Source organism: Pseudorasbora parva, chromosome 22 (assembly GCF_024679245.1).
Source record: "Pseudorasbora parva isolate DD20220531a chromosome 22, ASM2467924v1, whole genome shotgun sequence".
NCBI lineage: Eukaryota > Metazoa > Chordata > Actinopteri > Cypriniformes > Gobionidae > Pseudorasbora > Pseudorasbora parva.
Window position 1 is genome coordinate 13,469,327 of NC_090193.1, and position 72,089 is coordinate 13,541,415.

Consider the following 72,089-nt stretch of genomic DNA (forward strand, 5'->3'; position numbering starts at 1 on the left):
ATTTGACTGTACTCTTCTCCAAAACTATACAGTAAAATTACTTGTATATAAATACAGTAATAGTCGGCGTCACTCTGAACAAATATCAAATGACAAAATGAGCAAAGCTAAAAAGGAAAGATTTTTATGTATTTTTGAAAATTGGACTTTAAGTGCTTGAATGAATTTTGGGGAGAGTTTGACTGCACTTTTCTCCAAAACTATACAGTAAAATTACTTGTAAATATATACAGCAATAGTCATGGTCACTTTGAAGAAATATCAAATGACAGAATGGGCAAACCTATAAAGGAAAGTTTTTTATGAATTTTTGAAAATTGGACAGTGTAAGTGTTTGAATAGACAGATTATTTGCAGTTTGAATGCACTTTTCTCCAAAAATATACAGTAAAATGACTTTTAAATAAATACAGTAATAGTTAGGGTCACTCTGAACAAAAATCAAATTACAGAATGAGAAAACCTATAAAGGAAATATTTTTATGAATTTTTGAAAATTGGACAGTGTAAGTGCTTGAATGAATTTTGGGGCGAATTTGACTGTACTTTTCTCTAAAACTATACAGTAAAATTAATTGTACATAAATACAGTAATAGCCAGGGTCACTCTGAACAAATATCAAAGGACAGAATGAGCAAACCTATAAAGGAAAGATTTTTATGAAATGTTGTAAAGTGGACAGTGCAAGTGCTTGAATGAATTTTGGGGCAAATTGGACTGTACTTTTCTCCAAAACTATAGAGTAAAATTACTTGTAAATAAACACAGTAATAGTCGTGGTCACTCTGAACAAAAACCAAATGACAGAATGAGCAAACCTATAAAGGAAAGAGTTTTATGAATTGTTGAAAAGTGGACAGTGCAAGTGCTTGAATGAATTTTGGGGCAAATTGGACTGTACTTTTTTGACTTGTAAATAAATACAGTAATAGTCACTGTCACTCTAAACAAATATCAAATGACAGAATGAGCAAACCTATAAAGGAAAGGTTTTTATTATTTTTTGTAAATTGGACAGTGTAAGTGTTTGAATAGATAAATTATTTGCAGTTTGACTGCACTTTTCTCCAAAAATATACAGTAAAATAACTTGCACATAAATACAGTAATAGTCAGTGTTACTATGATCAAATATCAAATGACAGAATGAGCAAAACTATAAAGGAAAGGTTTTTATGCTTTTTTGTAAATTGGACAGTGTAAGTGTTTGAATAGATAGATTATTTGCAGTTTGACTGCACTTTTCTCCAAAAATATACAGTAAAATTACTTGCACATAAATAAAGTAATAGTTGGGGTCACTCTAAACAAATATCAAATGAGAGAATCAGCAAACCTATAAAGGAAAGGTTTTTATGATTTTTTGTAAATTGGACACAGTGTAAGTGTTTGAATAGACAGATTATTTGCAGTTTGACTGCACTTTTCTCCAAAAATATACAGTAAAATTACTTGCACATAAATACAGTAATAGTTGGGGTCACTCTAAACAAATATCAAATGACAGAATGAGCAAACCTATAAAGAAAAGAGTTTTATGGATTGTTGAAAATTGGAGAGTGCAAGTGCTTTAATTAATTTTGGGGCAAATTTGACTGTACTTTTCTCTAAAACTATACAGTAAAATTAATTGTACATAAATACAGTAATAGCCAGGGTCACTCTGAACAAATATCAAAGGACAGAATAAGCAAACCTATAAAGGAAAGATTTTTATGAATTGTTGAAAAGTGGACAGTGCAAATGCTTGAATGAATTTTGGGGCAAATTGGACTGTACTTTTCTCCAAAAATATACAATAAATGACTTGTAAATAAATACAGTAATAGTCAGTGTTACTATAATCAAATATCAAATGACAGAATGAGCAAACCTATAAAGGAAAGGTTTTTATGGGTTTTTTTTTAATTGGACAGTGTAAGTGTTTGAATAGATAGATTATTTGCAGTTTGACTGCACTTTTCTCCAAAAATATACAGTAAAATTACTTACACATAAATACAGTAATAGTTGGGGTCACTCTAAACAAATATCAAATGAGAGAATCAGCAAACCTCTAAAGGAAAGGTTTTTATGATTTTTTGTAAATTGGACACAGTGTAAGTGTTTGAATAGACAGATTATTTGCAGTTTGACTGCACTTTTCTTCAAAAATATACAGTAAAATTACTTGCACATAAATACAGTAATAGTTGGGGTCACTCTAAACAAATATCAAATGACAGAATGAGCAAACCTATAAAGGAAAGAGTTTTATGGATTGTTGAAAATTGGAGAGTGCAAGTGCTTTAATTAATTTTCGGGCAAATTTGACTGTACTCTCCTCCAAAACTATACAGTAAATTTACTTGTATATAAATACAGTAATAGTCGGGGTCACTCTGAACAAATATCAAATGACAGAATGAGCAAAGCTAAAAAGGAAAGATTTTTATGTATTTTTGAAAATTGGACTTTAAGTGCTTGAATGAATTTTGGGGAGAGTTTGACTGCACTTTTCTCCAAACCTATACAGTAAAATTACTTGTAAATAAATACAGCAATAGTCAGGGTCACGTTGAAGACATATCAAATGACAGAATGGGCAAACCTATAAAGGAAAGTTTTTTATGAATTTTTGAAAATTGGACACAGTGTAAGTGTTTGAATAGACAGATTTGCAATTTGACTGCACTTTTCTCCAAAACTGTACAGTAAAATTACTTGTAAATAAATACAGTAATAGTTAGGGTCACTCTGAACAAAAATCAAATGACAGAATGGGCAAACCTTTAAAAAAAGATTTTTATGAATTTTTGAAAATTGGACACAGTGTAAGTGTTTGAATAGACAGATTATTTACAGTTTGAATGCACTTTTCTCAAAAAATATACAGTAAAATGACTTTTAAATAAATCCAGTAATAGTTAGGGTCACTCTGAACAAATATCAAATTACAGAATGAGAAAACCTATAAAGGAAATATTTTTATGCATTTTTGAAAATTGGACAGTGTAAGTGCTTGAATGAATTTTGGGGAGAATTTGACTGTACTTTTCTCTAAAACTATACAGTAAAATTAATTGTACATAAATACAGTAATAGCCAGGGTCACTCTGAACAAATATCAAAGGACAGAATGAGCAAACCTATAAAGGAAAGAGTTTTATGAATTGTTGAAAATTGGACAATGCAAGTGCTTGAATGAAATTTGGGGCAAATTGGACTGTACTTTTCTCTAAAACTATACAGTAAAATGACTTGTAAATAAATACAGTAATAGTTAGGGTCACTTTGAACAAATATCAAATGACAGAATGGGCAAAACTATAAAGGAACATTTTTTATGAATTTTTGAAAATTGGACAGTGTAAATGCTTGAAGGAATTTTGAGGCGAATTTGACTGCACTTTTCTCCAAAACTATACAGTAAAATTACTTGTAAATAACACAGTAATAGTTGTGGTCACTCAGAACCACTATCAAATGACAGAATGAGCAAACCTATAAAGGAAAGGTTTTTATTAATTTTTGTAAATTGGACAGTGTAAGTGTTTGAATTAATTTTGGGGAGAGTTTGATTGCATTTTTCTCCCACACTATACAGTAAAATTACTTGTAAATAAATACTGTAATAGTCAGGGTCACTTTGAAGAAATATAAAATGACAGAATGGGCAAATCTATAAAGGAAAGATTTTTATGAATTTTTGAAAATTGGACAGTGTAAGTGTTTGAATAGACAGATTATTTGCAGTTTGACTGCACTTTTCTCCAAAAATATACAGTAAAATGACTTGTACATAAATACAGTAATAGTCAGGGTCACTATGAACAAAAATCAAATGACAGAATGAGCAAACTTATAAAGGAAAGATTTTATGAATTTTTGAAAATTGGACAGTATAAGTGCTTGAATGAATTTTGGGGCAAATTTGACTGCACTTTTCTCCAAAACTATACAGTAAAAATACTTGTAAATAAACACAGTAATAGTCGTGGTCACTCTGAACAAAAACCAAATGACAGAATGAGCAAACCTATAAAGGAAAGAGTTTTATGAATTGTTGAAAAGTGGACAGTGCAAGTGCTTGAATGAATTTTGGGGCAAATTGGACTGTACTTTTTTGACTTGTAAATAAATACAGTAATAGTCACTGTCACTCTAAACAAATATCAAATGACAGAATGAGCAAACCTATAAAGGAAAGGTTTTTATGATTTTTTGTAAATTGGACAGTGTAAGTGTTTGAATAGATAAATTATTTGCAGTTTGACTGCACTTTTCTCCAAAAATATACAGTAAAATTACTTGCACATAAATACAGTAATAGTTGGGGTCACTCTAAACAAATATCAAATTACAGAATGAGCAAACCTCTAAAGGAAAGATTTTTATGATTTTTTGAAAACTGGACTAAAGTGCTTGAATGAATTTTGGGGAGAGTTTGACTGCATTTTTCTCCAAAACTATACAGTAAAATGACTTGTAAATAAATACAGTAATAGTCAGGGTCACTCTAAACAAATATCAAATGACAGAATGGGCAAACCTATATATGAAAGATTTTTATGAATTTTTGAAAATTGGAAAGTGTGAATGCTTGAATGAATTTTGGGGCCAATTTGACTGTACTTTTCTCCATAATCTATACAGTAAAATTACTTGTAAATAAATACAGTAATAGTCGGAGTAACTCTGAACAAATATCAAATGACAGAATGAGCAAACCTATAAATGAAGGAGTTTAATGGATTGTTGAAAATTGGAGAGTGCAAGTGCTTTAATTAATTTTGGTGCAAAGTTGACTGTACTCTTCTCCAAAACTATACAGTAAAATTACTTGTATATAAATACAGTAATAGTCGGGGTCACTCTGAACAAATATCACATGACAAAATGAGCAAAGCTAAAAAGGAAAGATTTTTATGAATTTTTGAAAATTGGACAGTATAAGTGCTTGAATGAATTTTGGGGAGAATTTGTACTTTTCTCCAAAACTATACAGTAAAATTACTTGTAAATAAATACAGCAATAGTCAGGGTCACTTTGAAGAAATGTCAAATGACAGAATGGGCAAACCTATCAAGGAAATATTTTTATGAATTTTTGAAAATTGGACAGTATAAGTGCTTGAATGAATTTTGGGGAGAATTTGTACTTTTCTCCAAAACTATACAGTAAAATTACTTGTAAATAAATACAGTAATAGTCGGGGTCACTCTGAACAAATATAAATGATGATAGAATGAACAAACCTATAAAGGAAACATTTTATGAATTTTTGAAAATTGGACAGTGTAAATGCTTGAATGAATTTTGGAGCAAATTTGACTGCACTTTTCTCCAAAACTATACAGTAAAATTACTTGTAAATAAATACAGTAATAGTCGGGGTCACTCTGAACAAATATCAAATGACAGAATGAGCAAACCTATAAAGGAAAGATTTTTATGGATTGTTGAATATTCAAGAGTGCAAGTGCTTTAATGAATTTTGGGGAGAGTTTGACTGCACTTTTCTCCAAAACTATACAGTAAAATTACTTGTAAATAAATACAGTAATAGTCAGTGTCACTCTAAACAAATATCGAATGACAGAATGGGAAAACCTATAAATGAAAGATTTTTATGATTTTTTGAAAATTGGACACAGTATAAGTGTTTGAATAGACAGATTATTTGCAGTTTGAATGAACTTTTCTCCAAAAATATACAGTAAAATGACTTGTAAATAAATACAGTAATAGTAAGGGTCACTCTGAACAAATTTCAAATGACAGAATGAGCAAACCTATGAAGTAAAATTGTTTATGATTTTTTGAAAATTGGACTTAAGTGCTTGAATGAATTTTGGGGAGAGTTTGACTGCATTTTTCTCCAAAACTATACAGTAAAATGACTTGTAAATAAATACAGTAATAGTCAGTGTCACTTTGAACAAATATCTGTCATATCAAATGACAGAATGAGCAAACCTATAAAGGAAAGAGTTTTATGGATTGTTGAATATTCAAGAGTGCAAGTGCTTTAATGAATTTTGGGGAGAGTTTGACTGTACTCTTCTCCAAAACTATTCAGTAAAATTACTTGTATATAAATACAGTAATAGTCGGGGTCACTTTGAACAAATATCAAATGTCAAAATGAGCAAAGCTAAAAAGGAAAGATTTTTATGAATTTTTGAAAATTGGACAGTATAAGTGCTTGAATGAATTTTGGGGAGAATTTGTACTTTTCTCCAAAACTATACAGTAAAATTACTTGTAAATAAATACAGCAATAGTCAGGGTCACTTTGAAGAAATGCCAAATGACAGAATGGGCAAACCTATCAAGGAAAGATTTTTATGAATTTTTGAAAATTGGACAGTATAAGTGCTTGAATGAATTTTGGAGCAAATTTGACTGCACTTTTCTCCAAAACTATACAGTAAAATTACTTGTAAATAAATACAGTAATAGTCGGGGTCACTCTGAACAAATATCAAATGACAGAATTAGCAAACCTATAAAGGAAAGGTTTTTATGATTTTTTGTAAATTGGACACAGTGTAAGTGTTTGAATAGACAGATTATTTGCAGTTTGACTGCACTTTTCTCCAAAAATATACAGTAAAATTACTTGCACATAAATACAGTAATACTTGGGGTCACTCTAAACAAATATCAAATGACAGAATGAGCAAACCTATAAAGGAAAGAGTTTTATGGATTGTTGAAAATTGGAGAGTGCAAGTGCTTTAATTAATTTTGGGGCAAATTTGACTGTACTCTTCTTCAAAACTATACAGTAAACTTACTTGTATATAAATACAGTAATAGTCGGGGTCACTCTGAACAAATATCAAATGACAGAATGAGCAAAGCTAAAAAGGAAAGATTTTTATGAATTTTTGAAAATTGGACAGTGTAAATGCTTGAATGAATTTTGGGGTGATTTTGACTGTACTTTTCTCCAAAACTATACATTAAAATGACTTGCAAATAAATACAGTAAGAGTCAGTGTCACTTTGAACAAATATCAACTGACAGAATGGGCAAACCTATAAATGAAAGATTTTTATGAATTTTTGAAAATTGGACACAGTGTAAGTGTTTGAATAGACAGATTATTTGAATGAACTTTTCTCCAAAAATATACAGTAAAATTACTTGTAAATAAATACAGTAATAGTCGGGGTCACTCTGAACAAATATCAAATGACAGAATTAGCAAACCTATAAAGGAAAGATTTTTATGAATTTTTGAAAATTGGACAGTGTAAATGCTTGAATTAATTTTGGGGCGAATTTGACTGTACTTTTCTCCAAAACTATACAGTAAAATGACTTGTAAATAAATACAGTAATAGTCAGTGTGACTCTAAACAAATATCAGAGGACAGAATTAGCAAACCTATAAAAGGAAAGGTTTTTATTAATTTTTGTAAATTGGACAGTGTAAGTGTTTGAATAGAGAGATTATTTGCAGTTTGACTGCACTTTTCTCCAAAAATATACGGTAAAATGAATTGTACATAAATACAGTAATAGTTAGGGTCACTCTAAACAAATATCAAATGACAGAATGAGCAAACCTATAAAGGAATGGTTTTTATTAATTTTTGAAAATTGGACACAGTGTAAGTGTTTGAATAGACAGATTTGCAATTTGACTGCACTTTTCTCCAAAAATATACAGTAAAATTACTTGTAAATAAATACTGTAATAGTCAGGGTCACTTTGAAGAAATATCAAATGACAGAAAGGGCGAACCTATAAAGGAAAGATTTTTATGAATTTTTGAAAATTGGACAGTGTAAGTGTTTGAATAGACAGATTATTTGCAGTTTGACTGCACTTTTCTCCAAAAATATACAGTAAAATTACTTGCACATAAATACAGTAATAGTTGGGATCACTCTAAACAAATATCAAATGACAGAAAGAGCAAACCTATAAAGGAAAGAGTTTTATGGATTGTTGAAAATTGGAGAGTGCAAGTGCTTTAATTAATTTTGGGGCAAATTTGACTGTACTCTTCTCCAAAACTATACAGTAAAATTACTTGTATATAAATACAGTAATAGTCGGGGTCACTCTGAACAAATATCAAATGACAGAATGAGCAAAGCTAAAAAGGAAAGATTTTTATGTATTTTTGAAAATTGGACTTTAAATGCTTGAATGAATTTTGGGGAGAGTTTGACTGCACTTTTCTCCAAAACTATACAGTAAAATTACTTGTAAATAAATACAGCAATAGTCAGGGTCACTTTGAAGAAATATCAAATGACAGAATGGGCAAACCTAAAAAGGAAAGGTTTTTTATGATTTTTTGAAAATTGGACACAGTGTAAGTGTTTGAATAGACAGATTTGCAATTTGACTGCACTTTTCTCCAAAACTATACAGTAAAATTACTTGTAAATAAATACAGTAATAGTTAGGGTCACTCTGAACAAAAATCAAATGACAGAATGGGCAAACCTTAAAAAAAAATATTTTTATGAATTTTTGAAAATTGGACACAGTGTAAGTGTTTGAATAGACAGATTATTTGCAGTTTGACTGCACTTTTCTCCAAAAATATACGGTAAAATGAATTGTACATAAATACAGTAATAGTTAGGGTCACTCTAAACAAATATCAAATGACAGAATGAGCAAACCTATAAAGGAAAGAGTTTTATGGATTGTTGAAAATTGGAGAGTGCAAGTGCTTTAATTAATTTTGGGGCAAATTCGACTGTACTTTTCTCTAAAACTATACAGTAAAATGACTTGTAAGTAAATACAGTAATAGTCAGGGTCACTTTGAACAAATATCAATTGACAGAATGGGCAAACCTATAAAGGAATGGTTTTTATTAATTTTTGAAAATTGGACACAGTGTAAGTGTTTGAATAGACAGATTTGCAATTTGACTGCACTTTTCTCCAAAAATATACAGTAAAATTACTTGTAAATAAATACTGTAATAGTCAGGGTCACTTTGAAGAAATATCAAATGACTGAAAGGGCGAACCTATAAAGGAAGATTTTTATGAATTTTTGAAAATTGGACAGTGTAAGTGTTTGAATAGACAGATTATTTGCAGTTTGACTGCACTTTTCTCCAAACATATACAGTAAAATTACTTGCACATAAATACAGTAATAGTTGGGGTCACTCTAAACAAATATCAAATGACAGAATGAGCAAACCTATAAAGGAAAGAGTTTTATGGATTGTTGAAAATTGGAGAGTGCAAGTGCTTTAATTAATTTTGGGGCAAATTTGACTGTACTCTTCTCCAAAACTATACAGTAAAAATACTTGTATATAAATACAGTAATAGTCGGGGTCACTCTGAACAAATATCAAATGACAGAATGAGCAAAGCTAAAAAGGAAAGATTTTTATGTATTTTTGAAAATTGGACTTTAAATGCTTGAATGAATTTTGGGATGAGTTTGACTGCACTTTTCTCCAAAACTGTACACTAAAATTACTTGTAAATAAATACAGCAATAGTCAGGGTCACTTTGAAGAAATATCAAATGACAGAATGGGCAAACCTAAAAAGGAAAGGTTTTTTATGATTTTTTGAAAATTGGACACAGTGTAAGTGTTTGAATAGACAGATTTGCAATTTGACTGCACTTTTCTCCAAAACTATACAGTAAAATTACTTGTAAATAAATACAGTAATAGTTAGGGTCACTCTGAACAAAAATCAAATGACAGAATGGGCAAACCTTTAAAAAAAATATTTTTATGAATTTTTGAAAATTGGACACAGTGTAAGTGTTTGAATAGACAGATTATTTGCAGTTTGAATGCACTTTTCTCCAAAAATATACAGAAAAATGACTTGTTAATAAATACAGTAATAGTTAGGGTCACTCTAAACAAATATCAAATGACAGAATGAGCAAACCTATAAAGGAAAGAGTTTTATGGATTGTTGAAAATTGGAGAGTGCAAGTGCTTTAATTAATTTTGGGGCAAATTCGACTGTACTTTTCTCTAAAACTATACAGTAAAATGACTTGTAAGTAAATACAGTAATAGTCAGGGTCACTTTGAACAAATATCAATTGACAGAATGGGCAAACCTATAAAGGAATGGTTTTTATTAATTTTTGAAAATTGGACACAGTGTAAGTGTTTGAATAGACAGATTTGCAATTTGACTGCACTTTTCTCCAAAAATATACAGTAAAATTACTTGTAAATAAATACTGTAATAGTCAGGGTCACTTTGAAGAAATATCAAATGACTGAAAGGGCGAACCTATAAAGGAAGATTTTTATGAATTTTTGAAAATTGGACAGTGTAAGTGTTTGAATAGACAGATTATTTGCAGTTTGACTGCACTTTTCTCCAAAAATATACAGTAAAATTACTTGCACATAAATACAGTAATAGTTGGGGTCACTCTAAACAAATATCAAATGACAGAATGAGCAAACCTATAAAGGAAAGAGTTTTATGGATTGTTGAAAATTGGAGAGTGCAAGTGCTTTAATTAATTTTGGGGCAAATTTGACTGTACTCTTCTCCAAAACTATACAGTAAAAATACTTGTATATAAATACAGTAATAGTCGGGGTCACTCTGAACAAATATCAAATGACAGAATGAGCAAAGCTAAAAAGGAAAGATTTTTATGTATTTTTGAAAATTGGACTTTAAATGCTTGAATGAATTTTGGGATGAGTTTGACTGCACTTTTCTCCAAAACTGTACACTAAAATTACTTGTAAATAAATACAGCAATAGTCAGGGTCACTTTGAAGAAATATCAAATGACAGAATGGGCAAACCTAAAAAGGAAAGGTTTTTTATGATTTTTTGAAAATTGGACACAGTGTAAGTGTTTGAATAGACAGATTTGCAATTTGACTGCACTTTTCTCCAAAACTATACAGTAAAATTACTTGTAAATAAATACAGTAATAGTTAGGGTCACTCTGAACAAAAATCAAATGACAGAATGGGCAAACCTTTAAAAAAAATATTTTTATGAATTTTTGAAAATTGGACACAGTGTAAGTGTTTGAATAGACAGATTATTTGCAGTTTGAATGCACTTTTCTCCAAAAATATACAGAAAAATGACTTGTTAATAAATACAGTAATAGTTAGGGTCACTCTGAACAAAAATCAAATTACAGAATGAGAAAACCTATAAAGGAAAGATTTTTATGAATTTTTGAAAATTGGACAGTGTAAGTGCTTGAATGAATTTTGGGGCGAATTTGACTGTACTTTTCTCTAAAATTATACTGTAAAATTAATTGTACAAAAATACAGTAATAGCCAGGGTCACTCTGAACAAATATCAAATGACAGAATGAGCAAACCTATGAAGTAAAATTGTTTATGAATTTTTGAAAAAATGGGACAGTGTAAGTTTTTGAATGCACGTTGATATTTGGGGCAAGTTTGACTGTAATTTTCTCTGAAACTATACAGTAAAATGACTTGTACATAAATACAGTAATAGTCAGGGTCACTCTGAACAAATATCAAATGACAGAATGAGCACACCTATAAAGGAAAGATATTTATGATTTTTTGAAAACTGGACAGTGTAAATGCTTGAATACATTTTGGGGCGATTTTGACTGTACTTTTCTCCAAAACCATACAGTAAAATGACTTGTACATAAATACAGTAATAGTTGTGGTCACTCTAAATAAATATCAAATGACAGAATGAGCAAATCTATAAAGGAAAGAGTTTTATGGATTGTTGAATATTCAAGAGTGCAAGTGCTTTAATTAATTTTGGGGAGAGTTTGACTGCACATTTCTCCAAAACTATACAGTAAAATTGCTTGTAAATAAATACACTAATAGTCAGTGTCACTCTGAACAAATATTAAATGACAGAATGAGCAAACCTATAAAGGAAAGATTTTTATGGTTTTTTGAAAACTGGACAGTGTAAATGCTTGAAAGAATTATGCGGCGATTTTGACTGTACTTTTCTTCAAAACTATACAGTAAAATGACTTGTAAATAAATACAGTAATAGTCAGGGCCACTCTAAACAAACATCAAATGACAGAATGAGCAAATTTATAAAGGAAAGAGTTTTATGAATTGTTGAAAAGTGGACAGTGCAAGTGCTTGAATGAATTTTGGGGCAAATTGGACTGTACTTTTCTCTAAAAATATACAGTAAAATGACTTGTAAATAAATACAGTAATAGTCACTGACACTCTAAACAAATATCAAATGACAGAATGAGCAAACCTATAAAGGAAAGGTTTTTATGATTTTTTGTAAATTGGACAGTGTAAGTGTTTGAATAGAGAGATTATTTGCAGTTTGACTGCACTTTTCTCCAAAAATATACAGTAAAATTACTTGCACATAAATACAGTAATACTTGGGGTCACTCTAAACAAATATCAAATGACAGAATGAGCAAACCTATAAAGGAAAGAGTTTTATGGATTGTTGAAAATTGGAGAGTGCAAGTGCTTTAATTAATTTTGGGGCAAATTTGACTGTACTCTTCTTCAAAACTATACAGTAAACTTACTTGTATATAAATACAGTAATAGTCGGGGTCACTCTGAACAAATATCAAATGACAGAATGAGCAAAGCTAAAAAGGAAAGATTTTTATGAATTTTTGAACATTGGACAGTGTAAGTGTTTGAATAGACAGATTATTTGCAGTTTGAATGAACTTTTCTCCACAAATATACAGTAAAATGACTTGTAAGTAAATACAGTAATAGTTAGGGTCACTCTGAACAAATATCAAATGACAGAATGAGCACACCTATAAAGGAAAGATTTTTATGATTTTTTGAAAACTGGACAGTGTAAATGCTTGAATGAATTTTTGGGCGATTTTGACTGTACTTTTCTCCAAAACTATACATTAAAATGACTTGTAAATAAATACAGTAATAGTCAGTGTCACTTTGAACAAATATCAAATGACAAAATGGAAGTTTTGAAGTTTTGAAAATTGGACACAGTGTAAGTGTTTGAATAGACAGATTATTTGAATGATATTTTCTCCAAAAATATACAGTAAAATGACTTGTAAAAAATACAGTAATAGTTAGGGTCACTCTGAACAAAAATCAAATGACAGAATGAGCAAACCTATAAAGGAAAGATTTTTTATGAATTTTTGAAAATTCGACAGTGTAAATGCTTGAATGAATTTTGGGGCGAATTTGACTGTACTTTTCTCCAAAACTATACACTGTAAAAAATAATACCCTATATCTACTCAATAAAATTGTGGCAACAGATTACAAGCAATGTTATTAATTAAATTCAACACACTTAAAAATTGAGTTAGAATTAATCAAATGAGCACATTAAAAATCAACTATTCAAAATGAGTAACTGCAAACATCACACAAAATAATTAAGTAAAATTTAAACAAAAATATTGGTTTCCTTGGACAAAAACCTGACTATGGTAATGAATACTCCTTAATGGAATTGATTTGATTTAACACAAAATTAAGTTGGTATTATTATTTTTAATGAGTGGATTAATTAAAATCATTTAATTAAATCTGATTGCAGGTATGAATAACAGACAGACATCAAAGATGAATTACAAACTCATTTTATTGCCAACAAGTCACAAATTTTGTATTCTCAGTGTGAACATTGACTATTCTTTACCATCAGAACTGCAACTTCAAGGCCTGTGAGAACTTCCAAGCATTCGATAACAATTCCAAGTGTCATTTGGACTGTCACTTTCAGCTCCTGTCCTGGTCACACTTGCTGCCATCACAAGCTGTTCAATTCCTGACTGTTCTTCATTTTCCTTCAATCATAAACAGCAGTGAGACTCATAACCTAAGAAATACTGATTAAAAGAGAAAATCTAAACTCTGTTTGTATCTTACAATACTGATCAAACAAGTTAAGTCCAGTCAACAATATTATGGTTAAGTAACCAACAATAATTTATTTAAATTCACACATTTGGTATATTGAAATTAAGTTTGCATGCGTTGAATTCTTTGATGAGATCTCCTGTACGTTCCCCAAGGAATTCTGTCATGCAGCGGATGTCCACCTCTCGTCATATCAACAGGACAATGTTCATCCTAAAAGAAAGAAATTAATTAATGATATCTCCTCTAAGGGCCGTGACATTTACCAAACATGCTCTAAACAGTGCCAATAGAACAGCAACACCCTGGACAAGCAATCAAAATCAACAGCACATTTTAGATAAGTTAAATAAGTGAAAAATAATGCTTTTTCCTTTAAAATTTACTGAAGAAAACCAGATTAAAGGGTTAGTTCACACAAAATAAAATTTCATGTACTCACCCACGTCATCCCAGACCCATTTTTTGATTAAATCTGATCCACACATAGGCAGCAACGACAATGCACCTTTAAGGTCCAATAGGCCCTATATATTAAAAATGACATTCATTTTACATCAAGTAGACAACTTGTACAATTTACAACAGCTTTTTCAAATATAAATTACATAATAGTCCTTACCTTTGTCAGAAATGAGTCTGCATCGAGGAACTCCAGTGCATGTGTGCCTCGTGCTGTGAGCTGCATTAAGCATGCGTTTTAACAGGAAATGCTTCTAAATTGAAAACAGCTCATTTGTATCATGTTGGATTAATTCAATATTCTCTCGAGTTGAAATTATTCAAAAATAATAGCTAAATCCTTAACAACCACATTTAGTAGATTTTATTCCAGTAATTTTTAAATAATTTTAATGCAAAAAAACTGTCAAAAAAACAAGAAATTAATTTTGTTAAATAAAGTTTACATATTAAATTCATTGAAATCTACAAACCCACAGATTGTAAATAAATACAGTAATAGTAAGTGTGACTCTAAACAAATATCAAATGACAGAATAAGCAAACCTATAAAGGAAAGAGTTTTATGAATTGTTGAAAATTGGACAATGCAAGTGCTTGAATGAAATTTGGGGCAAATTGGACTGTACTTTTCTCTAAAACTATACAGTAAAATGACTTGTAAATAAATACAGTAATAGTTAGGGTCACTTTGAACAAATATCAAATGACAGAATGGGCAAAACTATAAAGGAAAATTTTTTATGAATTTTTGAAAATTGGACAGTGTAAATGCTTGAAGGAATTTTGAGGCGAATTTGACTGCACTTTTCTCCAAAACTATACAGTAAAATTACTTGTAAATAAATACTGTAATAGTCAGGGTCACTTTGAAGAAATATAAAATGACAGAATGGGCAAATCTATAAAGAAAAGATTTTTATGAATTTTTGAAAATTGGACAGTGTAAGTGTTTGAATAGACAGATTATTTGCAGTTTGACTGCACTTTTCTCCAAAAATATACAGTAAAATGACTTGTACATAAATACAGTAATAGTCAGGGTCACTATGAACAAAAATCAAATGACAGAATGAGCAAACTTATAAAGGAAAGATTTTATGAATTTTTGAAAATTGGACAGTATAAGTGCTTGAATGAATTTTGGGGCGAATTTGACTGCACTTTTCTCCAAAACTATACAGTAAAAATACTTGTAAATAAACACAGTAATAGTCTTGGTCACTCTGAACAAATATCAAATGACAGAATGAGCAAACCTATAAAGGAAAGGTTTTTATTAAATTTTGTAATTTGGACAGTGTAAGTGTTGGAATGAAATTTGGGGAGAGTTTGATTGCATTTTTCTCCAAAATTATACAGTAAAATTACTTGTAAATAAATACAGTAATAGTCAGGGTCACTCTGAACAAATATCAAATGACAGAATGAGCACACCTATAAAGGAAAGATATTTATGATTTTTTGAAAACTGGACAGTGTAAATGCTTGAATACATTTTGGGGCGATTTTGACTGTACTTTTCTCCAAAACCATACAGTAAAATGACTTGTACATAAATACAGTAATAGTTGTGGTCACTCTAAATAAATATCAAATGACAGAATGAGCAAATCTATAAAGGAAAGAGTTTTATGGATTGTTGAATATTCAAGAGTGCAAGTGCTTTAATTAATTTTGGGGAGAGTTTGACTGCACATTTCTCCAAAACTATACAGTAAAATTGCTTGTAAATAAATACACTAATAGTCAGTGTCACTCTGAACAAATATTAAATGACAGAATGAGCAAACCTATAAAGGAAAGATTTTTATGGTTTTTTGAAAACTGGACAGTGTAAATGCTTGAAAGAATTATGCGGCGATTTTGACTGTACTTTTCTTCAAAACTATACAGTAAAATGACTTGTAAATAAATACAGTAATAGTTAGGGTCACTTTGAACAAATATCAAATGACAGAATGGGCAAAACTATAAAGGAAAAATTTTTATGAATTTTTGAAAATTGGACAGTGTAAATGCTTGAAGGAATTTTGAGGCGAATTTGACTGCACTTTTCTCCAAAACTATACAGTAAAATTACTTGTAAATAAATACTGTAATAGTCAGGGTCACTTTGAAGAAATATAAAATGACAGAATGGGCAAATCTATAAAGAAAAGATTTTTATGAATTTTTGAAAATTGGACAGTGTAAGTGTTTGAATAGACAGATTATTTGCAGTTTGACTGCACTTTTCTCCAAAAATATACAGTAAAATGACTTGTACATAAATACAGTAATAGTCAGGGTCACTATGAACAAAAATCAAATGACAGAATGAGCAAACTTATAAAGGAAAGATTTTATGAATTTTTGAAAATTGGACAGTATAAGTGCTTGAATGAATTTTGGGGCGAATTTGACTGCACTTTTCTCCAAAACTATACAGTAAAAATACTTGTAAATAAACACAGTAATAGTCTTGGTCACTCTGAACAAATATCAAATGACAGAATGAGCAAACCTATAAAGGAAAGGTTTTTATTAAATTTTGTAATTTGGACAGTGTAAGTGTTGGAATGAAATTTGGGGAGAGTTTGATTGCATTTTTCTCCAAAATTATACAGTAAAATTACTTGTAAATAAATACAGTAATAGTCAGGGTCACTCTGAACAAATATCAAATGACAGAATGAGCACACCTATAAAGGAAAGATATTTATGATTTTTTGAAAACTGGACAGTGTAAATGCTTGAATACATTTTGGGGCGATTTTGACTGTACTTTTCTCCAAAACCATACAGTAAAATGACTTGTACATAAATACAGTAATAGTTGTGGTCACTCTAAATAAATATCAAATGACAGAATGAGCAAATCTATAAAGGAAAGAGTTTTATGGATTGTTGAATATTCAAGAGTGCAAGTGCTTTAATTAATTTTGGGGAGAGTTTGACTGCACATTTCTCCAAAACTATACAGTAAAATTGCTTGTAAATAAATACACTAATAGTCAGTGTCACTCTGAACAAATATTAAATGACAGAATGAGCAAACCTATAAAGGAAAGATTTTTATGGTTTTTTGAAAACTGGACAGTGTAAATGCTTGAAAGAATTATGCGGCGATTTTGACTGTACTTTTCTTCAAAACTATACAGTAAAATGACTTGTAAATAAATACAGTAATAGTCAGGGCCACTCTAAACAAACATCAAATGACAGAATGAGCAAACTTATAAAGGAAAGAGTTTTATTAATTTGTTGGAAAGTGGACAGTGCAAGTGCTTGAATGAATTTTGGGGCAAATTGGACTGTACTTTTCTCTAAAAATATACAGTAAAATGACTTGTAAATAAATACAGTAATAGTCACTGACACTCTAAACAAATATCAAATGACAGAATGGGCAAACCTATAAAGGAAAGATTTTTATGAATTTTTGAAAATTGGACAGTGTTAGTGTTTGAATAGACAGATTATTTGCAGTTTGACTGCACTTTTCTCCAAAACTATACTGTACAATCAGGGGCGTAGCACCAAATTTTGGGCCCTGGGTACAAACCATCTTGCTGGGCCCCCGTACCATGTATGTGTACGTATAGAAAACGGACTTCCCTGCCTTGGGCCCTGGTTACTCAGTACCCTTTATCCCCCCAGTCCCACGCCCCTGTGTACAATTACTTGTAAATAAATACAGAAATAGTCAAGGTCACTATGAACAAATTTCAAATGACAGAGTGAGCAAACCTATAAAGGAAATATCTTTATGTTTTTTTGAAAATTGGACAGTGTTTGAATTCAATTAGATTTTTGGGCAAGTTTGACTGTACTTTTCTCTAAAACTATACAGTACAATTACTTGTAAATAAATACAGTAATAGTCAGGGTCACTCTGAAAATTTTCAAATGACAGAATGAGCAAACCTATGAAGTAAAATTGTTTATGATTTTTTTTTTTTTAAATGGGACAGTGTAAGTTTTTGAATGCACGTTGATATTTGGGGCACGTTTGACTGTACTTTTCTCTAAAACTATACAGTAAAATGACTTGTACATAAATACCCTAATAGTTGTGGTCACTTTAAATAAATATCAAATGACAGAATGAGCAAACCTATAAAGGAAAGAGTTTCATGAATTGTTGAAAATTGGACAGTGCAAGTGCTTGAATGAAATTTGGGGCAAATTGGACTGTACTTTTCTCTAAAACTATACAGTAAAATGACTTGTACATAAATACAGTAATAGTCGGGTCACTCTGAACAAATATCAAATGACATAATGAGCAAACCTATAAAGGAAATAGTATCACGGAATGTTGAAAATTGGAGAGTGCAAGTGCTTTAATTAATTTTGGGGCAAATTTGACTGTACTCTTCTCCAAAACTATACAGTAAAATTAATTGTATATAAATACAGTAATAGTCGGGGTCACTCTGAACAAATATCAAATGACAGAATGAGCACACCTATAAAGGAAAGATTTTTATGATTTTTTTGAAAACTGGACAGTGTAAATGCTTGAATGAATTTTAGGGCGATTTTGACTGTACTTTTCTCCAAAACTATACATTAAAATGACTTGTAAATAAATACAGTAATAGTCAGTGTGACTCTAAACAAATATCAGAAGACAGAATTAGCAAACCTATAAAAGGAAAGGTTTTTATTAATTTTTGTAAATTGGACACAGTGTAAGTGCTTGAATGCATTTTGGGGAGAGTTTGATTGCATTTTTCTCCAAAACTATACAGTAAAATTACTTGTAAATAAATACAGTAATAGTCAGGGTCACTTTGAAGAAATATCAAATGACAGAATGGGCAAACCTATAAATGAAAGATTTTTATGAATTTTTGAAAATTAGACAGTGTAAATGCTTGAATGAATTTTGGGGTGAATTTGACTGTACTTTTCTCCAAAACTATACAGTAAAATGACTTGTAAATAAATACAGTAATAGTCAGTGTGACTCTAAACAAATATCAGAGGACAGAATTAGCAAACCTATAAAAGGAAAGGTTTTTATTATTTTTTTGTAAATTGGACAGTGTAAGTGTTTGAATAGAGAGATTATTTGCAGTTTGACTGCATTTTTCTCCAAAAATATACGGTAAAATGAATTGAACATAAATACAGTAATAGTTAGGGTCACTCTAAACAAATATCAAATGACAGAATAAGCAAATCTATAAAGGAAAGAGTTTTATGGATTGTTGAATATTTGAGAGTGCAAGTGCTTTAATTAATTTTCGGGAGAGATTGACTGCACTTTTCTCCAAAACTATACAGTAAAATTGCTTGTAAATAAATACAGTAATAGTCAGTGTCACTCTGAACAAATATCAAATGACAGAATGAGCACACCTATAAAGGAAAGATTTTTATGATTTTTTGAAAACTGGACAGTGTAAATGCTTGAAAGAATTATGGGGCGATTTTTACTGTACTTTTCTTCAAAACCATACAGTAAAATGACTTGTAAATAAATACAGTAATAGTCAGTGTCACTTTGAACAAATATCAAATGACAGAATGGGCAAACCTATAAATGAAAGATTTTATACATTTTTGAAAATTCGACAGTGTAAATGCTTGAATGAATTTTGGGGCGAATTTGACTGTACTTTTCTCCAAAACTATACAGTAAAATTACTTGCAAATAAATACAGTAATATTTGTGGTCACTCTGAACAAATATCAAATGACAGAATGAGCAAACCTATAAAGGAAAGTTTTTATTAATTTTTGAAAATTGGACAGTTTAAATGCTTGAATGAATTTTGGGGAGAGTTTGATTGCATTTTTCTCCCACACTATACAGTAAAATTACTTGTAAATAAATACTGTAATAGTCAGGGTCACTTTGAAGAAATATAAAATGACAGAATGGGCAAATCTATAAAGGAAAGATTTTTATGAATTTTTGAAAATTGGACAGTGTAAGTGTTTGAATAGACAGATTATTTGCAGTTTGACTGCACTTTTCTCCAAAAATATACAGTAAAATGACTTGTACATAAATACAGTAATAGTCAGGGTCACTATGAACAAAAATCAAATGACAGAATGAGCAAACTTATAAAGGAAAGATTTTATGAATTTTTGAAAAATGGACAGTATAAGTGCTTGAATGAATTTTGGGGCGAATTTGACTGCACTTTTCTCCAAAACTATACAGTAAAAATACTTGTAAATAAACACAGTAATAGTCTTGGTCACTCTGAACAAATATCAAATGACAGAATGAGCAAACCTATAAAGGAAAGGTTTTTATTAAATTTTGTAATTTGGACAGTGTAAGTGTTTGAATGAATTTTGGGGAGAGTTTGATTGCATTTTTCTCCAAAATTATACAGTAAAATTACTTGTAAATAAATACAGTAATAGTCAGGGTCACTCTGAACAAATATCAAATGACAGAATGAGCACACCTATAAAGGAAAGATATTTATGATTTTTTTGAAAACTGGACAGTGTAAATGCTTGAATAAATTTTGGGGCGATTTTGACTGTACTTTTCTCCAAAACCATACAGTAAAATGACTTGTACATAAATACAGTAATAGTTGTGGTCACTCTAAATAAATATCAAATGACAGAATGAGCAAATCTATAAAGGAAAGAGTTTTATGGATTGTTGAATATTCAAGAGTGCAAGTGCTTTAATTAATTTTGGGGAGAGTTTGACTGCACATTTCTCCAAAACTATACAGTAAAATTGCTTTTAAATAAATACACTAATAGTCAGTGTCACTCTGAACAAATATCAAATGACAGAATGAGCAAACCTATAAAGGAAAGATTTTTATGGTTTTTTGAAAACTGGACAGTGTAAATGCTTGAAAGAATTATGCGGCGATTTTGACTGTACTTTTCTTCAAAACTATACAGTAAAATGACTTGTAAATAAATACAGTAATAGTCAGGGCCACTCTAAACAAACATCAAATGACAGAATGAGCAAACTTATAAAGGAAAGAGTTTTATTAATTTGTTGGAAAGTGGACAGTGCAAGTGCTTGAATGAATTTTGGGGCAAATTGGACTGTACTTTTCTCTAAAAATATACAGTAAAATGACTTGTAAATAAATACAGTAATAGTCACTGACACTCTAAACAAATATCAAATGACAGAATGGGCAAACCTATAAAGGAAAGATTTTTATGATTTTTTGAAAATTTGACAGTGTTAGTGTTTGAATAGACAGATTATTTGCAGTTTGACTGCACTTTTCTCCAAAACTATACTGTACAATTACTTGTAAATAAATACAGTAATAGTCAAGGTCACTATGAACAAATTTCAAATGACAGAGTGAGCAAACCTATAAAGGAAATATCTTTATGTTTTTTTGAAAATTGGACAGTGTTTGAATTCAATTAGATTTTTGGGCAAGTTTGACTGTACTTTTCTCTAAAACTATACAGTACAATTACTTGTAAATAAATACAGTAATAGTCAGGGTCACTCTGAAAATTTTCAAATGACAGAATGAGCAAACCTATGAAGTAAAATTGTTTATGATTTTTTTTTTTTAAATGGGACAGTGTAAGTTTTTGAATGCACGTTGATATTTGGGGCACGTTTGACTGTACTTTTCTCTAAAACTATACAGTAAAATGACTTGTACATAAATACCCTAATAGTTGTGGTCACTTTAAATAAATATCAAATGACAGAATGAGCAAACCTATAAAGGAAAGAGTTTCATGAATTGTTGAAAATTGGACAGTGCAAGTGCTTGAATGAAATTTGGGGCAAATTGGACTGTACTTTTCTCTAAAACTATACAGTAAAATGACTTGTACATAAATACAGTAATAGTCGGGTCACTCTGAACAAATATCAAATGACATAATGAGCAAACCTATAAAGGAAATAGTATCACGGAATGTTGAAAATTGGAGAGTGCAAGTGCTTTAATTAATTTTGGGGCAAATTTGACTGTACTCTTCTCCAAAACTATACAGTAAAATTAATTGTATATAAATACAGTAATAGTCGGGGTCACTCTGAACAAATATCAAATGACAGAATGAGCACACCTATAAAGGAAAGATTTTTATGATTTTTTTGAAAACTGGACAGTGTAAATGCTTGAATGAATTTTAGGGCGATTTTGACTGTACTTTTCTCCAAAACTATACATTAAAATGACTTGTAAATAAATACAGTAATAGTCAGTGTGACTCTAAACAAATATCAGAAGACAGAATTAGCAAACCTATAAAAGGAAAGGTTTTTATTAATTTTTGTAAATTGGACACAGTGTAAGTGCTTGAATGCATTTTGGGGAGAGTTTGATTGCATTTTTCTCCAAAACTATACAGTAAAATTACTTGTAAATAAATACAGTAATAGTCAGGGTCACTTTGAAGAAATATCAAATGACAGAATGGGCAAACCTATAAATGAAAGATTTTTATGAATTTTTGAAAATTAGACAGTGTAAATGCTTGAATGAATTTTGGGGTGAATTTGACTGTACTTTTCTCCAAAACTATACAGTAAAATGACTTGTAAATAAATACAGTAATAGTCAGTGTGACTCTAAACAAATATCAGAGGACATAATTAGCAAACCTATAAAAGGAAAGGTTTTTATTATTTTTTTGTAAATTGGACAGTGTAAGTGTTTGAATAGAGAGATTATTTGCAGTTTGACTGCACTTTTCTCCAAAAATATACGGTAAAATGAATTGAACATAAATAAAGTAATAGTTAGGGTCACTCTAAACAAATATCAAATGACAGAATAAGCAAATCTATAAAGGAAAGAGTTTTATGAATTGTTGAAAATTGAACAGTGCAAGTGCTTGAATGAAATTTGGGGCAAATTGGACTGTACTTTCCTCTAAAACTATACAGTAAAATGACTTGTAAATAAATACAGTAATAGTCAGGGTCACTTTGAACAAATATTAAATGACAGAATGGGCAAACCTATAAAGGAAAAAAAATTATGAATTTTTGAAAATTGGACAGTGTAAATGCTTGAAGGAATTTTGAGGCGAATTTGACTGCACTTTTCTCCAAAACTATACAGTAAAATTACTTGTAAATAACACAGTAATAGTCGTGGTCACTCTGAACCAATATCAAATGACAGAATGGGCAAACCTATAAAGGAAAGGTTTTTATTATTTTTTGTAAATTGGACAGTGTAAGTGTTTGAATTAATTTTGGGGAGAGTTTGATTGCATTTTTGCAATGAGCAAATCTATAAAGGAAAGAGTTTTATGGATTGTTGAATATTCGAGAGTGCAAGTGCTTTAATTAATTTTCGGGAGAGATTGACTGCACTTTTCTCCAAAACTATACAGTAAAATTGCTTGTAAATAAATACAGTAATAGTCAGTGTCACTCTGAACAAATATCAAATGACAGAATGAGCACACCTATAAAGGAAAGATTTTTATGATTTTTTGAAAACTGGACAGTGTAAATGCTTGAAAGAATTATGGGGCGATTTTTACTGTACTTTTCTTCAAAACCATACAGTAAAATGACTTGTAAATAAATACAGTAATAGTCAGTGTCACTTTGAACAAATATCAAATGACAGAATGGGCAAACCTATAAATGAAAGATTTTATACATTTTTGAAAATTCGACAGTGTAAATGCTTGAATGAATTTTGGGGCGAATTTGACTGTACTTTTCTCCAAAACTATACAGTAAAATTACTTGCAAATAAATACATTAATATTTGTGGTCACTCTGAACAAATATCAAATGACAGAATGAGCAAACCTATAAAGGAAAGTTTTTATTAATTTTTGAAAATTGGACAGTGTAAATGCTTGAATGAATTTTGGGGCGAATTTGACTGTACTTTTCTTGCTTGTAAATAAATACAGTAATAGTCAGGGTCACTCTGAACAAATATCAAAGGACAGAATGAGTTAACCTATAAAAGAAAAATTTGTATGTTTTTTTGAAAATTGGATAGTGTTTGAATTCAATTTGATTTTTGGGCAAGTTTGACTGTTCTTTTCTCTAAAACATACAGTAAAATGACTTGTAAATAAATACAGTAACCTATGAAGTAAAATTGTTTATGAATTTTTGAAAAAATGGGACAGTGTAAGTTTTTGAATGCATGTTGATATTTGGGGCAAATTTGATTGTACTTTTCTCAAACTATACAGAAAAATTACTTTTACATAAATACAGTAATAGTCGGGGTCACTCTAAACAAATATCAAATGACAGAATGAGCAAACCTATAAAAGGAAAGATTTATTACCATATATAATCCATTACCATATATATATATATATATATATATATATATATATATATATATATATATATATATATATATATATATATATATATATATATATATATATATATATATATATATATATATATATATATATATATATATATATATATATATATATATATAAAGTTCAAGCTCATAGGATCCAGGCTCAGAAATTTTATTTTTCATAAAAAGTCATTTTTTCGTTCTTAAAGTAAATGTTTCATTATTATGCATTTGTATGCATAGAAAGCTCAAGTTCAAAGACTCTTTGGAAACAAATAAGTTCAAAGCTCATCCTTGAACTACTGATGAAACATTTGGTGTCTATTGGTATACATAGAAAGTTCAAGTTCATATATTCCAGTGTCAGAAAAAAACTTCAAAAAGTCATGTTTGAACTTCTGAGGAAAAACCATAAAGTCATGTGTATAGAAGTTGAATCATGTATAGAATGTTACAGTTCATAGACCCTTTGGCAAAAAATAAGTTCAAAAGTTCATCCTTGAGCTACTGATGAAACATTAGGAAACATTGGTATGCATAGAAAGTTCAATTTCATAGTTTCCAGGGTCAGAAAAAATAGTTCATTAAGTCATGTTTGTACATTTTAAGTTGACAGACTGCTTGGCAAAAAATGTATTAAAAAAAATTCACACTTGAACTACTGATGAATCTATTACTATGTATAGAAAGTTCAAGTTCATAGACTCTTTGGCAATAAATAAGTTCAAAAGATCATCCTTGAACTACAGAATCTATTAGAAAGTTCTAAAGTTCAAGTTGAAAGACTTTTTTAAAAAGTTAAAACGTTTATCCTTGATGTACTTATGAAACAATAAGAAGGAATCTATTAGTATGAAGAGAAAGTTCAAGTTATTCTTATTGTTCCAGGGTTAGAATTTTTCTTAAAAAGTCACATTTGGACTTTTGATAAAACATCACTTGTGCAATGAGGAGATTATTGCTTTTGCATTGCATTGCTTTATAAAGTCGCATTGCACCGAAGAGACAGTGTATTTGCATTTGCAAAGCTTTCGTGGAATGAAGATATTAGCGTTTTTGCTTGCATATAAGAATTTGCGGTGCAATAAAGAGATAAGTGCTTTTGCATTGCATTGCATACGAAAACACTCGTGCATAGAAGACTTTTGCATGATTGCATACAAAAAACCTTTTATGCATTCAAGAAAGAGTGGTTTCTAGTGCAGTGCATTTTAAGTCGCTGTGCACTGAGAGTAAGTGTTTTTGCATTGCATTGAATACAAAAAAATTGTGCAATAAGATTAGTTATTCTGCATTGCATTGCATGCAAAAATCTTGTGCAATGAGGAGATTATTGCTTTTGCAATTCAGTGCATAAAAACTCGCATTGGACCGAAAAGACAGTGTCTTTGCATTACATAGCTCTCGTGCAATGAAGATATTAGCGCTTTTGCTTTGCAAATAAGAATTCGCGGTGCAATAAAGAGATAAGTGCTTTTGCATTGCATTGTATTGCATTCGAAAAAACTCGTGCATAGAAGACTTTTGCATGCATTGCATACAAAATACCTTTTATGCATTCAAGAAAGAGTGGTTTCTAATGCATTGCATTTAAGTCGCTTGCACTGAGAGTAAGTTTTTTTACATTGCATTGAATACGAAAAAACTTGTGCAATAAAGATTAGTTATTCTGCATTTCATCGCAGCAAAAAAAAACTTGTGCAATGAGGCGATTATTGCTTTTGCATTGCATTGCATAAAAAACTCGCATTGCACCGAATAGACAGTGTCTTTGTGTTGCATAGCTCTCGTTAGCGCTTTTGCTTTGCATATAAGAATTCGCGGTGCAATAAAGATATAAGTGCGTTAACTCGTGCATAGAAGACTTTTGCATGCATTGCATACAAAAACCTATTGTGCATTCAAGAAATTAGTTATTTTAATGCATTGCATTTAAGTCGCTGTGCACTGAGAGTAAGTGTTTTTGCATTGCATTGAATAGAAAAACTTGTGCAATACGATTAGTTATTCTGCATTGCATTGCAGCAAAAAAAAAAAAACTTGTGCAATGAGGAGATTATTGCTTTTGCATTGCATTGCATAAAAAAACTCGCATTGCACCGAAGAGACAGTGTCTTTGCATTGCATAGCTCTCGTGCAATGAAGATATTAGCGCTTTTGCTTTGCATATAAGAATTCGCGGTGCAATAAAATAGATAAGTGCTTTTGCATTGCATTGCATTGCATACGAAAAAACTCGTGCATAGAGACTTTTGCATGCATTGCATACAAAAACCTTTAATGCAATCAAGAAATGAGTGGTTTCTAATGCATTGCATTTAAGTCGCTGTGCACTGAGAGTGCATTGAATACGAAAAAACTTGTGCAATAAAGATTAGTTATTCTGCATTGCATTGCAACAAAAAAAACTTGTGCAATGAGCCGATTATTGCTTTTGCATTGCATTGCATAAAAAACTCGCTTTGCACCGAAGAGACAGTGTCTTTGCGTTGCATAGCTCTCGTTAGCGCTTTTGCTTTGCATATAAGAATTCGCGGTGCAATAAAGATATAAGTGCGTTTAACTCTTGCATAGAAGACTTTTGCATGCATTGCATACAAAAACCTTTTGTGCATTCAAGAAATTAGTGGTTTCTAATGAATTGCATTTAAGTCGCTGTGCACTGAGAGTAAGTGTTTTTGCATTGCATTGAATAGAAAAACTTGTGCAATAAGATTAGTTATTCTGCATTGCATTGCAGCAAAAAAAAAACTTGTGCAATGAGGAGATTATTGCTTTTGCATTGCATTGCTTAAAAAACTCGCATTGCTCCGAAGAGACAGTGTCTTTGCATTGCATAGCTCTCGTGCAATGAAGATATTAGCGCTTTTGCTTTGCATATAAGAATTCGCGGTGCAATAAAATAGATAAGTGCTTTTGCATTGCATTGCATTGCATACGAAAAAACTCGTGCATAGAGACTTTTGCATGCATTGCATACAAAAACCTTTAATGCAATCAAGAAATGAGTGGTTTCTAATGCATTGCATTTAAGTCGCTGTGCACTGAGAGTGCATTGAATACGAAAAAACTTGTGCAATAAAGATTAGTTATTCTGCATTGCATTGCAACAAAAAAAACTTGTGCAATGAGCCGATTATTGCTTTTGCATTGCATTGCATAAAAAACTCGCTTTGCACCGAAGAGACAGTGTCTTTGCGTTGCATAGCTCTCGTTAGCGCTTTTGCTTTGCATATAAGAATTCGCGGTGCAATAAAGATATAAGTGCGTTTAACTCTTGCATAGAAGACTTTTGCATGCATTGCATACAAAAACCTTTTGTGCATTCAAGAAATTAGTGGTTTCTAATGAATTGCATTTAAGTCGCTGTGCACTGAGAGTAAGTGTTTTTGCATTGCATTGAATAGAAAAACTTGTGCAATAAGATTAGTTATTCTGCATTGCATTGCAGCAAAAAAAAAACTTGTGCAATGAGGAGATTATTGCTTTTGCATTGCATTGCTCTCGTGCAATGAAGATATTAGCGCTTTTGCTTTGCATATAAGATTTCGCGGTGCAATAAAGAGATAAGCGCTTTTGCATTGCATTGCATTGCATTGCATACGAAAAAACTCGTGCATAGAAGACTTTTGCATGCATTGCATACAAAAACCTTTTATGCATTCAAGAAATCAGTGGTTTCTAATGCATTGCATTTAAGTCGCTGTGCACTGAGAGTGCATTGAATACGAAAAAACGTGTGCAATAAAGATTAGTTATTCTGCATTGCATTGCAGCACAAAAAAAAACGTGCAATGAGGCGATTATTGCTTTTGCATTGCATTGCATAAAAAACTCGCATTGCACCGAAGAGACAGTGTCTTTGCGTTGCATAGCTGTCGTTAGCGCTTTTGCTTTGCATGTAAGAATTCGCGGCGCAATAAAGATATAAGTGCGTTTAACTCGTGCATAGAAGACTTTTGCATGCATTGCATACAAAAACCTTTTGTGCATTCAAGAAATTAGTGGTTTCTAATGAATTGCATTTAAGTCGCTTTGCACTGAGAGTAAGTGTCTTTGCATCGCATAGCTCTCGTGCAATGAAGATATTAGCGCTTTTGCTTTGCATATAAGAATTCGCGGTGCAATAAAAGAGATAAGTGCTTTTGCATTGCATACGAAAAAACTCGTGCATAGAGACTTTTGCATGCATTGCATACAAAAACCTTTAATGCAATCAAGAAATGAGTGGTTTCTTATGCAATTGCATTTAAGTCGCTGTGCACTTGAGAGTGCATTGAATACGAAAAAACTTGTGCAATAAAGATTAGTTATTCTCCATTGCATTGCAGCAAAAAAAAAAAAAAAAACTTGTGCAATGAGGCGATTATTGCTTTTGCATTGCATTGCATAAAAAACTCGCATTGCACCGAAGAGACAGTGTCTTTGCGTTGCATAGCTCTCGTTAGCGCTTTTGCTTTGCATGTAAGAATTCGCGGTGCAATAAAGATATAAGTGCGTTTAACTCGTGCATAGAAGACTTTTGCATACAAAAACCTTTTGTGCATTCAAGAAATTAGTGGTTTCTAATGAATTGCATTTAAGTCGCTTTGCACTGAGAGTAAGTGTTTTTGCATTGCATTGAATAGAAAAACTTGTGCAATACGATTAGTTATTCTGCATTGCATTGCAGCAAAAAAAACTTGTGCAATGAGGAAATTGTTGCTTTTGCATAGCATTGCATAAATAGCTCGCATTGCACCAAAGAGACAGTGTCTTTGCATCGCATAGCTCTCGTGCAATGAAGATATTAGCGCTTTTGCTTTGCATATAAGAATTCGCGGTGCAATAAAAGAGATAAGTGCTGTTGCATTGCATACGAAAAAACTCGTGCATAGAGACTTTTGCATGCAATGCATACAAAAACCTTTAATGCAATCAAGAAATGAGTGGTTTCTAATGCAATTGCATTTAAGTCGCTGTGCACTTGAGAGTGCATTGAATACGAAAAAACTTGTGCAATAAAGATTAGTTGTTCTGCATTGCAGCAAAAAAAAAAAAAAACTTGTGCAATGAGGCGATTATTGCTTTTGCATTGCATTGCATAAAAAACTCGCATTGCACCGAAGAGACAGTGTCTTTGCGTTGCATAGCTCTCGTTAGCGCTTTTGCTTTGCATGTAAGAATTCGCGGTGCAATAAAGATATAAGTGCGTTTAACTCGTGCATAGAAGACTTTTGCATACAAAAACCTTTTGTGCATTCAAGAAATTAGTGGTTTCTAATGAATTGCATTTAAGTCGCTTTGCACTGAGAGTAAGTGTTTTTGCATTGCATTGAATAGAAAAACTTGTGCAATACGATTAGTTATTCTGCATTGCATTGCAGCAAAAAAAACTTGTGCAATGAGGAAATTGTTGCTTTTGCATTGCATTGCATAAATAGCTCGCATTGCACCAAAGAGACAGTGTCTTTGCATCGCATAGCTCTCGTGCAATGAAGATATTAGCGCTTTTGCTTTGCATATAAGAATTCGCGGTGCAATAAAAGAGATAAGTGCTGTTGCATTGCATACGAAAAAACTCGTGCATAGAGACTTTTGCATGCAATGCATACAAAAACCTTTAATGCAATCAAGAAATGAGTGGTTTCTAATGCAATTGCATTTAAGTCGCTGTGCACTTGAGAGTGCATTGAATACGAAAAAACTTGTGCAATAAAGATTAGTTGTTCTGCATTGCAGCAAAAAAAAAAAAAAACTTGTGCAATGAGGCGATTATTGCTTTTGCATTGCATTGCATAAAAAACTCGCATTGCACCGAAGAGACAGTGTCTTTGCGTTGCATTGCTCTCGTTAGCGCTTTTGCTTTGCAATAAGAATTCGCGGTGCAATAAAGATATAAGTGCGTTTAATTCGTGCATAGAAGACTTTTGCATGCATTGCATACAAAAACCTATTGTGCATTCCTTGTGCATTGTGCAAACCTTTTGTGCATTTAAGAAATGAGGGATTTCTAATGCATTGCATTGAAGTCGCTGTGCACTGAGAGTAAGTGTTTTTGCATTGCATCTAATACGGAAAAACTTGTGCAATAAGCTTAGTTATTCTGCATTGCATTGCATGCAAAATAATTTAAGGAGATTGCAATGAGGATGCAATGAGGAGATTATTGGTTTTGCATTGCATTGCATTAAAAACTCGTTTTGTAGACTCAGTGCCTTTGCAGTGCATAGATCTCATGCAATGAAGATATTAGCAATAACAATATATAGCAATAACATTGCATTTAATACGGAAAAACTTGTGCAATGAGATTAGTGCTTCAGCATTGCATTGCATTAACATTAGGAGTCTTTTGGTATGCATCACGTTCATGGAATCCAGGGGCAGATTTTTTTTTTTTTTAATTCATATTTGAACATTTAATAAAACATAAGAACTTTAAATTTATATGAATTTAAAGTTCAAAGACCTTTTCTCTAAAAATATATTCAATAGGTCATATTTGAAATAAAGATGAAACAGCAGATTGAATCTATTAGTATGCATAGAAAGTTCCAGCGCATAGGATCCAGGGTCAGAATTTTTTTTTTTTTGTCAAAAAATGTCATCCTTGAACTACTGAAACAACAGGGAGTCAAAACTCTGTAAAGAACGTTCAAGTTCAATGACTATTTGGCCACAACTAAGTTCAAAAGGTCCTCCTTGAACCACTGAATCAGAAGCAATCTGTATAGAAAGTTCAAGATCATGGAATCCAGGGTCAGACTTTTTTTTGTCAAAAATGTCATCCTTAGAAGGTTAAAGTTCAAAAACTATTTGGCCACAACTAAGTTCAAAAGGTCATCCTTGAACCACTGCATCAGAAGGAATCTATTTATATGTATAGAAAGTCAAAGATCATGAAATCCAAGGGCAGAATTTCTTTTTCAAAAATTAATATTTGAACATCTGATAAAACACCAGAAAGCCTATACCTGTTAATTTAAATTTAAAGTTCAAAGACTTTTTCTCTAAAAATGTATTCAATATTTGAACTAAAGATGAAACAGCAGATTAAATCTATTAGTATGCATAGAAAGTTCCAGTTCATAGGATCCAGGGTCAGAATTTTTATTTTATTTCTTCAAAAAATGTCATCCTTGAATTACTGATGAAACAACAGAAAGTAATAAATCTGTATAAAAGGTTAAAAAATGTCATCCTTGAACTACTGATAAAACAACAGGGAGTCAAAAGTCTGTATAGAAGCTTAAAGTTCAAAGAATATTTGGCCACAACTAAGTTCAAAAGGTCATCCTTGAACCACTGCATCAGAAGGAATCTATTTATATGTATAGAAAGTTAAAGATTATGGAATCCAGGGGCAGAATTTTTTTTGTCAAAAAATGTCATCCTTGAACAACTGATGAAACAATAGGGAGTCATAAGTCTCTATAGAAGGTGCAAGTTCAAAGACTATTTGGCCAAAAAAGTTCAAAAGGTCATCATTGAACCACTTTATGATATATGAATAGAAAGCTCACGTTCATGGAATCCAGGGGCAGATTTTTTTTTTTTAATTCATATTTGAACATCTAATAAAACATCAGAAAGCCTATACCTGTGCATTTAAATTTAAAGTTCAAAGACTTTTTCTCTAAAAATATATTCAATAGGTCATATTTGAACTAAAGATGAAACAGCAGATTGAATCTATTAGTATGCATAGAAAGTTCCAGATCATGGGATCCAGGATCAGATTTTTTTTTTGTCAAAAAATGTCATCCTTGAACTACTGAAACGACAGGGAGTCAAAAGTCTGTATAGAAAGTTCAAGTTCAAAGACTATTTGGCTACAACTAAGTTCAAAAGGTCATCCTTGAACCACTGCATCAGAAGCGATATATTTATATGTATAGAAAGTTCAAGATCATGGAATCCGGGGCAGAATAATTTTTTTGTCAAAAAAAGTCATCCTTGAACAACTGATGAAACAACAGGGAGTCAAAAGTCTGTATAGAAGCTTAAAGTTCAAAGAATATTTGGCCACAACTAAGTTCAAAAGGTCATCCTTGAACCACTGCATCAGAAGCGATCTATTTATATGTATAGAAAGTTAAAGATTATGGAATCCAGGGGCAGAATTTTTTTTGTCAAAAAATGTCATCCTTGAACAACTGATGAAACAATAGGGAGTCATAAGTCTCTATAGAAGGTGCAAGTTCAAAGACTATTTGGCCAAAAAAGTTCAAAAGGTTATCATTGAACCACTTTATGATATATGAATGAAAGCTCACGTTCATGGAATCCAGGGGCAGATTTTTTTTTTTTTTATTCATATTTGAACATCTAATAAAACATCAGAAAGCCTATACCTGTGCATTTCAATTTAAAGTTCAAAGACTTTTTCTCTAAAAATATATTCAATAGGTCATATTTGAACTAAAGATGAAACAGCAGATTGAATCTATTAGTATCTAGAAAGGAATAAATCTGTATAGAAGGTTCAAGTTCAAAGGCTATTTGGCCAGTTATAAGTTCAAAAGGTCATCCTTGATCCACTGCATCAGAATGAATCTGTTTTTATGTATAGAAAGTTCAAGATCATGGGATTTATGTGTCAAAAAATGTCATCCTTGAACTACTGCAACAACAGGGAGTCAAAAGTCTGTGTAGAAGGTTCACGTTCAAAGACTATTTGGCCACAACTAAAATAAGTTAAAAAGGTCATCCTTGAACCACTTTATGATATATGAATAGAAAGCTCACGTTCATGGAATCCAGGGGAATAATTTTTTTTATTCATATTTGAACATTTAATAAAACCTCATAAAGCCTATACCTGTGCATTTAAATTTAAAGTTCAAAGACTTTTTCTCTAAAAATATTTTCAATAGGTCATATTTGAACTAAAGATGAAACAGCAGATTTAATCTATTAGTATGCATAGAAAGTTCCAGTTCATAGGATCCAGGGTCAGAATTTTTTTTTGTCAAAAAATGTCATCCTTGAATTACTGATTAAATAACAGAAAGTAAGTCTGTATAGAAGGTTCATCCTTAAACCACTGCATTAGAAGGAATCTATTTATATGTATAGAAAGTTAAAGATCATGGAATCCAGGGGCAGAGAAAAAAATTCAAAAATTAATATTTGAACATCTGATAAAACATCAGAAAGCCTATACATGTGAATTTAAATTAAAAGTTCAAAGAACTTTTCTCCAAAATATATTCAAAAGGTTATATTTGAACTTAAAGATGAAACAGCAGAAGGAATCTATTAGTACGCATTGAAAGTTCCAGTTCATAGGATCCAGAGAAATAATTTTTTGGGTCAAAAAATGTCATCATTGAATTACTGTTGAAACAAAAGAAAGTCATAAGTTTGTATAGAAGGTTCAAGTTCAAAGACCATTTGGCCAGTAATAAGTTCAAAAGGTCATCCTTGAACCACTGCATCAGAAGGAATGTATTTTTATGTATATAAAGTTCAAGATCACGGGATCCACGGGGAAATTTTTTTGTGTCAAAAAATGTCATCTTTGAACTACTGATGAAACAACAGGGAGTCATAAGTCTGTATAGAAGCTTAAAGTTAAAAAAAACTATTTGGCCACAGCTAAGTTCAAAAGATCATCCTTGAACTACTGCATCAGAAGGAACCTATTTATATGTATAGAAAGTTCAAAGACTTTTTTCCAAAAATATATTCAAAAGGTCATACGTGAACTAAAGATGAAACAGCAGATTTAAATCTATTGGTATGCATAGAAAGTTCAAGAAAAATCAAATGACAGAATGGGCAAACCTTTAAAAAAAAGATTTTTATGAATTTTTGAAAATTGGACACAGTGTAAGTGTTTGAATAGACAGATTATTTGGAGGTTGAATGCACTTTTCTCAAGAAATATACAGTAAAATGACTTTAAAATAAATACAGTAATAGTTAGGGTCACTCTGAACAAAAATCAAATTACAGAATGAGAAAACCTATAAAGGAAAGATTTTTATGAATTTTTGAAAATTGGACAGTGTAAGTGCTTGAATGAACTTTGGGACGAATTTGACTGTACTTTTCTCTAAAACTATACAGTAAAATTAATTGTACATAAATACAGTAATAACCAGGGTCACTCTGAACAAATATCAAAGGACAGAATGAGCAAACCTATAAAGGAAAGATTTTTATTAATTGTTGAAAAGTGGACAGTGCAAGTGCTTGAATGAATTTTGGGGCAAATTGGACTGTACTTTTCTCCAAAAATATACAGTAAAATGACTTGTAAATAAATACAGTAATAGTCAGTGTTACTATGATCAAATATCAAATGACAGAATGAGCAAACCTATAAAGGAAAGGTTTTTATGCTTTTTTGTAAATTGGACAGTGTAAGTGTTTGAATAGATAGATTATTTGCAGTTTGACTGCACTTTTCTCCAAAAATATACAGTAAAATTACTTGCACATAAATAAAGTAATAGTTGGGGTCACTCTAAACAAATATCAAATGAGAGAATCAGCAAACCTATAAAGGAAAGGTTTTTATGATTTTTTGTAAATTGGACACAGTGTAAGTGTTTGAATAGACAGATTATTTGCAGTTTGACTGCACTTTTCTCCAAAAATATACAGTAAAATTACTTGCACATAAATACAGTAATAGTTGGGGTCACTCTAAACAAATATCAAATGACAGAATGAGCAAACCTATAAAGGAAAGAGTTTTATGGATTGTTGAAAATTGGAGAGTGCAAGTGCTTTAATTAATTTTGGGGCAAATTTGACTGTACTTTTCTCTAAAACTATACAGTAAAATTAATTGTACATAAATACAGTAATAGCCAGGGTCACTCTGAACAAATATCAAAGGACAGAATGAGCAAACCTATAAAGGAAAGATTTTTATGAATTGTTGAAAAGTGGACAGTGCAAGTGCTTGAATGAATTTTGGGGCAAATTGGACTGTACTTTTCTCCAAAAATATACAATAAATGACTTGTAAATAAATACAGTAATAGTCAGTGTTACTATAATCAAATATCAAATGACAGAATGAGCAAACCTATAAAGGAAAGGTTTTTATGATTTTTTTGTAAATTGGACAGTGTAAGTGTTTGAATAGATAGATTATTTGCAGTTTGACTGCACTTTTCTCCAAAAATATACAGTAAAATTACTTACACATAAATACAGTAATAGTCGGGGTCACTCTGAACAAATATCAAATGACAGAATGAGCAAAGCTAAAAAGGAAAGATTTTTATGTATTTTTGAAAATTGGACTTTAAGTGCTTGAATGAATTTTGGGGAGAGTTTGACTGCACTTTTCTCCAAGCCTATACAGTAAAATTACTTGTAAATAAATACAGCAATAGTCAGGGTCACGTTGAAGACATATCAAATGACAGAATGGGCAAACCTATAAAGGAAAGTTTTTTATGAATTTTTGAAAATTGGACACAGTGTAAGTGTTTGAATAGACAGATTTGCAATTTGACTGCACTTTTCTCCAAAACTATACAGTAAAATTACTTGTAAATAAATACAGTAATAGTTAGGGTCACTCTGAACAAAAATCAAATGACAGAATGGGCAAACCTTTAAAAAAAGATTTTTATGAATTTTTGAAAATTGGACACAGTGTAAGTGTTTGAATAGACAGATTATTTACAGTTTGAATGCACTTTTCTCCAAAAATATATAGTAAAATGACTTTTAAATAAATCCAGTAATAGTTAGGGTCACTCTGAACAAATATCAAATTACAGAATGAGAAAACCTATAAAGGAAATATTTTTATGCATTTTTGAAAATTGGACAGTGTAAGTGCTTGAATGAATTTTGGGGAGAATTTGACTGTACTTTTCTCTAAAACTATACAGTAAAATTAATTGTACATAAATACAGTAATAGCCAGGGTCACTCTGAACAAATATCAAAGGACAGAATGAGCAAACCTATAAAGGAAAGAATTTTATGAAATGTTGAAAAGTGGACAGTGCAAGTGCTTGAATGAATTTTGGGGCAAATTGGACTGTACTTTTCTCCAAAAATATACAGTAAAATGACTTGTAAATAAATACAGTAATAGTCACTGTCACTCTAAACAAATATCAAATGACAGAATGAGCAAACCTATAAAGAAAAGGTCTTTATGATTTTTTGTAAATTGGACAGTGTAAGTGTTTGAATAGATAGATTATATGCAGTTTGACTGCACTTTTCTCCAAAAATATACAGTAAAATTACTTGCACATAAATACAGTAATAGTTGGGTTCACTCTAAACAAATATCAAATGAGAGAATGAGCAAACCTATAAAGGAAAGATTTTTATGATTTTTTGAAAATTGGACTGTAAGTGCTTGAATGAATTTTGGGGAGAGTTTGACTGCATTTTTCTCCAAAACTATACAGTAAAATGACTTGTAAATAAATACAGTAATAGTCAGTGTCACTATAATCAAATATCAAATGACAGAATGAGCAAACCTATAAAGGAAAGGTTTTTATGATTTTTTGTAAATTGGACAGTGTAAGTGTTTGAATAGATAGATTATATGCAGTTTGACTGCACTTTTCTCCAAAAATATACAGTAAAATTACTTGCACATAAATACAGTAATAGTTGGGGTCACTCTAAACAAAAAGCAAATGAGAGAATGAGCAAACCTATAAAGGAAAGATTTTTATGATTTTTTGAAAATTGGACTGTAAGTGCTTGAATGAATTTTGGAGAGAGTTTGACTGCATTTTTCTCCAAAACTATACAGTAAAATGACTTGTAAATAAATACAGTAATAGTCGGGTCACTCTGAACAAATATCAAATGGCAGAATTAGCAAACCTATAAAGGAAAGAGTTTTATGGATTGTTGAAAATTAGAGAGTGCAAGTGCTTTAATTAATTTTGGGGCAAATTTGACTGTACTCTTCTCCAAAACTATACAGTAAAATTACTTGTAAATAAATACAGCAATAGTCAGGGTCACTTTGAAGAAATATCAAATGACAGAATGGGCAATCCTATCAAGGAAATATTTTTATGATTTTTTGAAAATTGGACAGTATAAGTGTTTGAATGAATTTTGGGGAGAATTTGTACTTTTCTCCAAAACTATACAGTAAAATGACTTGTAAATAAATACAGTAATAGTTAGGGTCACTCTGAACAAATTTCAAATGACAGAATGAGCAAACCTATGAAGTAAAATTGTTTATGAATTTTTGAAAAAATGGGACAGTGTAAGTTTTTGAATGCACTTTGATATTTGGGGCAAGTTTGACTGTACTTTTCTCTGAAACTATACAGTAAAATGACTTGTAAATAAATACAGTAATAGTCAGGGTCACTCTGAACAAAAACCAAATGACAGAATGAGCAAACCTATAAAGGAAAGAGTTTTATGAATTGTTGAAAAGTGGACAGTGCAAGTGCTTGAATGAATTTTGGGGCAAATTGGACTGTACTTTTCTCTAAAAATATACAGTAAAATGACTTGTAAATAAATACAGCAATAGTCAGGGTCACTCTAAACAAATATCAAATGACAGAATGAGCAAACCTATAAAGGAAAGGTTTTTATGATTTTTTGTAAATTGGACACTGTGTAAGTGTTTGAATAGACAGATTATTTGCAGTTTGACTGCACTTTTCTCCAAAAATATACAGTAAAATTACTTGCACATTAATACAGTAATAGTTGGGGTCACTCTAAACAAATATCAAATGACAGAATGAGCAAAGCTAAAAAGGAAAGATTTTTATGTATTTTTGAAAATTGGACTTTAAGTGCTTGAATGAATTTTGGGGAGAGTTTGACTGCACTTTTCTCCAAAACTATACAGTAAAATTACTTGTAAATATATACAGCAATAGTCAGGGTCACTTTGAAGAAATATCAAATGACAGAATGGGCAAACCTATAAAGGAAAGTTTTTTATGAATTTTTGAAAATTGGACACAGTGTAAGTGTTTGAATAGACAGATTATTTGCAGTTTGAATGCACTTTTCTCCAAAAATATACAGTAAAATGACTTTTAAATAAATACAGTAATAGTTAGGGTCACTCTGAACAAAAATCAAATTACAGAATGAGAAAACCTATAAAGGAAATATTTTTATGAATTTTTGAAAATTGGACAGTGTAAGTGCTTGAATGAATTTTGGGGCGAATTTGACTGTACTTTTCTCTAAAACTATACAGTAAAATTAATTGTACATAAATACAGTAATAGCCAGGGTCACTCTGAACAAATATCAAAGGACAGAATGAGCAAACCTATAAAGGAAAGATTTTTATGAAATGTTGAAAAGTGGACAGTGCAAGTGCTTGAATGAATTTTGGGGCAAATTGGACTGTACTTTTCTCCAAAAATATACAATAAATGACTTGTAAATAAATACAGTAATAGTCAGTGTTACTATAATCAAATATCAAATGACAGAATGAGCAAACCTATAAAGGAAAGGTTTTTATGATTTTTTTGTAAATTGGACAGTGTAAGTGTTTGAATAGATAGATTATTTGCAGTTTGACTGCACTTTTCTCCAAAAATATACAGTAAAATTACTTGCACATAAATAAAGTAATAGTTGGGGTCACTCTAAACAAATATCAAATGAGAGAATCAGCAAACCTATAAAGGAAAGGTTTTTATGATTTTTTGTAAATTGGACACAGTGTAAGTGTTTGAATAGACAGATTATTTGCAGTTTGACTGCACTTTTCTCCAAAAATATACAGTAAAATTACTTGCACATAAATACAGTAATAGTTGGGGTCACTCTAAACAAATATCAAATGACAGAATGAGCAAACCTATAAAGGAAAGAGTTTTATGGATTGTTGAAAATTGGAGAGTGCAAGTGCTTTAATTAATTTTGGGGCAAATTTGACTGTACTTTTCTCTAAAACTATACAGTAAAATTAATTGTACATAAATACAGTAATAGCCAGGGTCACTCTGAACAAATATCAAAGGACAGAATGAGCAAACCTATAAAGGAAAGATTTTTATGAATTGTTGAAAAGTGGACAGTGCAAGTGCTTGAATGAATTTTGGGGCAAATTGGACTGTACTTTTCTCCAAAAATATACAATAAATGACTTGTAAATAAATACAGTAATAGTCAGTGTTACTATAATCAAATATCAAATGACAGAATGAGCAAACCTATAAAGGAAAGGTTTTTATGATTTTTTTGTAAATTGGACAGTGTAAGTGTTTGAATAGATAGATTATTTGCAGTTTGACTGCACTTTTCTCCAAAAATATACAGTAAAATTACTTACACATAAATACAGTAATAGTCGGGGTCACTCTGAACAAATATCAAATGACAGAATGAGCAAAGCTAAAAAGGAAAGATTTTTATGTATTTTTGAAAATTGGACTTTAAGTGCTTGAATGAATTTTGGGGAGAGTTTGACTGCACTTTTCTCCAAACCTATACAGTAAAATTACTTGTAAATAAATACAGCAATAGTCAGGGTCACGTTGAAGACATATCAAATGACAAAATGGGCAAACCTATAAAGGAAAGTTTTTTATGAATTTTTGAAAATTGGACACAGTGTAAGTGTTTGAATAGACAGATTTGCAATTTGACTGCACTTTTCTCCAAAACTATACAGTAAAATTACTTGTAAATAAATACAGTAATAGTTAGGGTCACTCTGAACAAAAATCAAATGACAGAATGGGCAAACCTTTAAAAAAAGATTTTTATGAATTTTTGAAAATTGGACACAGTGTAAGTGTTTGAATAGACAGATTATTTACAGTTTGAATGCACTTTTCTCCAAAAATATATAGTAAAATGACTTTTAAATAAATCCAGTAATAGTTAGGGTCACTCTGAACAAATATCAAATTACAGAATGAGAAAACCTACAAACGAAATATTTTTATGCATTTTTGAAAATTGGACAGTGTAAGTGCTTGAATGAATTTTGGGGAGAATTTGACTGTACTTTTCTCTAAAACTATACAGTAAAATTAATTGTACATAAATACAGTAATAGCCAGGGTCACTCTGAACAAATATCAAAGGACAGAATGAGCAAACCTATAAAGGAAAGAATTTTATGAAATGTTGAAAAGTGGACAGTGCAAGTGCTTGAATGAATTTTGGGGCAAATTGGACTGTACTTTTCTCCAAAAATATACAGTAAAATGACTTGTAAATAAATACAGTAATAGTCACTGTCACTCTAAACAAATATCAAATGACAGAATGAGCAAACCTATAAAGAAAAGGTTTTTATGATTTTTTGTAAATTGGACAGTGTAAGTGTTTGAATAGATAGATTATATGCAGTTTGACTGCACTTTTCTCCAAAAATATACAGTAAAATTACTTGCACATAAATACAGTAATAGTTGGGTTCACTCTAAACAAATATCAAATGAGAGAATGAGCAAACCTATAAAGGAAAGATTTTTATGATTTTTTGAAAATTGGACTGTAAGTGCTTGAATGAATTTTGGGGAGAGTTTGACTGCATTTTTCTCCAAAACTATACAGTAAAATGACTTGTAAATAAATACAGTAATAGTCAGTGTCACTATAATCAAATATCAAATGACAGAATGAGCAAACCTATAAAGGAAAGGTTTTTATGATTTTTTGTAAATTGGACAGTGTAAGTGTTTGAATAGATAGATTATATGCAGTTTGACTGCACTTTTCTCCAAAAATATACAGTAAAATTACTTGCACATAAATACAGTAATAGTTGGGGTCACTCTAAACAAAAAGCAAATGAGAGAATGAGCAAACCTATAAAGGAAAGATTTTTATGATTTTTTGAAAATTGGACTGTAATTGCTTGAATGAATTTTGGAGAGAGTTTGACTGCATTTTTCTCCAAAACTATACAGTAAAATGACTTGTAAATAAATACAGTAATAGTCGGGTCACTCTGAACAAATATCAAATGGCAGAATTAGCAAACCTATAAAGGAAAGAGTTTTATGGATTGTTGAAAATTAGAGAGTGCAAGTGCTTTAATTAATTTTGGGGCAAATTTGACTGTACTCTTCTCCAAAACTATACAGTAAAATTACTTGTAAATAAATACAGCAATAGTCAGGGTCACTTTGAAGAAATATCAAATGACAGAATGGGCAATCCTATCAAGGAAATATTTTTATGATTTTTTGAAAATTGGACAGTATAAGTGTTTGAATGAATTTTGGGGAGAATTTGTACTTTTCTCCAAAACTATACAGTAAAATGACTTGTAAATAAATACAGTAATAGTTAGGGTCACTCTGAACAAATTTCAAATGACAGAATGAGCAAACCTATGAAGTAAAATTGTTTATGAATTTTTGAAAAAATGGGACAGTGTAAGTTTTTGAATGCACTTTGATATTTGGGGCAAGTTTGACTGTACTTTTCTCTGAAACTATACAGTAAAATGACTTGTAAATAAATACAGTAATAGTCAGGGTCACTCTGAACAAAAACCAAATGACAGAATGAGCAAACCTATAAAGGAAAGAGTTTTATGAATTGTTGAAAAGTGGACAGTGCAAGTGCTTGAATGAATTTTGGGGCAAATTGGACTGTACTTTTCTCTAAAAATATACAGTAAAATGACTTGTAAATAAATACAGCAATAGTCAGGGTCACTCTAAACAAATATCAAATGACAGAATGAGCAAACCTATAAAGGAAAGGTTTTTATGATTTTTTGTAAATTGGACACTGTGTAAGTGTTTGAATAGACAGATTATTTGCAGTTTGACTGCACTTTTCTCCAAAAATATACAGTAAAATTACTTGCACATTAATACAGTAATAGTTGGGGTCACTCTAAACAAATATCAAATGACAGAATGAGCAAAGCTAAAAAGGAAAGATTTTTATGTATTTTTGAAAATTGGACTTTAAGTGCTTGAATGAATTTTGGGGAGAGTTTGACTGCACTTTTCTCCAAAACTATACAGTAAAATTACTTGTAAATATATACAGCAATAGTCAGGGTCACTTTGAAGAAATATCAAATGACAGAATGGGCAAACCTATAAAGGAAAGTTTTTTATGAATTTTTGAAAATTGGACACAGTGTAAGTGTTTGAATAGACAGATTATTTGCAGTTTGAATGCACTTTTCTCCAAAAATATACAGTAAAATGACTTTTAAATAAATACAGTAATAGATAGGGTCACTCTGAACAAAAATCAAATTACAGAATGAGAAAACCTATAAAGGAAATATTTTTATGAATTTTTGAAAATTGGACAGTGTAAGTGCTTGAATGAATTTTGGGGCGAATTTGACTGTACTTTTCTCTAAAACTATACAGTAAAATTAATTGTACATAAATACAGTAATAGCCAGGGTCACTCTGAACAAATATCAAAGGACAGAATGAGCAAACCTATAAAGGAAAGATTTTTATGAAATGTTGAAAAGTGGACAGTGCAAGTGCTTGAATGAATTTTGGGGCAAATTGGACTGTACTTTTCTCCAAAACTATACAGTAAAATTACTTGTAAATAAACACAGTAATAGTCGTGGTCACTCTGAACAAAAACCAAATGACAGAATGAGCAAACCTATAAAGGAAAGAGTTTTATGAATTGTTGAAAAGTGGACAGTGCAAGTGCTTGAATGAATTTTGGGGCAAATTGGACTGTACTTTTTTGACTTGTAAATAAATACAGTAATAGTCACTGTCACTCTAAACAAATATCAAATGACAGAATGAGCAAACCTATAAAGGAAAGGTTATTATTATTTTTTGTAAATTGGACAGTGTAAGTGTTTGAATAGATAAATTATTTGCAGTTTGACTGCACTTTTCTCCAAAAATATACAGTAAAATTACTTGCACATAAATACAGTAATAGTCAGTGTTACTATGATCAAATATCAAATGACAGAATGAGCAAAACTATAAAGGAAAGGTTTTTATGCTTTTTTGTAAATTGGACAGTGTAAGTGTTTGAATAGATAATTATTTGCAGTTTGACTGCACTTTTCTCCAAAAATATACAGTAAAATTACTTGCACATAAATAAAGTAATAGTTGGGGTCACTCTAAACAAATATCAAATGAGAGAATCAGCAAACCTATAAAGGAAAGCTTTTTATGATTTTTTGTAAATTGGACACAGTGTAAGTGTTTGAATAGACAGATTATTTGCAGTTTGACTGCACTTTTCTCCAAAAATATACAGTAAAATTACTTGCACATAAATACAGTAATAGTTGGGGTCACTCTAAACAAATATCAAATGACAGAATGAGCAAACCTATAAAGGAAAGAGTTTTATGGATTGTTGAAAATTGGAGAGTGCAAGTGCTTTAATTAATTTTGGGGCAAATTTGACTGTACTTTTCTCTAAAACTATACAGTAAAATTAATTGTACATAAATACAGTAATAGCCAGGGTCACTCTGAACAAATATCAAAGGACAGAATGAGCAAACCTATAAAGGAAAGATTTTTATGAATTGTTGAAAAGTGGACAGTGCAAATGCTTGAATGAATTTTGGGGCAAATTGGACTGTACTTTTCTCCAAAAATATACAATAAATAACTTGTAAATAAATAGAGTAATAGTCAGTGTTACTATAATCAAATATCAAATGACAGAATGAGCAAACCTATAAAGGAAAGGTTTTTATGATTTTTTTGTAAATTGGACAGTGTAAGTGTTTGAATAGATAGATTATTTGCAGTTTGACTGCACTTTTCTCCAAAAATATACAGTAAAATTACTTACACATAAATACAGTAATAGTTGGGGTCACTCTAAACAAATATCAAATGAGAGAATCAGCAAACCTCTAAAGGAAAGGTTTTTATGATTTTTTGTAAATTGGACACAGTGTAAGTGTTTGAATAGACAGATTATTTGCAGTTTGACTGCACTTTTCTTCAAAAATATACAGTAAAATTACTTGCACATAAATACAGTAATAGTTGGGGTCACTCTAAACAAATATCAAATGACAGAATGAGCAAACCTATAAAGGAAAGAGTTTTATGGATTGTTGAAAATTGGAGAGTGCAAGTGCTTTAATTAATTTTGGGGCAAATTTGACTGTACTTTTCTCTAAAACTATACAGTAAAATTAATTGTACATAAAAACAGTAATAGCCAGGGTCACTCTGAACAAATATCAAAGGACAGAATGAGCAAACCTATAAAGGAAAGATTTTTATGAATTGTTGAAAAGTGGACAGTGCAAGTGCTTGAATGAATTTTGGGGCAAATTGGACTGTACTTTTCTCCAAAAATATACAATAAATGACTTGTAAATAAATACAGTAATAGTCAGTGTTACTATAATCAAATATCAAATGACAGAATGAGCAAACCTATAAAGGAAAGGTTTTTATGATTTTTTTGTAAATTGGACAGTGTAAGTGTTTGAATAGATAGATTATTTGCAGTTTGACTGCACTTTTCTCCAAAAATATACAGTAAAATTACTTACACATAAATACAGTAATAGTTGGGGTCACTCTAAACAAATATCAAATGAGAGAATCAGCAAACCTCTAAAGGAAAGGTTTTTATGATTTTTTGTAAATTGGACACAGTGTAAGTGTTTGAATAGACAGATTATTTGCAGTTTGACTGCACTTTTCTTCAAAAATATACAGTAAAATTACTTGCACATAAATACAGTAATAGTTGGGGTCACTCTAAACAAATATCAAATGACAGAATGAGCAAACCTATAAAGGAAAGAGTTTTATGGATTGTTGAAAATTGGAGAGTGCAAGTGCTTTAATTAATTTTCGGGCAAATTTGACTGTACTCTCCTCCAAAACTATACAGTAAAATTACTTGTATATAAATACAGTAATAGTCGGGGTCACTCTGAACAAATATCAAATGACAGAATGAGCAAAGCTAAAAAGGAAAGATTTTTATGTATTTTTGAAAATTGGACTTTAAGTGCTTGAATGAATTTTGGGGAGAGTTTGACTGCACTTTTCTCCAAAACTATACAGTAAAATTACTTGTAAATATATACAGCAATAGTCAGGGTCACTTTGAAGAAAAATCAAATGACAGAATGGGCAAACCTATAAAGGAAAGTTTTTTATGAATTTTTGAAAATTGGACACAGTGTAAGTGTTTGAATAGACAGATTATTTGCAGTTTGAATGCACTTTTCTCCAAAAATATACAGTAAAATGACTTTTAAATAAATACAGTAATAGTTAGGGTCACTCTGAACAAAAATCAAATTACAGAATGAGAAAACCTATAAAGGAAATATTTTTATGAATTTTTGAAAATTGGACAGTGTAAGTGCTTGAATGAATTTTGGGGCGAATTTGACTGTACTTTTCTCTAAAACTATACAGTAAAATTAATTGTACATAAATACAGTAATAGCCAGGGTCACTCTGAACAAATATCAAAGGACAGAATGAGCAAACCTATAAAGGAAAGATTTTTATGAAATGTTGAAAAGTGGACAGTGCAAGTGCTTGAATGAATTTTGGGGCAAATTGGACTGTACTTTTCTCCAAAACTATACAGTAAAATTACTTGTAAATAAACACAGTAATAGTCGTGGTCACTCTGAACAAAAACCAAATGACAGAATGAGCAAACCTATAAAGGAAAGAGTTTTATGAATTGTTGAAAAGTGGACAGTGCAAGTGCTTGAATGAATTTTGGGGCAAATTGGACTGTACTTTTTTGACTTGTAAATAAATACAGTAATAGTCACTGTCACTCTAAACAAATATCAAATGACAGAATGAGCAAACCTATAAAGGAAAGGTTTTTATTATTTTTTGTAAATTGGACAGTGTAAGTGTTTGAATAGATAAATTATTTGCAGTTTGACTGCACTTTTCTCCAAAAATATACAGTAAAATTACTTGCACATAAATACAGTAATAGTCAGTGTTACTATGATCAAATATCAAATGACAGAATGAGCAAAACTATAAAGGAAAGGTTTTTATGCTTTTTTGTAAATTGGACAGTGTAAGTGTTTGAATAGATAGATTATTTGCAGTTTGACTGCACTTTTCTCCAAAAATATACAGTAAAATTACTTGCACATAAATAAAGTAATAGTTGGGGTCACTCTAAACAAATATCAAATGAGAGAATCAGCAAACCTATAAAGGAAAGCTTTTTATGATTTTTTGTAAATTGGACACAGTGTAAGTGTTTGAATAGACAGATTATTTGCAGTTTGACTGCACTTTTCTCCAAAAATATACAGTAAAATTACTTGCACATAAATACAGTAATAGTTGGGGTCACTCTAAACAAATATCAAATGACAGAATGAGCAAACCTATAAAGGAAAGAGTTTTATGGATTGTTGAAAATTGGAGAGTGCAAGTGCTTTAATTAATTTTGGGGCAAATTTGACTGTACTTTTCTCTAAAACTATACAGTAAAATTAATTGTACATAAATACAGTAATAGCCAAGGTCACTCTGAACAAATATCAAAGGACAGAATGAGCAAACCTATAAAGGAAAGATTTTTATGAATTGTTGAAAAGTGGACAGTGCAAATGCTTGAATGAATTTTGGGGCAAATTGGACTGTACTTTTCTCCAAAAATATACAATAAATGACTTGTAAATAAATACAGTAATAGTCAGTGTTACTATAATCAAATATCAAATGACAGAATGAGCAAACCTATAAAGGAAAGGTTTTTATGATTTTTTTGTAAATTGGACAGTGTAAGTGTTTGAATAGATAGATTATTTGCAGTTTGACTGCACTTTTCTCCAAAAATATACAGTAAAATTACTTACACATAAATACAGTAATAGTTGGGGTCACTCTAAACAAATATCAAATGAGAGAATCAGCAAACCTCTAAAGGAAAGGTTTTTATGATTTTTTGTAAATTGGACACAGTGTAAGTGTTTGAATAGACAGATTATTTGCAGTTTGACTGCAATTTTCTTCAAAAATATACAGTAAAATTACTTGCACATAAATACAGTAATAGTTGGGGTCACTCTAAACAAATATCAAATGACAGAATGAGCAAACCTATAAAGGAAAGAGTTTTATGGATTGTTGAAAATTGGAGAGTGCAAGTGCTTTAATTAATTTTCGGGCAAATTTGACTGTACTCTCCTCCAAAACTATACAGTAAAATTACTTGTATATAAATACAGTAATAGTCGGGGTCACTCTGAACAAATATCAAATGACAGAATGAGCAAAGCTAAAAAGGAAAGATTTTTATGTATTTTTGAAAATTGGACTTTAAGTGCTTGAATGAATTTTGGGGAGAGTTTGACTGCACTTTTCTCCAAAACTATACAGTAAAATTACTTGTAAATAAATACAGCAATAGTCAGGGTCACGTTGAAGACATATCAAATGACAGAATGAGCAAACCTATAAAGGAAAGGTTTTTATTATTTTTTGTAAATTGGACAGTGTAAGTGTTTGAATAGATAAATTATTTGCAGTTTGACTGCACTTTTCTCCAAAAATATACAGTAAAATTACTTGCACATAAATACAGTAATAGTCAGTGTTACTATGATCAAATATCAAATGACAGAATGAGCAAAACTATAAAGGAAAGGTTTTTATGCTTTTTTGTAAATTGGACAGTGTAAGTGTTTGAATAGATAGATTATTTGCAGTTTGACTGCACTTTTCTCCAAAAATATACAGTAAAATTACTTGCACATAAATAAAGTAATAGTTGGGGTCACTCTAAACAAATATCAAATGAGAGAATCAGCAAACCTATAAAGGAAAGCTTTTTATGATTTTTTGTAAATTGGACACAGTGTAAGTGTTTGAATAGACAGATTATTTGCAGTTTGACTGCACTTTTCTCCAAAAATATACAGTAAAATTACTTGCACATAAATACAGTAATAGTTGGGGTCACTCTAAACAAATATCAAATGACAGAATGAGCAAACCTATAAAGGAAAGAGTTTTATGGATTGTTGAAAATTGGAGAGTGCAAGTGCTTTAATTAATTTTGGGGCAAATTTGACTGTACTTTTCTCTAAAACTATACAGTAAAATTAATTGTACATAAATACAGTAATAGCCAAGGTCACTCTGAACAAATATCAAAGGACAGAATGAGCAAACCTATAAAGGAAAGATTTTTATGAATTGTTGAAAAGTGGACAGTGCAAATGCTTGAATGAATTTTGGGGCAAATTGGACTGTACTTTTCTCCAAAAATATACAATAAATGACTTGTAAATAAATACAGTAATAGTCAGTGTTACTATAATCAAATATCAAATGACAGAATGAGCAAACCTATAAAGGAAAGGTTTTTATGATTTTTTTGTAAATTGGACAGTGTAAGTGTTTGAATAGATAGATTATTTGCAGTTTGACTGCACTTTTCTCCAAAAATATACAGTAAAATTACTTACACATAAATACAGTAATAGTTGGGGTCACTCTAAACAAATATCAAATGAGAGAATCAGCAAACCTCTAAAGGAAAGGTTTTTATGATTTTTTGTAAATTGGACACAGTGTAAGTGTTTGAATAGACAGATTATTTGCAGTTTGACTGCAATTTTCTTCAAAAATATACAGTAAAATTACTTGCACATAAATACAGTAATAGTTGGGGTCACTCTAAACAAATATCAAATGACAGAATGAGCAAACCTATAAAGGAAAGAGTTTTATGGATTGTTGAAAATTGGAGAGTGCAAGTGCTTTAATTAATTTTCGGGCAAATTTGACTGTACTCTCCTCCAAAACTATACAGTAAAATTACTTGTATATAAATACAGTAATAGTCGGGGTCACTCTGAACAAATATCAAATGACAGAATGAGCAAAGCTAAAAAGGAAAGATTTTTATGTATTTTTGAAAATTGGACTTTAAGTGCTTGAATGAATTTTGGGGAGAGTTTGACTGCACTTTTCTCCAAAACTATACAGTAAAATTACTTGTAAATAAATACAGCAATAGTCAGGGTCACGTTGAAGACATATCAAATGACAGAATGGGCAAACCTATAAAGGAAAGTTTTTTATGAATTTTTGAAAATTGGACACAGTGTAAGTGTTTGAATAGACAGATTTGCAATTTGACTGCACTTTTCTCCAAAACTATACAGTAAAATTACTTGTAAATAAATACAGTAATAGTTAGGGTCACTCTGAACAAAAATCAAATTACAGAATGAGAAAACCTATAAAGGAAATATTTTTATGAATTTTTGAAAATTGGACAGTGTAAGTGCTTGAATGAATTTTGGGGCAAATTTGACTGTACTTTTCTCTAAAACTATACAGTAAAATTAATTGTACATAAATACAGTAATAGCCAGGGTCACTCTGAACAAATATCAAAGGACAGAATGAGCAAACCTATAAAGGAAAGATTTTTATGAAATGTTGAAAAGTGGACAGTGCAAGTGCTTGAATGAATTTTGGGGCAAATTGGACTGTACTTTTCTCCAAAACTATACAGTAAAATTACTTGTAAATAAACACAGTAATAGTCGTGGTCACTCTGAACAAAAACCAAATGACAGAATGAGCAAACCTATAAAGGAAAGAGTTTTATGAATTGTTGAAAAGTGGACAGTGCAAGTGCTTGAATGAATTTTGGGGCAAATTGGACTGTACTTTTTTGACTTGTAAATAAATACAGTAATAGTCACTGTCACTCTAAACAAATATCAAATGACAGAATGAGCAAACCTATAAAGGAAAGGTTTTTATTATTTTTTGTAAATTGGACAGTGTAAGTGTTTGAATAGATAGATTATTTGCAGTTTGACTGCACTTTTCTCCAAAAATATACAGTAAAATTACTTGCACATAAATAAAGTAATAGTTGGGGTCACTCTAAACAAATATCAAATGAGAGAATCAGCAAACCTCTAAAGGAAAGGTTTTTATGATTTTTTGTAAATTGGACACAGTGTAAGTGTTTGAATAGACAGATTATTTGCAGTTTGACTGCAATTTTCTCCAAAAATATACAGTAAAATGACTTTTAAATAAATCCAGTAATAGTTAGGGTCACTCTGAACAAATATCAAATTACAGAATGAGAAAACCTATAAAGGAAATATTTTTATGCATTTTTGAAAATTGGACAGTGTAAGTGCTTGAATGAATTTTGGGGAGAATTTGACTGTACTTTTCTCTAAAACTATACAGTAAAATTAATTGTACATAAATACAGTAATAGCCAGGGTCACTCTGAACAAATATCAAAGGACAGAATGAGCAAACCTATAAAGGAAAGAATTTTATGAAATGTTGAAAAGTGGACAGTGTAAGTGTTTGAATAGACAGATTTGCAATTTGACTGCACTTTTCTCCAAAACTATACAGTAAAATTACTTGTAAATAAATACAGTAATAGTTAGGGTCACTCTGAACAAAAATCAAATGACAGAATGGGCAAACCTTTAAAAAAAGATTTTTATGAATTTTTGAAAATTGGACACAGTGTAAGTGTTTGAATAGACAGATTATTTACAGTTTGAATGCACTTTTCTCCAAAAATATACAGTAAAATGACTTTTAAATAAATCCAGTAATAGTTAGGGTCACTCTGAACAAATATCAAATTACAGAATGAGAAAACCTATAAAGGAAATATTTTTATGCCTTTTTGAAAATTGGACAGTGTAAGTGCTTGAATGAATTTTGGGGAGAATTTCACTGTACTTTTCTCTAAAACTATACAGTAAAATTAATTGTACATAAATACAGTAATAGCCAGGGTCACTCTGAACAAATATCAAAGGACAGAATGAGCAAACCTATAAAGGAAAGAATTTTATGAAATGTTGAAAAGTGGACAGTGCAAGTGCTTGAATGAATTTTGGGGCAAATTGGACTGTACTTTTCTCCAAAAATATACAGTAAAATGACTTGTAAACAAATACAGTAATAGTCACTGTCACTCTAAACAAATATCAAATGACAGAATGAGCAAACCTATAAAGAAAAGGTTTTTATGATTTTTTGTAAATTGGACAGTGTAAGTGTTTGAATAGATAGATTATATGCAGTTTGACTGCACTTTTCTCCAAAAATATACAGTAAAATTACTTGCACATAAATACAGTAATAGTTGGGGTCACTCTAAACAAATATCAAATGAGAGAATGAGCAAACCTATAAAGGAAAGATTTTTATGATTTTTTGAAAATTGGACAGTGTAAGTGCTTGAATGAATTTTGGGGAGAGTTTGACTGCATTTTTCTCCAAAACTATACAGTAAAATGACTTGTAAATAAATACAGTAATAGTCAGTGTCACTATAATCAAATATCAAATGACAAAATGAGCAAACCTATAAAGGAAAGGTTTTTATGATTTTTTGTAAATTGGACAGTGTAAGTGTTTGAATAGATAGATTATATGCAGTTTGACTGCACTTTTCTCCAAAAATATACAGTAAAATTACTTGCACATAAATACAGTAATAGTTGGGGTCACTCTAAACAAAAAGCAAATGAGAGAATGAGCAAACCTATAAAGGAAAGATTTTTATGATTTTTTGAAAATTGGACTGTAAGTGCTTGAATGAATTTTGGAGAGAGTTTGACTGCATTTTTCTCCAAAACTATACAGTAAAATGACTTGTAAATAAAGACAGTAATAGTCGGGGTCACTCTGAACAAATATCAAATGGCAGAATTAGCAAACCTATAAAGGAAAGAGTTTTATGGATTGTTGAAAATTAGAGAGTGCAAGTGCTTTAATTAATTTTGGGGCAAATTTGACTGTACTCTTCTCCAAAACTATACAGTAAAATTACTTGTAAATAAATACAGCAATAGTCAGGGTCACTTTGAAGAAATATCAAATGACAGAATGGGCAATCCTATCAAGGAAATATTTTTAAGATTTTTTGAAAATTGGACAGTATAAGTGTTTGAATTAATTTTGGGGAGAATTTGTACTTTTCTCCAAAACTATACAGTAAAATTACTTGTAAATAAATACAGTAATAGTTAGGGTCACTGTGAAAAAAAATCAAATGACAGAATGGGCAAACCTTTAAAAAAAGATTTTTATGAATTTTTGAAAATTGGACACAGTGTAAGAGTTTGAATAGACACTTTATTTACAGTTTGAATGCACTTTTCTCCAAAAATATACAGTAAAATGACTTTTAAATAAATCCAGTAATAGTTAGGGTCACTCTGAACAAATATCAAATTACAGAATGAGAAAACCTATAAAGGAAATATTTTTATGCATTTTTGAAAATTGGACAGTGTAAGTGCTTGAATGAATTTTGGGGAGAATTTGACTGTACTTTTCTCTAAAACTATACAGTAAAATTAATTGTACATAAATACAGTAATAGCCAGGGTCACTCTGAACAAATATCAAAGGACAGAATGAGCAAACCTATAAAGGAAAGAATTTTATGAAATGTTGAAAAGTGGACAGTGCAAGTGCTTGAATGAATTTTGGGGCAAATTGGACTGTACTTTTCTCCAAAAATATACAGTAAAATGACTTGTAAAATAATACAGTAATAGTTAGGGTCACTCTGAACAAAAATCAAATGACAGAATGAGCAAACCTATAAAGGAAAGATTTTTATGAATTTTTGAAAATTCGACAGTGTAAATGCTTGAATGAATTTTGGGGCGAATTTGACTGTACTTTTCTCCAAAACTATACAGTAAAATGACTTGTAAATAAATACAGTAATAGTAAGTGTGACTCTAAACAAATATCAAATGACAGAATAAGCAAACCTATAAAGGAAAGAGTTTTATGAATTGTTGAAAATTGGACAATGCAAATGCTTGAATGAAATTTGGGGCAAATTGGACTGTACTTTTCTCTAAAACTATACAGTAAAATGACTTGTAAATAAATACAGTAATAGTTAGGGTCACTTTGAACAAATATCAAATGACAGAATGGGCAAAACTATAAAGGAAAATTTTTTATGAATTTTTGAAAATTGGACAGTGTAAATGCTTGAAGGAATTTTGAGGCGAATTTGACTGCACTTTTCTCCAAAACTATACAGTAAAATTACTTGTAAATAACACAGTAATAGTTGTGGTCACTCAGAACCACTATCAAATGACAGAATGAGCAAACCTATAAAGGAAAGGTTTTTATTAATTTTTGTAAATTGGACAGTGTAAGTGTTTGAATTAATTTTGGGGAGAGTTTGATTGCATTTTTCTCCCACACTATACAGTAAAATTACTTGTAAATAAATACTGTAATAGTCAGGGTCACTTTGAAGAAATATAAAATGACAGAATGGGCAAATCTATAAAGGAAAGATTTTTATGAATTTTTGAAAATTGGACAGTGTAAGTGTTTGAATAGACAGATTATTTGCAGTTTGACTGCACTTTTCTCCAAAAATATACAGTAAAATGACTTGTACATAAATACAGTAATAGTCAGGGTCACTATGAACAAAAATCAAATGACAGAATGAGCAAACTTATAAAGGAAAGATTTTATGAATTTTTGAAAATTGGACAGTATAAGTGCTTGAATGAATTTTGGGGCAAATTTGACTGCACTTTTCTCCAAAACTATACAGTAAAAATACTTTTAAATAAACACAGTAATAGTCTTGGTCACTCTGAACAAATATCAAAGGACAGAATGAGCAAACCTATAAAGGAAAGATTTTTATGAATTTTTGAAAATTGGACAGTGTAAATGCTTGAAGGAATTTTGAGGCGAATTTGACTGCACTTTTCTCCAAAACTATACAGTAAAATTACTTGTAAATAACACAGTAATAGTTGTGGTCACTCTGAACAAAAACCAAATGACAGAATGAGCAAACCTATAAAGGAAAGGTTTTTATTAATTTTTGTAAATTGGACAGTGTAAGTGTTTGAATTAATTTTGGGGAGAGTTTGATTGCATTTTTCTCCCACACTATACAGTAAAATTACTTGTAAATAAATACTGTAATAGTCAGGGTCACTTTGAAGAAATATAAAATGACAGAATGGGCAAATCTATAAAGGAAAGATTTTTATGAATTTTTGAAAATTGGACAGTGTAAGTGTTTGAATAGACAGATTATTTGCAGTTTGACTGCACTTTTCTCCAAAAATATACAGTAAAATGACTTGTACATAAATACAGTAATAGTCAGGGTCACTATGAACAAAAATCAAATGACAGAATGAGCAAACTTATAAAGGAAAGATTTTATGAATTTTTGAAAATTGGACAGTATAAGTGCTTGAATGAATTTTGGGGCAAATTTGACTGCACTTTTCTCCAAAACTATACAGTAAAAATACTTTTAAATAAACACAGTAATAGTCTTGGTCACTCTGAACAAATATCAAATGACAGAATGAGCAAACCTATAAAGGAAAGGTTTTTATTAAATTTTGTAATTTGGACAGTGTAAGTGTTTGAATGAATTTTGGAGAGTTTGATTGCATTTTTCTCCAAAACTATACAGTAAAATTACTTGTAAATAAACACAGTAATAGTCGTGGTCACTCTGAACAAAAACCAAATGACAGAATGAGCAAACCTATAAAGGAAAGAGTTTTATGAATTGTTGAAAAGTGGACAGTGCAAGTGCTTGAATGAATTTTGGGGCAAATTGGACTGTACTTTTTTGACTTGTAAATAAATACAGTAATAGTCACTGTCACTCTAAACAAATATCAAATGACAGAATGAGCAAACCTATAAAGGAAAGGTTTTTATGATTTTTTGTAAATTGGACAGTGTAAGTGTTTGAATAGATAAATTATTTGCAGTTTGACTGCACTTTTCTCCAAAAATATACAGTAAAATTACTTGCACATAAATACAGTAATAGTTGGGGTCACTCTAAACAAATATCAAATGACAGAATGAGCAAACCTCTAAAGGAAAGATTTTTATGATTTTTTGAAAACTGGACTTAAGTGCTTGAATGAATTTTGGGGAGAGTTTGACTGCATTTTTCTCCAAAACTATACAGTAAAATGACTTGTAAATAAATACAGTAATAGTCAGGGTCACTCTAAACAAATATCAAATGACAGAATGGGCAAACCTATATATGAAAGATTTTTATGAATTTTTGAAAATTGGAAAGTGTGAATGCTTGAATGAATTTTGGGGCCAATTTGACTGTACTTTTCTCCATAATCTATACAGTAAAATTACTTGTAAATAAATACAGTAATAGTCGGAGTAACTCTGAACAAATATCAAATGACAGAATGAGCAAACCTATAAATGAAGGAGTTTAATGGATTGTTGAAAATTGGAGAGTGCAAGTGCTTTAATTAATTTTGGTGCAAAGTTGACTGTACTCTTCTCCAAAACTATACAGTAAAATTACTTGTATATAAATACAGTAATAGTCGGGGTCACTCTGAACAAATATCACATGACAAAATGAGCAAAGCTAAAAAGGAAAGATTTTTATGAATTTTTGAAAATTGGACAGTATAAGTGCTTGAATGAATTTTGGGGAGAATTTGTACTTTTCTCCAAAACTATACAGTAAAATTACTTGTAAATAAATACAGCAATAGTCAGGGTCACTTTGAAGAAATGTCAAATGACAGAATGGGCAAACCTATCAAGGAAATATTTTTATGAATTTTTGAAAATTGGACAGTATAAGTGCTTGAATGAATTTTGGGGAGAATTTGTACTTTTCTCCAAAACTATACAGTAAAATTACTTGTAAATAAATACAGTAATAGTCGGGGTCACTCTGAACAAATATAAATGATGATAGAATGAGCAAACCTATAAAGGAAACATTTTATGAATTTTTGAAAATTGGACAGTGTAAATGCTTGAATGAATTTTGGAGCAAATTTGACTGCACTTTTCTCCAAAACTATACAGTAAAATTACTTGTAAATAAATACAGTAATAGTCGGGGTCACTCTGAACAAATATCAAATGACAGAATGAGCAAACCTATAAAGGAAAGAGTTTTATGGATTGTTGAATATTCAAGAGTGCAAGTGCTTTAATGAATTTTGGGGAGAGTTTGACTGCACTTTTCTCCAAAACTATACAGTAAAATTACTTGTAAACAAATACAGTAATAGTCAGTGTCACTCTAAACAAATATCGAATGACAGAATGGGAAAACCTATAAATGAAAGATTTTTATGATTTTTTGAAAATTGGACACAGTATAAGTGTTTGAATAGACAGATTATTTGCAGTTTGAATGAACTTTTCTCCAAAAATATACAGTAAAATGACTTGTAAATAAATACAGTAATAGTAAGGGTCACTCTGAACAAATTTCAAATGACAGAATGAGCAAACCTATGAAGTAAAATTGTTTATGATTTTTTGAAAATTGGACTTAAGTGCTTGAATGAATTTTGGGGAGAGTTTGACTGCATTTTTCTCCAAAACTATACAGTAAAATGACTTGTAAATAAATACAGTAATAGTCAGTGTCACTTTGAACAAATATCTGTCATATCAAATGACAGAATGAGCAAACCTATAAAGGAAAGAGTTTTATGGATTGTTGAATATTCAAGAGTGCAAGTGCTTTAATGAATTTTGGGGAGAGTTTGACTGTACTCTTCTCCAAAACTATTCAGTAAAATTACTTGTATATAAATACAGTAATAGTCGGGGTCACTTTGAACAAATATCAAATGTCAAAATGAGCAAAGCTAAAAAGGAAAGATTTTTATGAATTTTTGAAAATTGGACAGTATAAGTGCTTGAATGAATTTTGGGGAGAATTTGTACTTTTCTCCAAAACTATACAGTAAAATTACTTGTAAATAAATACAGCAATAGTCAGGGTCACTTTGAAGAAATGCCAAATGACAGAATGGGCAAACCAATCAAGGAAAGATTTTTATGAATTTTTGAAAATTGGACAGTATAAGTGCTTGAATGAATTTTGGAGCAAATTTGACTGCACTTTTCTCCAAAACTATACAGTAAAATTACTTGTAAATAAATACAGTAATAGTCGGGGTCACTCTGAACAAATATCAAATGACAGAATTAGCAAACCTATAAAGGAAAGGTTTTTATGATTTTTTGTAAATTGGACACAGTGTAAGTGTTTGAATAGACAGATTATTTGCAGTTTGACTGCACTTTTCTCCAAAAATATACAGTAAAATTACTTGCACATAAATACAGTAATACTTGGGGTCACTCTAAACAAATATCAAATGACAGAATGAGCAAACCTATAAAGGAAAGAGTTTTATGGATTGTTGAAAATTGGAGAGTGCAAGTGCTTTAATTAATTTTGGGGCAAATTTGACTGTACTCTTCTTCAAAACTATACAGTAAACTTACTTGTATATAAATACAGTAATAGTCGGGGTCACTCTGAACAAATATCAAATGACAGAATGAGCAAAGCTAAAAAGGAAAGATTTTTATGAATTTTTGAAAATTGGACAGTGTAAATGCTTGAATGAATTTTGGGGTGATTTTGACTGTACTTTTCTCCAAAACTATACATTAAAATGACTTGTAAATAAATACAGTAATAGTCAGTGTCACTTTGAACAAATATCAACTGACAGAATGGGCAAACCTATAAATGAAAGATTTTTATGAATTTTTGAAAATTGGACACAGTGTAAGTGTTTGAATAGACAGATTATTTGAATGAACTTTTCTCCAAAAATATACAGTAAAATTACTTGTAAATAAATACAGTAATAGTCGGGGTCACTCTGAACAAATATCAAATGACAGAATTAGCAAACCTATAAAGGAAAGATTTTTATGAATTTTTGAAAATTGGACAGTGTAAATGCTTGAATTAATTTTGGGGCGAATTTGACTGTACTTTTCTCCAAAACTATACAGTAAAATGACTTGTAAATAAATACAGTAATAGTCAGTGTGACTCTAAACAAATATCAGAGGACAGAATTAGCAAACCTATAAAAGGAAAGGTTTTTATTAATTTTTGTAAATTGGACAGTGTAAGTGTTTGAATAGACAGATTATTTGCAGTTTGACTGCACTTTTCTCCAAAAATATACGGTAAAATGAATTGTACATAAATACAGTAATAGTTAGGGTCACTCTAAACAAATATCAAATGACAGAATGAGCAAACCTATAAAGGAAAGAGTTTTATGGATTGTTGAAAATTGGAGAGTGCAAGTGCTTTAATTAATTTTGGGGCAAATTTGACTGTACTCTTCTCCAAAACTATACAGTAAAATTACTTGTATATAAATACAGTAATAGTCGGGGTCACTCTGAACAAATATCAAATGACAGAATGAGCAAAGCTAAAAAGGAAAGATTTTTATGTATTTTTGAAAATTGGACTTTAAATGCTTGAATGAATTTTGGGGAGAGTTTGACTGCACTTTTCTCCAAAACTATACAGTAAAATTACTTGTAAATAAATACAGCAATAGTCAGGGTCACTTTGAAGAAATATCAAATGACAGAATGGGCAAACCTAAAAAGGAAAGGTTTTTTATGATTTTTTGAAAATTGGACACAGTGTAAGTGTTTGAATAGACAGATTTGCAATTTGACTGCACTTTTCTCCAAAACTATACAGTAAAATTACTTGTAAATAAATACAGTAATAGTTAGGGTCACTCTGAAAAAAAAAATCAAATGACAGAATGGGCAAACCTTAAAAAAAAATATTTTTATGAATTTTTGAAAATTGGACACAGTGTAAGTGTTTGAATAGACAGATTATTTGCAGTTTGACTGCACTTTTCTCCAAAAATATACGGTAAAATGAATTGTACATAAATACAGTAATAGTTAGGGTCACTCTAAACAAATATCAAATGACAGAATGAGCAAACCTATAAAGGAAAGAGTTTTATGGATTGTTGAAAATTGGAGAGTGCAAGTGCTTTAATTAATTTTGGGGCAAATTGGACTGTACTTTTCTCTAAAACTATACAGTAAAATGACTTGTAAGTAAATACAGTAATAGTCAGGGTCACTTTGAACAAATATCAATTGACAGAATGGGCAAACCTATAAAGGAATGGTTTTTATTAATTTTTGAAAATTGGACACAGTGTAAGTGTTTGAATAGACAGATTTGCAATTTGACTGCACTTTTCTCCAAAAATATACAGTAAAATTACTTGTAAATAAATACTGTAATAGTCAGGGTCACTTTGAAGAAATATCAAATGACAGAAAGGGCGAACCTATAAAGGAAGATTTTTATGAATTTTTGAAAATTGGACAGTGTAAGTGTTTGAATAGACAGATTATTTGCAGTTTGACTGCACTTTTCTCCAAAAATATACAGTAAAATTACCTGCACATAAATACAGTAATAGTTGGGGTCACTCTAAACAAATATCAAATGACAGAATGAGCAAACCTATAAAGGAAAGAGTTTTATGGATTGTTGAAAATTGGAGAGTGCAAGTGCTTTAATTAATTTTGGGGCAAATTTGACTGTACTCTTCTCCAAAACTATACAGTAAAAATACTTGTATATAAATACAGTAATAGTCGGGGTCACTCTGAACAAATATCAAATGACAGAATGAGCAAAGCTAAAAAGGAAAGATTTTTATGTATTTTTGAAAATTGGACTTTAAATGCTTGAATGAATTTTGGGATGAGTTTGACTGCACTTTTCTCCAAAACTATACACTAAAATTACTTGTAAATAAATACAGCAATAGTCAGGGTCACTTTGAAGAAATATCAAATGACAGAATGGGCAAACCTAAAAAGGAAAGGTTTTTTATGATTTTTTGAAAATTGGACACAGTGTAAGTGTTTGAATAGACAGATTTGCAATTTGACTGCACTTTTCTCCAAAACTATACAGTAAAATTACTTGTAAATAAATACAGTAATAGTTAGGGTCACTCTGAACAAAAATCAAATGACAGAATGGGCAAACCTTTAAAAAAAATATTTTTATGAATTTTTGAAAATTGGACACAGTGTAAGTGTTTGAATAGACAGATTATTTGCAGTTTGAATGCACTTTTCTCCAAAAATATACAGAAAAATGACTTGTTAATAAATACAGTAATAGTTAGGGTCACTCTGAACAAAAATCAAATTACAGAATGAGAAAACCTATAAAGGAAAGATTTTTATGAATTTTTGAAAATTGGACAGTGTAAGTGCTTGAATGAATTTTGGGGCGAATTTGACTGTACTTTTCTCTAAAATTATACAGTAAAATTAATTGTACAAAAATACAGTAATAGCCAGGGTCACTCTGAACAAATATCAAATGACAGAATGAGCAAACCTATGAAGTAAAATTGTTTATGAATTTTTGAAAAAATGGGACAGTGTAAGTTTTTGAATGCACGTTGATATTTGGGGCAAGTTTGACTGTAATTTTCTCTGAAACTATACAGTAAAATGACTTGTACATAAATACAGTAATAGTCAGGGTCACTCTGAACAAATATCAAATGACAGAATGAGCACACCTATAAAGGAAAGATATTTATGATTTTTTGAAAACTGGACAGTGTAAATGCTTGAATACATTTTGGGGCGATTTTGACTGTACTTTTCTCCAAAACCATACAGTAAAATGACTTGTACATAAATACAGTAATAGTTGTGGTCACTCTAAATAAATATCAAATGACAGAATGAGCAAATCTATAAAGGAAAGAGTTTTATGGATTGTTGAATATTCAAGAGTGCAAGTGCTTTAATTAATTTTGGGGAGAGTTTGACTGCACATTTCTCCAAAACTATACAGTAAAATTGCTTGTAAATAAATACACTAATAGTCAGTGTCACTCTGAACAAATATTAAATGACAGAATGAGCAAACCTATAAAGGAAAGATTTTTATGGTTTTTTGAAAACTGGACAGTGTAAATGCTTGAAAGAATTATGCGGCGATTTTGACTGTACTTTTCTTCAAAACTATACAGTAAAATGACTTGTAAATAAATACAGTAATAGTCAGGGCCACTCTAAACAAACATCAAATGACAGAATGAGCAAATTTATAAAGGAAAGAGTTTTATGAATTGTTGAAAAGTGGACAGTGCAAGTGCTTGAATGAATTTTGGGGCAAATTGGACTGTACTTTTCTCTAAAAATATACAGTAAAATGACTTGTAAATAAATACAGTAATAGTCACTGACACTCTAAACAAATATCAAATGACAGAATGAGCAAACCTATAAAGGAAAGGTTTTTATGATTTTTTGTAAATTGGACAGTGTAAGTGTTTGAATAGAGAGATTATTTGCAGTTTGACTGCACTTTTCTCCAAAAATATACAGTAAAATTACTTGCACATAAATACAGTAATACTTGGGGTCACTCTAAACAAATATCAAATGACAGAATGAGCAAACCTATAAAGGAAAGAGTTTTATGGATTGTTGAAAATTGGAGAGTGCAAGTGCTTTAATTAATTTTGGGGCAAATTTGACTGTACTCTTCTTCAAAACTATACAGTAAACTTACTTGTATATAAATACAGTAATAGTCGGGGTCACTCTGAACAAATATCAAATGACAGAATGAGCAAAGCTAAAAAGGAAAGATTTTTATGAATTTTTGAACATTGGACAGTGTAAGTGTTTGAATAGACAGATTATTTGCAGTTTGAATGAACTTTTCTCCACAAATATACAGTAAAATGACTTGTAAGTAAATACAGTAATAGTTAGGGTCACTCTGAACAAATATCAAATGACAGAATGAGCACACCTATAAAGGAAAGATTTTTATGATTTTTTGAAAACTGGACAGTGTAAATGCTTGAATGAATTTTTGGGCGATTTTGACTGTACTTTTCTCCAAAACTATACATTAAAATGACTTGTAAATAAATACAGTAATAGTCAGTGTCACTTTGAACAAATATCAAATGACAGAATGGAAGTTTTGAAGTTTTGAAAATTGGACACAGTGTAAGTGTTTGAATAGACAGATTATTTGAATGATATTTTCTCCAAAAATATACAGTAAAATGACTTGTAAAAAATACAGTAATAGTTAGGGTCACTCTGAACAAAAATCAAATAACAGAATGAGCAAACCTATAAAGGAAAGATTTTTATGAATTTTTGAAAATTCGACAGTGTAAATGCTTGAATGAATTTTGGGGCGAATTTGACTGTACTTTTCTCCAAAACTATACACTGTAAAAAATAATACCCTATATCTACTCAATAAAATTGTGGCAACAGATTACAAGCAATGTTATTAATTAAATTCAACACACTTAAAAATTGAGTTAGAATTAATCAAATGAGCACATTAAAAATCAACTATTCAAAATGAGTAACTGCAAACATCACACAAAATAATTAAGTAAAATTTAAACAAAAATATTGGTTTCCTTGGACAAAAACCTGACTATGGTAATGAATACTCCTTAATGGAATTGATTTGATTTAACACAAAATTAAGTTGGTATTATTATTTTTAATGAGTGGATTAATTAAAATCATTTAATTAAATCTGATTGCAGGTATGAATAACAGACAGACATCAAAGATGAATTACAAACTCATTTTATTGCCAACAAGTCACAAATTTTGTATTCTCAGTGTGAACATTGACTATTCTTTACCATCAGAACTGCAACTTCAAGGCCTGTGAGAACTTCCAAGCATTCGATAACAATTCCAAGTGTCATTTGGACTGTCACTTTCAGCTCCTGTCCTGGTCACACTTGCTGCCATCACAAGCTGTTCAATTCCTGACTGTTCTTCATTTTCCTTCAATCATAAACAGCAGTGAGACTCATAACCTAAGAAATACTGATTAAAAGAGAAAATCTAAACTCTGTTTGTATCTTACAATACTGATCAAACAAGTTAAGTCCAGTCAACAATATTATGGTTAAGTAACCAACAATAATTTATTTAAATTCACACATTTGGTATATTGAAATTAAGTTTGCATACGTTGAATTCTTTGATGAGATCTCCTGTACGTTCCCCAAGGAATTCTGTCATGCAGCGGATGTCCACCTCTCGTCATATCAACAGGACAATGTTCATCCTAAAAGAAAGAAATTAATTAATGATATCTCCTCTAAGGGCCGTGACATTTACCAAACATGCTCTAAACAGTGCCAATAGAACAGCAACACCCTGGACAAGCAATCAAAATCAACAGCACATTTTAGATAAGTTAAATAAGTGAAAAATAATGCTTTTTCCTTTAAAATTTACTGAAGAAAACCAGATTAAAGGGTTAGTTCACACAAAATAAAATTTCATGTACTCACCCACGTCATCCCAGACCCATTTTTTGATTAAATCTGATCCACACATAGGCAGCAACGACAATGCACCTTTAAGGTCCAATAGGCCCTATATATTAAAAATGACATTCATATTACATCAAGTAGACAACTTGTACAATTTACAACAGCTTTTTCAAATATAAATTACATAATAGTCCTTACCTTTGTCAGAAATGAGTCTGCATCGAGGAACTCCAGTGCATGTGTGCCTCGTGCTGTGAGCTGCATTAAGCATGCGTTTTAACAGGAAATGCTTCTAAATTGAAAACAGCTCATTTGTATCATGTTGGATTAATTCAATATTCTCTCGAGTTGAAATTATTCAAAAATAATAGCTAAATCCTTAACAACCACATTTAGTAGATTTTATTCCAGTAATTTTTAAATAATTTCAATGCAAAAAAACTGTCAAAAAAACAAGAAATTAATTTTGTTAAATAAAGTTTACATATTAAATTCATTGAAATCTACAAACCCACAGATTGTAAATAAATACAGTAATAGTAAGTGTGACTCTAAACAAATATCAAATGACAGAATAAGCAAACCTATAAAGGAAAGAGTTTTATGAATTGTTGAAAATTGGACAATGCAAGTGCTTGAATGAAATTTGGGGCAAATTGGACTGTACTTTTCTCTAAAACTATACAGTAAAATGACTTGTAAATAAATACAGTAATAGTTAGGGTCACTTTGAACAAATATCAAATGACAGAATGGGCAAAACTATAAAGGAAAATTTTTTATGAATTTTTGAAAATTGGACAGTGTAAATGCTTGAAGGAATTTTGAGGCGAATTTGACTGCACTTTTCTCCAAAACTATACAGTAAAATTACTTGTAAATAAATACTGTAATAGTCAGGGTCACTTTGAAGAAATATAAAATGACAGAATGGGCAAATCTATAAAGAAAAGATTTTTATGAATTTTTGAAAATTGGACAGTGTAAGTGTTTGAATAGACAGATTATTTGCAGTTTGACTGCACTTTTCTCCAAAAATATACAGTAAAATGACTTGTACATAAATACAGTAATAGTCAGGGTCACTATGAACAAAAATCAAATGACAGAATGAGCAAACTTATAAAGGAAAGATTTTATGAATTTTTGAAAATTGGACAGTATAAGTGCTTGAATGAATTTTGGGGCGAATTTGACTGCACTTTTCTCCAAAACTATACAGTAAAAATACTTGTAAATAAACACAGTAATAGTCTTGGTCACTCTGAACAAATATCAAATGACAGAATGAGCAAACCTATAAAGGAAAGGTTTTTATTAAATTTTGTAATTTGGACAGTGTAAGTGTTGGAATGAAATTTGGGGAGAGTTTGATTGCATTTTTCTCCAAAATTATACAGTAAAATTACTTGTAAATAAATACAGTAATAGTCAGGGTCACTCTGAACAAATATCAAATGACAGAATGAGCACACCTATAAAGGAAAGATATTTATGATTTTTTGAAAACTGGACAGTGTAAATGCTTGAATACATTTTGGGGCGATTTTGACTGTACTTTTCTCCAAAACCATACAGTAAAATGACTTGTACATAAATACAGTAATAGTTGTGGTCACTCTAAATAAATATCAAATGACAGAATGAGCAAATCTATAAAGGAAAGAGTTTTATGGATTGTTGAATATTCAAGAGTGCAAGTGCTTTAATTAATTTTGGGGAGAGTTTGACTGCACATTTCTCCAAAACTATACAGTAAAATTGCTTGTAAATAAATACACTAATAGTCAGTGTCACTCTGAACAAATATTAAATGACAGAATGAGCAAACCTATAAAGGAAAGATTTTTATGGTTTTTTGAAAACTGGACAGTGTAAATGCTTGAAAGAATTATGCGGCGATTTTGACTGTACTTTTCTTCAAAACTATACAGTAAAATGACTTGTAAATAAATACAGTAATAGTCAGGGCCACTCTAAACAAACATCAAATGACAGAATGAGCAAACTTATAAAGGAAAGAGTTTTATTAATTTGTTGGAAAGTGGACAGTGCAAGTGCTTGAATGAATTTTGGGGCAAATTGGACTGTACTTTTCTCTAAAAATATACAGTAAAATGACTTGTAAATAAATACAGTAATAGTCACTGACACTCTAAACAAATATCAAATGACAGAATGGGCAAACCTATAAAGGAAAGATTTTTATGAATTTTTGAAAATTGGACAGTGTTAGTGTTTGAATAGACAGATTATTTGCAGTTTGACTGCACTTTTCTCCAAAACTATACTGTACAATTACTTGTAAATAAATACAGTAATAGTCAAGGTCACTATGAACAAATTTCAAATGACGGAGTGAGCAAACCTATAAAGGAAATATCTTTATGTTTTTTTGAAAATTGGACAGTGTTTGAATTCAATTAGATTTTTGGGCAAGTTTGACTGTACTTTTCTCTAAAACTATACAGTACAATTACTTGTAAATAAATACAGTAATAGTCAGGGTCACTCTGAAAATTTTCAAATGACAGAATGAGCAAACCTATGAAGTAAAATTGTTTATGATTTTTTTTTTTTTAAATGGGACAGTGTAAGTTTTTGAATGCACGTTGATATTTGGGGCACGTTTGACTGTACTTTTCTCTAAAACTATACAGTAAAATGACTTGTACATAAATACCCTAATAGTTGTGGTCACTTTAAATAAATATCAAATGACAGAATGAGCAAACCTATAAAGGAAAGAGTTTCATGAATTGTTGAAAATTGGACAGTGCAAGTGCTTGAATGAAATTTGAGGCAAATTGGACTGTACTTTTCTCTAAAACTATACAGTAAAATGACTTGTACATAAATACAGTAATAGTCGGGTCACTCTGAACAAATATCAAATGACATAATGAGCAAACCTATAAAGGAAATAGTATCACGGAATGTTGAAAATTGGAGAGTGCAAGTGCTTTAATTAATTTTGGGGCAAATTTGACTGTACTCTTCTCCAAAACTATACAGTAAAATTAATTGTATATAAATACAGTAATAGTCGGGGTCACTCTGAACAAATATCAAATGACAGAATGAGCACACCTATAAAGGAAAGATTTTTATGATTTTTTTGAAAACTGGACAGTGTAAATGCTTGAATGAATTTTAGGGCGATTTTGACTGTACTTTTCTCCAAAACTATACATTAAAATGACTTGTAAATAAATACAGTAATAGTCAGTGTGACTCTAAACAAATATCAGAAGACAGAATTAGCAAACCTATAAAAGGAAAGGTTTTTATTAATTTTTGTAAATTGGACACAGTGTAAGTGCTTGAATGCATTTTGGGGAGAGTTTGATTGCATTTTTCTCCAAAACTATACAGTAAAATTACTTGTAAATAAATACAGTAATAGTCAGGGTCACTTTGAAGAAATATCAAATGACAGAATGGGCAAACCTATAAATGAAAGATTTTTATGAATTTTTGAAAATTAGACAGTGTACATGCTTGAATGAATTTTGGGGTGAATTTGACTGTACTTTTCTCCAAAACTATACAGTAAAATGACTTGTAAATAAATACAGTAATAGTCAGTGTGACTCTAAACAAATATCAGAGGACAGAATTAGCAAACCTATAAAAGGAAAGGTTTTTATTATTTTTTTGTAAATTGGACAGTGTAAGTGTTTGAATAGAGAGATTATTTGCAGTTTGACTGCACTTTTCTCCAAAAATATACGGTAAAATGAATTGAACATAAATACAGTAATAGTTAGGGTCACTCTAAACAAATTTTGACTGTACTTTTCTCTAAAACTATACAGTACAATTACTTGTAAATAAATACAGTAATAGTCAGGGTCACTCTGAAAATTTTCAAATGACAGAATGAGCAAACCTATGAAGTAAAATTGTACTTTTCTCCAAAACTATACAGTAAAATGACTTGTAAATAAATACAGTAATAGTCAGTGTGACTCTAAACAAATATCAGAGGACAGAATTAGCAAACCTATAAAAGGAAAGGTTTTTATTATTTTTTTGTAAATTGGACAGTGTAAGTGTTTGAATAGAGAGATTATTTGCAGTTTGACTGCACTTTTCTCCAAAAATATACGGTAAAATGAATTGAACATAAATACAGTAATAGTTAGGGTCACTCTAAACAAATATCAAATGACAGAATAAGCAAATCTATAAAGGAAAGAGTTTTATGGATTGTTGAATATTTGAGAGTGCAAGTGCTTTAATTAATTTTCGGGAGAGATTGACTGCACTTTTCTCCAAAACTATACAGTAAAATTGCTTGTAAATAAATACAGTAATAGTCAGTGTCACTCTGAACAAATATCAAATGACAGAATGAGCACACCTATAAAGGAAAGATTTTTATGATTTTTTGAAAACTGGACAGTGTAAATGCTTGAAAGAATTATGGGGCGATTTTTACTGTACTTTTCTTCAAAACCATACAGTAAAATGACTTGTAAATAAATACAGTAATAGTCAGTGTCACTTTGAACAAATATCAAATGACAGAATGGGCAAACCTATAAATGAAAGATTTTATACATTTTTGAAAATTCGACAGTGTAAATGCTTGAATGAATTTTGGGGCGAATTTGACTGTACTTTTCTCCAAAACTATACAGTAAAATTACTTGCAAATAAATACAGTAATATTTGTGGTCACTCTGAACAAATATCAAATGACAGAATGAGCAAACCTATAAAGGAAAGTTTTTATTAATTTTTGAAAATTGGACAGTGTAAATGCTTGAATGAATTTTGGGGAGAGTTTGATTGCATTTTTCTCCCACACTATACAGTAAAATTACTTGTAAATAAATACTGTAATAGTCAGGGTCACTTTGAAGAAATATAAAATGACAGAATGGGCAAATCTATAAAGGAAAGATTTTTATGAATTTTTGAAAATTGGACAGTGTAAGTGTTTGAATAGACAGATTATTTGCAGTTTGACTGCACTTTTCTCCAAAAATATACAGTAAAATGACTTGTACATAAATACAGTAATAGTCAGGGTCACTATGAACAAAAATCAAATGACAGAATGAGCAAACTTATAAAGGAAAGATTTTATGAATTTTTGAAAAATGGACTGTATAAGTGCTTGAATGAATTTTGGGGCGAATTTGACTGCACTTTTCTCCAAAACTATACAGTAAAAATACTTGTAAATAAACACAGTAATAGTCTTGGTCACTCTGAACAAATATCAAATGACAGAATGAGCAAACCTATAAAGGAAAGGTTTTTATTAAATTTTGTAATTTGGACAGTGTAAGTGTTTGAATGAATTTTGGGGAGAGTTTGATTGCATTTTTCTCCAAAATTATACAGTAAAATTACTTGTAAATAAATACAGTAATAGTCAGGGTCACTCTGAACAAATATCAAATGACAGAATGAGCACACCTATAAAGGAAAGATATTTATGATTTTTTTGAAAACTGGACAGTGTAAATGCTTGAATAAATTTTGGGGCGATTTTGACTGTACTTTTCTCCAAAACCATACAGTAAAATGACTTGTACATAAATACAGTAATAGTTGTGGTCACTCTAAATAAATATCAAATGACAGAATGAGCAAATCTATAAAGGAAAGAGTTTTATGGATTGTTGAATATTCAAGAGTGCAAGTGCTTTAATTAATTTTGGGGAGAGTTTGACTGCACATTTCTCCAAAACTATACAGTAAAATTGCTTTTAAATAAATACACTAATAGTCAGTGTCACTCTGAACAAATATCAAATGACAGAATGAGCAAACCTATAAAGGAAAGATTTTTATGGTTTTTTGAAAACTGGACAGTGTAAATGCTTGAAAGAATAATGCGGCGATTTTGACTGTACTTTTCTTCAAAACTGTACAGTAAAATGACTTGTAAATAAATACAGTAATAGTCAGGGCCACTCTAAACAAACATCAAATGACAGAATGAGCAAACTTATAAAGGAAAGAGTTTTATTAATTTGTTGGAAAGTGGACAGTGCAAGTGCTTGAATGAATTTTGGGGCAAATTGGACTGTACTTTTCTCTAAAAATATACAGTAAAATGACTTGGAAATAAATACAGTAATAGTCACTGACACTCTAAACAAATATCAAATGACAGAATGGGCAAACCTATAAAGGAAAGATTTTTATGAATTTTTGAAAATTTGACAGTGTTAGTGTTTGAATAGACAGATTATTTGCAGTTTGACTGCACTTTTCTCCAAAACTATACTGTACAATTACTTGTAAATAAATACAGTAATAGTCAAGGTCACTATGAACAAATTTCAAATGACAGAGTGAGCAAACCTATAAAGGAAATATCTTTATGTTTTTTTGAAAATTGGACAGTGTTTGAATTCAATTAGATTTTTGGGCAAGTTTGACTGTACTTTTCTCTAAAACTATACAGTACAATTACTTGTAAATAAATACAGTAATAGTCAGGGTCACTCTGAAAATTTTCAAATGACAGAATGAGCAAACCTATGAAGTAAAATTGTTTATGATTTTTTTTTTTTAAATGGGACAGTGTAAGTTTTTGAATGCACGTTGATATTTGGGGCACGTTTGACTGTACTTTTCTCTAAAACTATACAGTAAAATGACTTGTACATAAATACCCTAATAGTTGTGGTCACTTTAAATAAATATCAAATGACAGAATGAGCAAACCTATAAAGGAAAGAGTTTCATGAATTGTTGAAAATTGGACAGTGCAAGTGCTTGAATGAAATTTGGGGCAAATTGGACTGTACTTTTCTCTAAAACTATACAGTAAAATGACTTGTACATAAATACAGTAATAGTCGGGTCACTCTGAACAAATATCAAATGACATAATGAGCAAACCTATAAAGGAAATAGTATCACGGAATGTTGAAAATTGGAGAGTGCAAGTGCTTTAATTAATTTTGGGGCAAATTTGACTGTACTCTTCTCCAAAACTATACAGTAAAATTAATTGTATATAAATACAGTAATAGTCGGGGTCACTCTGAACAAATATCAAATGACAGAATGAGCACACCTATAAAGGAAAGATTTTTATGATTTTTTTGAAAACTGGACAGTGTAAATGCTTGAATGAATTTTAGGGCGATTTTGACTGTACTTTTCTCCAAAACTATACATTAAAATGACTTGTAAATAAATACAGTAATAGTCAGTGTGACTCTAAACAAATATCAGAAGACAGAATTAGCAAACCTATAAAAGGAAAGGTTTTTATTAATTTTTGTAAATTGGACACAGTGTAAGTGCTTGAATGCATTTTGGGGAGAGTTTGATTGCATTTTTCTCCAAAACTATACAGTAAAATTACTTGTAAATAAATACAGTAATAGTCAGGGTCACTTTAAAGAAATATCAAATGACAGAATGGGCAAACCTATAAATGAAAGATTTTTATGAATTTTTGAAAATTAGACAGTGTAAATGCTTGAATGAATTTTGGGGTGAATTTGACTGTACTTTTCTCCAAAACTATACAGTAAAATGACTTGTAAATAAATACAGTAATAGTCAGTGTGACTCTAAACAAATATCAGAGGACAGAATTAGCAAACCTATAAAAGGAAAGGTTTTTATTATTTTTTTGTAAATTGGACAGTGTAAGTGTTTGAATAGAGAGATTATTTGCAGTTTGACTGCACTTTTCTCCAAAAATATACGGTAAAATGAATTGAACATAAATAAAGTAATAGTTAGGGTCACTCTAAACAAATATCAAATGACAGAATAAGCAAATCTATAAAGGAAAGAGTTTTATGAATTGTTGAAAATTGAACAGTGCAAGTGCTTGAATGAAATTTGGGGCAAATTGGACTGTACTTTCCTCTAAAACTATACAGTAAAATGACTTGTAAATAAATACAGTAATAGTCAGGGTCACTTTGAACAAATATTAAATGACAGAATGGGCAAACCTATAAAGGAAAAAAAATTATGAATTTTTGAAAATTGGACAGTGTAAATGCTTGAAGGAATTTTGAGGCGAATTTGACTGCACTTTTCTCCAAAACTATACAGTAAAATTACTTGTAAATAACACAGTAATAGTCGTGGTCACTCTGAACCAATATCAAATGACAGAATGGGCAAACCTATAAAGGAAAGGTTTTTATTAATTTTTGTAAATTGGACCGTGTAAGTGTTTGAATTAATTTTGGGGAGAGTTTGATTGCATTTTTGCAATGAGCAAATCTATAAAGGAAAGAGTTTTATGGATTGTTGAATATTCGAGAGTGCAAGTGCTTTAATTAATTTTCGGGAGAGATTGACTGCACTTTTCTCCAAAACTATACAGTAAAATTGCTTGTAAATAAATACAGTAATAGTCAGTGTCACTCTGAACAAATATCAAATGACAGAATGAGCACACCTATAAAGGAAAGATTTT